Source organism: Petromyzon marinus, chromosome 9 (genome assembly GCF_048934315.1).
Source record: "Petromyzon marinus isolate PM22_M1 ecotype Great Lakes invasive population chromosome 9, UKy_Petmar_22M1.pri1.0, whole genome shotgun sequence".
In the NCBI taxonomy this organism is placed as follows: Eukaryota; Metazoa; Chordata; class Hyperoartia; order Petromyzontiformes; family Petromyzontidae; genus Petromyzon; species Petromyzon marinus.
In genome coordinates, this window is record NC_133675.1 from 5,082,063 (window position 1) to 5,154,151 (window position 72,089).

At 49.9% G+C, this 72,089-nt stretch overlaps 3 protein-coding genes across 5 annotated transcripts in view; 1 reads left to right on the top strand and 2 right to left on the bottom strand.

Annotated features, from left to right (window-relative positions):
* LOC116940660 (seizure protein 6 homolog) overlaps positions 1-9,211 on the bottom strand; it is a 13,346-nt gene extending 4,135 nt beyond the window's left edge. Inside the window, exons 1-7 of the mRNA XM_032950781.2 lie at positions 7,963-9,211; positions 6,510-6,637; positions 5,665-5,911; positions 5,033-5,110; positions 4,681-4,866; positions 2,126-2,206; positions 1-6 (exon numbers count right to left, since the gene is read on the bottom strand). The exon at positions 1-6 is cut by the window's left edge and continues 174 nt beyond it. Coding sequence (XP_032806672.2) covers positions 1-6; positions 2,126-2,206; positions 4,681-4,866; positions 5,033-5,110; positions 5,665-5,911; positions 6,510-6,637; positions 7,963-8,152 — 916 coding nt within the window. The 5' untranslated portion in view covers positions 8,153-9,211. The remainder of the gene's footprint in view (positions 7-2,125; positions 2,207-4,680; positions 4,867-5,032; positions 5,111-5,664; positions 5,912-6,509; positions 6,638-7,962) is intronic.
* Positions 9,212-12,923: 3,712 nt separating this feature from the next.
* Positions 12,924-42,372, bottom strand: LOC116940659 (uncharacterized). The gene is made up of 10 exons (XM_032950779.2): positions 41,560-42,372; positions 35,596-35,690; positions 28,565-28,675; positions 20,024-20,060; positions 18,866-19,005; positions 17,318-17,446; positions 16,627-16,648; positions 15,378-15,449; positions 15,107-15,172; positions 12,924-14,294 (listed from the first exon to the last, which is right to left on the bottom strand). Exons 1-10 carry the CDS (start codon positions 41,951-41,953, stop codon positions 14,224-14,226), a joined length of 1,137 nt encoding a protein of 378 aa, XP_032806670.2. The 5' UTR covers positions 41,954-42,372; the 3' UTR covers positions 12,924-14,223.
* A 9,932-nt stretch (positions 42,373-52,304) lies between these two features.
* On the top strand, positions 52,305-70,895 carry LOC116940658 (homeobox protein Nkx-6.2-like). 3 transcript variants are annotated; one of them, XM_032950776.2, is made up of 4 exons: positions 52,305-53,967; positions 57,842-58,409; positions 62,600-62,772; positions 66,278-70,895. In XM_032950776.2, exons 1-4 carry the CDS (start codon positions 53,875-53,877, stop codon positions 66,563-66,565), a joined length of 1,122 nt encoding a protein of 373 aa, XP_032806667.1. In that variant the 5' UTR covers positions 52,305-53,874; the 3' UTR covers positions 66,566-70,895. The 3 variants fall into 3 exon arrangements, with proteins under 3 accessions (XP_032806667.1, XP_032806668.1, XP_032806669.1); XM_032950777.2 differs by having other exon boundaries at positions 52,312-53,967; positions 62,612-62,772; XM_032950778.2 differs by lacking the exon at positions 52,305-53,967 and having other exon boundaries at positions 57,286-58,409.
* The last annotated feature ends 1,194 nt before the right edge of the window (positions 70,896-72,089 follow it).

Consider the following 72,089-nt stretch of genomic DNA (forward strand, 5'->3'; position numbering starts at 1 on the left):
GACAGCCTTCTCTCGCAAGACACACACACACAGACAACTCTATTCACACACACACACACACTCCTCTATTCACACACACACACACACTCCTCTATTCACACACACACACTCACTCCTCTATTCACACACACACACAGACTCCTCTATTCACACACACACACAGACAACTCTATTCACACACACACTCCTCTATTCACACACACACACTCCTCTATTCACACACACACACTCCTCTATTCACACACACACACACTCCTCTATTCACACACACACACACTCCTCTATTCACACACACACACTCCTCTATTCACACACACACACTCCTCTATTCACACACACACACAGACAACTCTATTCACACACACACACACTCCTCTATTCACACACACACACACACTCCTCTATTCACACACACACACACACTCCTCTATTCACACACACACACACACTCCTCTATTCACACACACACACAGACACCTCTATTCACACACAGCCTCCTCTATTCACACACACACAGACACCTCTATTCACACACGCACTCCTCTATTCACACACACACACAGACTCTTCTATTCACACACACACTCCTCTATTCACACACAGACTCCTCTATTTACACACAAACAGACACACACAGACACCTCTATTCACACACGCACTCCTCTATTCACACACACAGACTTTTCTATTCACACACACAGACTTATCTATTCACACACAGACTTCTCTATTCACACACATACACACACACTCTTCTATTCACACACACATATATCCCTCTATTCACACACAGACTCCTCTATTCACACACACACAGACTCTTCTATTCACACACACACACTTCTCTATTCACACACAGACTCCTCTATTCACACACACACACTCTTCTATTCACACACACACATAGATCCCTCTATTCACACACAGACTCCTCTATTCACACACACACAGACTCCTCTATTCACACACACACATAGATCCCTCTATTCACACAAACACAGATCCCTATATTCACACACACGGACTCCTCTATTCACACACACAGATCCCTCTATTCATACACACAAACACAGATCCCTCTATTCACACACACACACACCTCTATTCACACACACAGACTCCTCTATTCACACACACACTCCTCTATTCACACACACACACACTCCTCTATTCACACACAAACACTCCTCTATTCACACACACACACACACTCCTCTATTCACACACACACACACACACTCCTCTATTCACACACACACACACTCCTCTATTCACACACACACACTCCTCTATTCACACACACACATAGATCCCTCTATTCACACAAACACAGATCCCTATATTCACACACACGGACTCCTCTATTCACACACACAGATCCCTCTATTCATACACACAAACACAGATCCCTCTATTCACACACACACACTCCTCTATTCACACACAAACACTCCTCTATTCACACACATACACACTCCTCTATTCACACACACACACTCCTCTATTCACACACACACACACTCCTCTATTCACACACACTCCTCTATTCACACACACACACACTCCTCTATTCACACACACACACGCACTCCTCTATTCACACACACAGACTCCTCTATTCACACACACACTCCTCTATTCACACACACACACTCCTCTATTCACACACACAGACTCCTCTATTCACACACACACAGATCCCTCTATTTATACACACATATCCCTCTATTCACACACACAGATCCCTCTATTCATGCACACAAACACAGATTCCTCTATTCACACACGCACACAGCTCCCTCTATTCATACACACATATCCATCTATTCACACACAAACAGATCCCGCTATTGACGCCCACTTTCCTCTATATACACACACACACAGATCCCTCTAATCACACACACACAGATCTCTATTCACACACAGGTCACTCTATTCACACACACACACAGATCACTCAGTAAAACCCATCGAAGCCGGACTAATCCAGGAAAGGGTTGGGGGGGGGGGAAACCCCTTTCCAGCTCTGTGAGATGTATGACAAGTGGAGGGTAATGTTCCGGCTCAGCTGCAACAGTCAATCAACAAATGGTTGTGACTGCATTGCGATTTGCGAGTTCACCGAGAGATGCGTTGCCTCCCTTGCTCGCGTTCGTCGGCAGCTCGCTGGCCGAAGACGTCTCGGCTCGAATCGTCGTTGTCGCTGAGCGGAAAAGCGAAAGTTACGGCACGTTGACCACCCTTCTTTGTTGACTGAAAACGAGCACGTGCAGCAAAAACGCCAGGACACAAGGAATCAAAGGGGCAGCGCGAGAATCCAGTGGCTGATCCAAATCCTCAAAATTTAGCAATATTATTGATTTTTCACCAGATATAATGCAGTATTTTTTTTATATGTTAATGTAGGGCCATATTTCAAAAGCTTGAAATTCCGGGTCTCCCTGGGAAGTTTCGAGATCAGTGCCATCTCTGCTGGGCTGGGCCCTGCACCACCAAAATGTCCCTTAGGCCCCCCCCCCCCACCCAAGTTTACTGTATCCATTTTACGGCGCCCATCCCCCCACCACCTACACACACAACAGCCAACAACTCGAATGCCCCCCCCCCGGTCCGCATGCCATCCGGGAGGAGTTCCAAGTTGTTGATTTAGTTTGACCAGGTAACAAGTTCAAGAGACGCGGGTCGTCTCATGAGGATGAGTGTAATGAGTGTAATTCGCAAGAGTGGCATGGGGCATTTAATCCGCCGGGAGCGGGCGATCGTTCCTGTCCTTCCCACCCAACTTCGATTCGGTTGGCTACGTACAATGCGAAACAAGTTCAACAAACACGCATGCATCCACCATGGGGATGGAGCTGCTCCTGTTCTGGATTCGCCTCTGCATGAATCGAAACCTAAAATAAACTAAACTATTTTTCTTTATTCTTTGTTTTTTTCGGTAAAGTCATGTAGAAATAAATAATGACAAAATTACATAATAGCATACGACGTTTCGATTGCAACGCAAGCAATCATCATCAGGTATAGAAGAGCTAAATTTAAGAGAGAGAGGAAACACAGAACCGCGGATATATATATACAGACACCTAAGTAGAGGGAGTTAACACAGAGACACAAAGAGAGACACAACGTATGGAGCACAGAGAGATAGGGTCTCTGTGCCGAGGCCTTAGCATGTAGGGGAGACAAAGAGAGATGGAGAAGCACATCAAATCGAACAAGGTTTAGTAAAATTTGGAAACAAATATAATGCAGCACAGAGGGTCGGTCAAAACACAATAAACGCATGGTCTGGCTGATTACGTTATTTCAAAGATTGCTAAATTATAGGTTAAGAGTGATAGAGTACAGATCGCAGACACATATATAGACACACAGAGAGACACACACATGGGACCCATATGTGTGTCTCTCTCTGTGTCTCTGTGCTAACTTTCTCTGCTTAGATGTCTATATATGTGTCTGCGATCTGTACTCTATCACTCTTAACCTATAATTTAGCAATTTTTGAAATGACGTAATCAGCCAGACCATGCGTTAATTGTGTTTTGACCGACCCTCTGTGCTGCGTTATATTTGTTTCCAAAATTTACTAAATCTTGTTCGATTTGATGTGCTTCTCCATCTCTCTTTGTCTCCCCTACATGCTAAGGCCTCGGCACAGAGACCCTATCTCTCTGTGTCCCATACGTGTGTCTCTCTTTGTGTCTCTGTGTTAACTCCCTCTACTTAGGTGTCTGTATATATATCTGCGGTTCTGTGTTTCCTCTCTCTCTTAAATTTAGCTCTTCTATACCTAATGATGATTGCTTGCATTGCAATCGAAACGTCGAATGCTATTATGTAATTTTATTATTATTTCTTATTTTTACATGACTTTACCGAAAAAAACAAAGAGTAATTCCTGTAGTCACGAAAGCACCAAATCAAGTTTTATTTTTCTTTATTTTACCAGGTAAGGCCCACTGAGCTATACAGCTGGTCACACTTGATAGCTCAACGAAGCGGCTTATCACGTGCACATTTACAGCATCCAAATACTGTAAACGCATTTTTTTTTACTATAAATGTGGAGGGAAAAACCGGAGCACCCGGAGAAAAATCCACGCGACCACGGGGAGGCCACGCGAACTCCACATAAATAGGCGTCAGGATCGGGATCGAACCCGCGACCTCCTGTATACCAGGCGAGATAGTTAACATCTCTCGCCTCCGTGGGGCCCCAAGTCAACGCAACACCGCCTTCAAAACAACTTCCCTCCGTCCCGCAACCGCTGCCAAACCCCCCGCCGCTCATCTACCCGCGCCTCCACGTGGTGAACAAAAAATAAGTAATATTAATTTTTTTTTATAAACACGCTTTATGAAATGTACTAGTAATGGAAGAACTCCACGACTCCAGGAAGTGGCCCCGAAGCTTGCCACAACGTAAAGGGGGACCGTGGCCAATTACAGCCAACGTCAGTTGACCGTGGACAAATAAGATATAATATTGTCACCAGTATGACATAAGTATACCAAGTTTGCAGTCGATACCACATTGGGAAGTGGGTTAAAATTGAGTTACAAGATTTGAGGATACAACAACAACAACAGACAGAGTGAGTTAAATGAAAGCGTGTAAAATAATAATAATAATTTAAAAAAATACACACAGACCCGGGTGGGGAATCGAACCTGTCGTGGGTCGCGCGCGGCACACGGGCACGGAGCCGCTCCACCGCCCGCTGGCCTCGCACACTCTGTTGGACGCGCCCACCATGCGGAACCCGGGCCGGCACGTGTACGAGGCCACGCCGCCCACCTCGTAAGAGGTGACGAACAGGCGACCGTTGTCCATGTTTTCTAGAGGCTGGCATTGACCTGTGCGTATGTGTGCGCGCGTGCGTGTACGGGAAACACGTGACACAAATGCTACGTTTTCCACGACCATTGGAAAGTACCACCGGCAATTGGAGGGTTTAACGCCCAAAGGTGCAGAGCAGACGGGGTTCACGAACCCGTTGGCGCGAGTGAGAGCCCCGGGTACCTGGGGTGGTGGCCGGAGTGGTGGAGGTCGTGGCCAAGGTGGTTGTGGGCAACGGGGATGTCTGGAGCGGGTCTTCGACTGCGAGGAAAGAGGGAGTGAGAATCAACGCTAATCCGCCGGAATTGATTGTTACACGACCAACAGCACGTGTGGCTACAACCAGAAAGGCAAAGATAGGCATCCCTCCGTATAGCCTTAGCAGACTGTCGGGGCAAGTGCTGTTAGCGAGCACCTTTGAAGGCCGGCACGGCACACGAGGGGGGTGGGTGGCCAGCACCACGCCCGGCCGCCTTTGTCTCCACAGTGGCGATGTTTGCACATCGCACCAGGTTACTCACTTGAGGCTGAGTCGACCTAGGGTATGCCCAGGACCGGTTCAGACATTCGTCACGTGTGTTGGTGGCCTTGAACTCGGGTCGCCACGTTCATAGCGCAGCGCTCTAACCGCTACACCACCCCTCCCCACACGATTGACTACGCGCCGCCCCTACCCCTCCACCGACATTTGATTCATATTTACCATTACGTTACGAGGGTGGCAATGACCATTAAGATCTTAACAGACTCGGCCGCCCTGCCAGTCCAGCATTGTGATTTGTAAAGAGATCCGCGGCAGCGCGCGATGCACCCACCCCAGAAGCCGATTCGAAATCCGCGCAGCTCCACGGACTCGTCGCTGTTGAACTGCAGCGTCATGCGCCCGGTCGCCTGCATCTCCGACACCCCGTAGCGCCGCTCGAAGTCCCCGCCGCAGTAGAGGCGGGGCGGACCCGGGGGGTTTCCCGCCTCCATGCGCAGTTTGTCGAAGACGCACGCGTCCGACTCCTCCAGCTCGAAGTCAATGACGCTGATGATGACCACGCCGCGTCGGTCCGAGGACTGGTGGCGAGCGAGAGCGAGAGGACACCCCCCGGGGGCGGCGGGGGGGCTCCGTCATCGACCGAAGAAGCAGTGGCAGTAGCAGCAGTGTTGGTCTCAGCGTCATCATCACAGCAGCAGCAGTGGTAGCGTCGGCGCCACGGTGGCTAGGAGATGTTAACTACCTCGCCTGGTTTACAGGAGGTCGTGGGCTCGATCCCGACCCTGACACTGGCTGCTGTATATTTGGAGTTTGCTTGTCTCTCTCTCATCATCATCACGGTGGCTGGGAGATGTTAACTACCGTCTTGAACACAAAAGAGTGTTCAAGGCGGCCGCAGACGCGCATGTGAAAGCACGCGATGCGGTGACCGTCTATGCACGATGGCCAGCCAAAAGCCGCTGCGAGAGGCCAGACAGATACGGTCTATAATAGTCGGGCATTGCACGATGATACATCATGGGGCCTGATAAGAATCGCACTTAATAATAACGTATTTGCCGGTGAACATTTGTTTTTAAATTGGCATTTGAATACTTACCCTGTAAGTATAACGATCGCGTATAACAATTGAGCCGAGCGATTTCTCCTGATCGCTGATAAACTCACGACCCGCACCTGAATGATCCATAGGCAGTTGAGCATGGGCGGGTAGAGTCCCGGGAAGTTGGGCGTCTCGATGATGCCATTGCTGTCCGTGAAGTTTCCTCCGCACTGCGCCTGCGCTCGCGACACGGAGGTCCCAGCTGTGGGACAAGGACACGGAGCCACCACAGTGGCTTCACTGGTCACCCCCGTCTTTCCCATATCGATCAATGTAAACTAACTAATGAACAAGACATTGCTTTTTTTTAATGACGCAAACATCATATGACAATATGACAACGTTTTCCGGAATGCCCTCGATCACGCTAGATTACTGGTCAGTAACCAGAATAACAAGAAGAGGCATTTTTTTTCAAATTCGATAAAAAAAACCAACCCCTCGATATTTCAAGAGCCGCAATGCCATGCGAATACGAGACGATCATCAATAAATAACGCGTCACGAAGCAGTCCCATCAAAGAGCCGCATGCGGCTCCGGAACCGCAGGCTGCCGACCCATGCGCTACACCGTGGAAGCTAAGCAGGATGTTTTATTTGTGCCTGTTATTATTTGCTTGGATTAAGGTGCGCGGCTGACACCGTGCTCCGATTTAAGACGGGTGTCGTGGCCAGCTCCGGCTGGGCTCCGTTATCACTCATCAGCAAGAGGCCATTTGTAGCAGAATACTACGGGATGCTCCGAATATTTCATACTGGATGTGGGCCCAATGTCAGGCCAGCAAGCACGCGGAGCGTTGGACTAACGTTAGGCCAACGTTGGGTCAACGTTGGTCCAACGGGGAGGGAGGGCTCGTGAATGAATTGATCATTTCATGCGTTAAAGCCTAGTGAATACTGTGCCATGTTTGTGTCTCGGTCAAATTCGTAGCTTTGAATACGCTCCTACAACACACGTGCTGTGCTGAATAGTGTGTGTGCCCTGGGTATGCGTGTGTACTGGTCTTGTCGGTCCGCGTACGTCTGGCGGAGAGTGTACGGAGGGAACACAACGGCAGTGTAGCGGTTAGCGCTATTCTGCGCTACGAACCAGGCCACCCGAGTTCAATTCGCGCTCACGGTCAACACCAGTGACGATTATCTGAACCGGTTCTGGGCCTCCCCTAGGTCGACTCAGCCTCAAATGAGGACCTGGTGCGGTGTGTAATGAACATCGCCACTCGGGAGACAAAGGCGGCCGGGCGTCGTGCTGGTCACCCACCGCCTCGTGTGCCGTGCCGGCCGTCATAAGTGCTCGCTAACAGCACTTGCCCCTACAGTCAGTTCAAAGCTATACGGGGGATCTTTGGAGGGAAGAATGGTATTGTAGAAGTTAGCCGACTGCGCTACGAAGCCGGCTTCCCGAGTTCGATTCCTGCTCACGGCGAACACCGGTGACGATTGTCTGAACCGGCCTTTGGGCCTCCCCCAGGAAACAGGGTCCCGGGTCGAACCCGTGTGGCACAACTCTCGATAGGAGCCTCTTACCCGCCAGACAGAAGACAGCCGCTATGAGCGCGAATGTTCCCCGCCGCGACCTCTTGAAGCCCTTGAACAACACGAAATCACCATCATCATCGTGATCATTATCCAGGGTCAATCCACTGCTGGATGAAGCCATCTCCAAAGCGTCATCTCTCACGGTTCTGCGATGTAAATTGTTCTCAAATCGTTTCATCTCTGCGGGTGGGCGTCCTCTAGGGCGTCTTGTGTGTACTGTATGTTGAACTTGTTTCGCACCGTACGTAGCCAAGCGTGCTAATCGGAGGTGTGTGATGAGGACAGAAAACTCCTTTGACTGCCGTTCCGTTGTTAGTCTTGACCAACGGCAATCATCCGCCCACCCAAAGCGCGCTGATTGTTTTTTTGTTTTGATTTAAAGTTACGTAAAATGTTCATGCCGACTTCAACAAGTGACAGTGTCAGAGCGGAGTGAGTGGAGACGCAACTGCGCTATGAACCCATCCACCCGAAGTTAGATTCCTGGCCATATTCAACATCAGGGGCTGACAATATCGGAACCAGTCCCGGGGTCCCCTATCCACCAACCCGCACTGACCAGCGTGGTGAAGGTCACGGAAAACCGCAATCCAGAAGTGGATTTGGCAATCGGCGCTCAGCCTCATGTCGTTGTGTATTCATCGTTCTCCTCGCGATGTGAAGTGTCCGTGAGCGCAACTACCTGCATGGGAGATGTTGGGTGACCCAGTCGAGGCGTGCTCGGGGTTCTCTGCTGATCCCTCGCTGGTCCCCTCCGTATTTAAGGTACTCCCCCTCCCCTCTCCCCTCGTCGCCTCCCCCTAGACGCACACTTCACCCCTCCGCACGCCCCTGGCCGCGTGAGAGCTCTCCAGGCGCTCTGTGGTCGTGACGGTGACCGCGCAGCGTCTCCAAGTGCGGTGGTGGATATTTTTAAAAAGTCTGTGACCATCAATATTTATCCAACGCCACATCATCGCCACCATCAATAACATTCGCCCACCGCTCCTCCTCCTCCTCCTCCATCCACTCCTCCTCCATGATCACATCATCAACATCATCCACCGACTCATTTTTAAATTTCGATTTAAAGCTTTCGTGACTGCAATGATTCATCTTCTTTGGTTCTTTCGGTAAAGTCACGTAGAATGAGAATAAAATAATACATTGATAAAATAAAATAACACAATAATATTCTCACGACGTTTCGGCCACAACACAAGCGGCCTTCATCAGGTGAAGGGACGAGACTGTCTGGTAGGACAGCGCTGGAGTGAAAGAGCCACGTTCAGATCACGACCTTTAAGCTGTGTGAGAGGAAACAAAGCGCCTTGACAAAGGAATTAGCATATAATTTAGCATTGAAATGGCTGAGTGATTAGCTTGTGACTGGTCACAGAAATAGCTATGTTAAAAGTTAAAGCATACACATCCGCAGAGGCACCCCTTGATAAAGGAATTAGCATAGAATTTAGCATTGAAATAGCTAAGTTAAAGCATACACATCCGCAGAGGCACCCCTTGACAAAGGAATTAGCATAGAATTTAGCATTGAAATAGCTGAGTGATTAGCTTGTAACTGGTCACAGAAATAGTACAAATCAAACAGGAGAATTTAGCATTGAAATAACTAGGCGAATTTAGCATTGAAATAACTGAGTGATTAGCTAGTGACTGGTCACAGAAATGACTATGTTGAAGTCAAGGCCTACACATCTGAGCTATTCACAGTACTATATAGTGAACCAATAAAAAACTAAAATATAAATTACCTTAATGTTATCAATAAACTCTATATTCTCCAATCAGCTAAGCTACCAACAATAAGTCGTTATATATCACAATGCTATATGGCGAAAAAATGGGTGGATTCTTACCCTCAACTTTAGCAGCACGGATAGCTACGGGCCCCGTTCAGACGGACGAGTTCATCCATGGTCGGAACAGAGGAGGGGGAGAGAGACATTTGCGAGGCGCTATTATACTCCATGTTGTAAACCATACCATTAACCGTGGTGTGAGAGGTATTAAGAGTCAATGCTGGCGAAAGAGCTGCGGTCTGAAGGTCATCGTAAAATACAATTAATTAAGAACAGAAATGGTTTAAAACATCTTTCCAATGGTTACTAAGCCAGAATTCATCTGTCTTCTCAAGGAACATCCACCCAATCGTCATCTTGATTATTGCCATCCATCCATTCCTTCTCACTAGTATGAGCATATTTGAAACCGTATTTCACTAGAACCACGGAATTATATTTTACGTAAAAAAAATCATTAGGCAGGCAATATTGAGCAGCGGTAGCAAATTCTTGCTCAGCCGATGTGAACGGGCCCTGCAGTACACTGGGCACGAGCAAACACAAACGCGCATCATTCCCCATTCACCCGCGTATTCACTAGAATCCAATTCAAAGGCAAACTCCGACACGCGTTACACATTTTCCATTGCCACTCAACGCCCAGTGACTTGACGCGCGTTATCGCGATCGTCAGTCATGTTCTATCCACTGCTGGGTGAAGGCGTCCCCACACCCATCACGTCCCCGCGACCGCCACAATCCAAACGTTGCTGCGTTCCCGCGAGCGCCTCCTCTCTGGCGTTATATCGTTAAACAACCAAAGAGGAATCGCCAGTATGGCCTTTAATAGACTGTTCGGGGTGCAAGGTGCTGTTAGCGAGCACCTATGGCGAAGGCCGGAGCGGCACGCGATGGGGTGGGTGGCCAGCACCACGTCTGGCCGCCTTTGTCTCTCCGGTGGCGATGTTTACACACCGCGCCCAGGTTCTCATTTGAGGCTGAGTCGACCGAGGGGAAGCCCAGAACCGGTTCAGATATACAGTAATTTATCAACTGGTGTTGGCCGCGAGTGGGAATCGATCTCGGGCCGCCGGGTTCGTAGCGCAGTGCGCTAACCACTGTGCCATCGCTCCATACCAATACCAAAACCACACGCCATTCGTCACTTAGTGACTGTGACGTCACCACGGCGCCTGTGCCAGACCGCGTGCACTTTGAGGCACTTTGAGGCCACGTGAAGTGTCCAACGCTCAGCTGACAGGTCACGGGACTGACTCAGGTGCCATGGGTTGACTGAGATTACTGGCAGAAGAACCAGCCGTGCTCCCCACTGTGCCAACTTGCTGTATTTTAGCCGCTCGTTGTTGTGAGCGTCGCTCCTCTGCCCGCCATTGTTGTTGGGAGGGCGACTGCCAACCAACTGGCCAGCAGCGTCCTTCACGAGCCTCCTCGATACAAGACGAAGATAGAGAGACAACCACACTCACACGCGTAAATCTGAACTCCGTGTCGAGTGTGTGGTGGCGTAACGCGCTGCTTGGATATTGAGTGGAGGGGGGGAAGGAAGGGGCCCTGAATGTATGTTCAAACAAGACGGCGGCGAGTGAAGGGTTTGTCTCTGGATGTTCGAGGACCCTTCCGGCTGCCCCGTACCAGAGAGAGAAGCCCCCTCCCCACCCCCTACAAAGTACACACGGCATCACCAAGGGGATCGTGAGACGATTTACAAAATAACATCGGCGAGCGCCGGACGCGTCTCTGTTTTAAAACGCAGCCAAGCAGAGTTTTAACACACACGCGCCTCACGACCTACACGAGTCGCAGTTGATTTTTAGGGGTCAGATCGCGGACGGGAAATGTGTTCACGTGGCGGTAACTTTGTTAATTGGCTGTGCGGATGGAGGAGACGTTTGCAACGCCATTTTTGCTTATGTAATCTGACCCCAAACATCTATTATGAGTTATGAATCATCCGGCAAAGCGATGAGAGGCGGGGTATGTATTTATGTTTGTTGAACTTATTTCGCACCGTACCTAGCCAACTGTGCTAATCGGAGGACAACACACTAAACAGAAAAAACATCAGTTCTAAAGATATTCTTTTTAGTGTCGATGTAAAAGTGCATAGCTCCAGTGGGAATCCTAATATCAGAAGGAAGAGCGTTCCAGACGGCCGCAGAAGCACTTCTGAAAGCGCCGCACGATGCGGTGACCACCGTCTTGGTTCAGTGGCCAACCAAAAGCCGCTGATGCGAGGCTTACCGGAATTCGCGTGATGATGGTTTATGCTCCATGACAAAATTATCGCCTCGTGTTGATACCGCGCCTCGCATGCAGAACAACGTGAGGCACCAGAGCAAAGGTGGGATTTGAGAGAATTACTCAGCAAAGAAGGGATTGCAGACCAAATGAAATGGTAAAAAAATACAGTGCCAAACAGCGTACGCAACAATCGAGAGAACAACATTTAAAAAGCCAAACTGTGATCGATTCTTCTCCATTTGTTTGTCCACTTCACCCGAGTGTTCGTACGCCATCTGAAAACGGTGCGCGTAATAATGTTGGCTTACATTCATGAATTGTGGGCGCATTCATAATACATGTGGGGTGTGCCGTTTCACAGTTGTGTTGGTGCCAGGACACTCATTGTGCCTACGGGGGTTTGTACCAAAGCAGCTTCATCAACGAGAGTGTTCAATTATCTTCTTTGGTTCTTTCGGTAAAGTCACGTAGAATGAGAAAAAAAATTAATAAAATAAAATAACACAATACAATTCTCACGACGTTTCGGCCAAAACACAAGCGGCCTTCATCAGGTGAAGGGACGAGACTGGAGCGCTATCCTCGAGACAATCTCGTCCCTTCACCTGATGAAGGCCACTTGTGTTTTGGCCGAAACGTCGTGAGAATTTTATTGTGTTATTTTATTAATTCATTATTTTATTCTCATTCTACGTGACTTTACCGAAAGAACCAAAGAAAATGAATCCTTGCAGTCACGAAAGCTTTAAATCGAAAAGTGTTCAATTAATTAACGGTTTCGAAACGCACGCACGTGTGCCACAATTCTGCCCCACCATGTGGACGTAACAACACCTCACCAAAGCTACGAGGTCCATTCACGTTACAATTCACAACAGATCACCCACGAACCTGCAGCATGAGCGGTTGGAAATCCACATCTTTCATGAACTTTAATACAAAACGAGCGTTGTTATTTCTCCTTAATTAGCGACGTTACAGAGTGGGCAAATATCTGGACAACGTAAACAACAACACATCCAGGCGACAGCGTTCGGCATCGGGCACAGTGCTCGCAAACGAAGCAACTAAATCGGAGAATTCGATCTTAACTCCTGGGAACAGCGGCTGCAGGTTGGCAGGAGAGCAGGGGTGGAGGGGGTCTGGAGGGTGAGAGAGGGGCAGGGCAGGGGGGGGGGTGAAGTACGTGGGGGGTCACCAGGGAAGCACAAACGGGGAGGCAAGCCACGCGGTGAGCCGGCGCGACCAACAATTGCCAAAGCTCTGCGGTTCTTTGTGTATTAAGATGTTTTCAGCCAATGGATGCGTTTTTATGCGCGACATAATTATTACTGTTTGATGTGTGTACATTTTAGATGGGTCTCTATGAGGTATCTCAATACGGGTATCTTTAAAGTTAAGTAATCGCAACGTTTATTTATACGCAATCGATTTTGTATCCCACAAAAGAGTAACTTTGTATTCCAATGATTATTGCAGAAAGCAATCGCATGACTCGCCGACGCATTTGCGGTCACGTGGGCATTGAGTCGCCGGCCCACGACGTTTGAGGAGCAGCTCGCGATTAAATTGTCGTGTGTACGGGTGTAGAGACAGTGCTCTTACTGGCGGCCAGAAGTGGTAATTGCGGGTGTGGGAGCAGTATGGGCAGAAGGGAGGATCGATACACGGGAGCGACCACAAGGGGGAATATCTAGGCCAAGGGTCAGAAAGGAGATCCATCTTGGAGCTCCCTGAACCCACCAGAGAGTTCGAGAAAGGGGGCGTGGCCAGGGCGGAGCCACGGCCACGCTGGGAGGATAAAAGGGAGCGAGGAACGGGGTTCTGGGCTGCCGTGGGCGTTGTCATCCCTTCGTCGTCGCTGTCGCTAGATAGTCAACCAGTTATCTAGTTAGGTCGGCGCCATCGTAGCTAGACTGTTAGCAATATATTCCGTTCTACCAAGTTGTAGTTGTGTGAGTATAAAGGAATTAAGGAGATGCCCCTACAGTTTATGTCTCCAGAGTCGTTACATTACACAGGTATCCTCTTTTTTTTCACACGAGCACGGTTAATCCACAGCTAGGATAATCGTCCCACGGAAAAATCGCGGTTTCACCGCAGATCCGTGCGCACGTACCCGTCGTGTGCCTGCGTTGGCCTTAATCGGCGCTCGCTAACAGCATTTTGCCCTAACATTCTACAAAGCTGAATGGGAGAAATTTATTCAAGCAAATTGCGCCTCTTGAACAGCGATGTCCTTTCGGCCAGGCCCCGTTCGCTGCTGTGACCTTTGCCCTGTGTGTTACAGAAACAAAAAAACAGTTAGTGCGATGGAAATGCGCTTCCGATTAGACGTACGAAAACAAATCTCACCACTCCTGCAAACGAACTGGAGGGACAAAGCAATGCTCATCACTCAAATAAATGTGCATCTTTGCACGTACGGCAATTCCTCATTGAACGCGGTAGATGCATTCCTGAAAAGCGCCGCGTTAAGCGACGAGGCTTTAAGCGAGCAATTACATTGCAGTGCAAAGTACACGATTAAAACAACGCAGCATTCTTTGATTTTTTTTTTATCACACCCGCTCCATAAAATCAGCCTGCAGTCACCTGATGGCGGGACAGAGAAGCTGGATGGGGGTGAGCCGCCGTCCACTCGGACCATTCCGCGCGTATACCCAGAACACCGCTCAGCCGCGCAGCTCAAGAAAGTAGTTCGTCGTCGACCGCTCAGAAACCGCGTTGTAACGGTGATCCCTGAATCGAACCACAACCCTGAACTGTGAACGTTAACCAAATCTTGTGGCGGGGACGGGGGCGGGCAGGGGGGCGCCGACTCATTTCCTGACCAACCGCTCGCGCCATGTGTTTGTCAAAAGTAAACCGGTTTCCTTATAATTGTGACTCATCATGAACGGTGGCCCACGTGGGGCTCATGGGGGTCACGGGGGCCCCCTGGTTTGGAGGGGCCCGGGAAACGTGGGGGGGGGGTGGGGGGGGGTGGGGGGGGTGGGAATTAGATGCCCCCCTCCATTTCGCTCCTTGCACGGGGCCCACGTGCCGGTCGCGCGCCGCCGCCGCCGCCGGGGGTGTGCGCCGCTCACGTTTCGTCCAGACGACGAGGAGGGCCAGCAGGGCGACTCCCACGCAGACGAGGAAGGCGACCACACCTGCGCAGAGGGCAGCGCGCACGCCCGCCATGGGGCATTATGGAGCCTGCGGTCGTGCACCGGAACTGTTAACATGGAAGAGCAAAGCCACACGGAGCTTCTGGAGGTTGGGGGGAGAGGGGGGGGGGTGGCTCTACCTGCGGCAGGGGCAAAAGCAAGAACTATGAGGGAGGGCACCTTTAGCTGTAGCTGCGCGGCGACTCACCGTGGAAGAGCGTGTTCCTGTCCGCGGGGTGTGGCCGATCGCTCGCCACATCCGCCATGCGCTCCACGGACGCTGCGCACGTGGCGAGAGAACACGCGCGTCGGTACTTTGTCTGTACGTGTGTGTGTGTGTACGTACGTGTGTGTGAGGAGCTGTGGTCTAGCGGTGGTGTAGCGGTTAGCACGCTGTGCTATGCGCCCGGCGACCCGAGTTCAATTCCCGCCCCACGGCCGACACCTGTGCCAATTATCTCAAGCGGTTCTGGGCCCCCCACCCTAGGTCGACTCAGCTTCAAATGAGTACATCGCTACTGGGGAAACAAAGGGGGCCGGGGGTGGTGCTGGCCACCCACCTTCTCGTGTGCCATGCCGCCCCCTTCATTGGTGCTCGTTAAAAGCACTTGCCCCAACGTGCCTGTTAAGGTTATACGGGGGATCTTCGTCTTTGTGTGTGTGTGTGTGTACGTATGTTGAACTTCTTTCGCACCGTACGTAGCCAACCCTGCTATTCGGAGGTGCGATTGCCCGTCGCGGACGCTGGCGGAGAAAAGCAGAACGAAAGCCGAAATGGTGCGGGAAGAGGCGCGGAGAGGCACACGCGCCCCCACGGAACAGATCCGCGCGCCTTCCATCGCGGGCAGCGTGGGCGAACGAATCGACGTCGCTCGACGGATCGGATGAGAGACGTTAGGCGGCGATGCGTCGGCAAGCGGTGCCGCGAGCACAAATTATAACACAGCAACTCAGCACATTCGTCAACGGTGACAGCGCTTGGGCCCTGAGAGGGGGAGTGTGCAATCGGTGACGTATTGGGGCGATGGCGCTGCTTAAATGCACATTGCAAAAATCGGTGTTTCCTGCGAGAATCCACGGGGTTTCTTGGCCGTGGCGGTAGAAGCTCTCCACCATACGAATAAAGCAGGAAGAAGCTCCCATCATCATCATTATTATTTATGTATGTATGTATTAACCTCGTTATAATCGCACTCCACCGTGCCAACTAAATAATTTACGTACACGTGCAGATGAACACCTTGTGGCTTGACGATGATGATGACGATGATGATGACGATGATGATGATGATGACGACGATGATGACGATGATGACGACGATGATGACGATGATGATGACGATGATGACGATGATTACGATGATGATGACGATGATGACGATGATGATGATGACGATGATGACGATGATGACGGCGGTGATGATGATAATAAGACTGCAAGTGACTCTAAAACTTACCAAATTCTTCATCAACGGCATCCTGCGCAGGGAAATGAGACATTTTTATTTCATTGGGATATACAAGGACATTGTCATTATTAAAACGTGATGTTCGCGCTTTGCACACGATGAGCATTATCTCCACGAACCCGTGGGTTTCTCCGGATACTTTGATTTCCTCCCAAACACAAATCACTAATTGGTCAAACATCTCAACGCCGCACCTCTGCGGAATGGAACTGTGTCGAGTCATTTCTGAATCAATCGAGAACCATAATTGATGTTTATTCTTCTGAAATGCAACACAGTGCAGCGTATGCATGAATAGTCGACACCCGTTTGTCAGTCCACTGCTGAAGGCCTCTCCGCACCACATCACACCTGACCATAACTCCACCATGCTGGTCAGTGCGGGTTACTGAACGGGCGTGCAGGTGGTGGGAGAGAACCCGGGATCGGTTCGGATACATCGCACGCCAGAATCGAACTCGGGTATCCGTGTACGACAACGGGTGTACGGATCAGTCCCGGTCGGTTGACCCCGGAAAAAAACCAAAACGCATCTCAGCGCAACCAGCACACCACGTGCCGTCGTACCACCGCTGGCTAGCCACGACGTGCCACCCCACTCGGGTCCCAGCAGTCACCCTGGGTGGACCGAGCGAGACGCCGAGCCGCGTGGAAGCACGTCGCGTTTGGAAGCTCTCACCGCGGGCCGCAGCAAGACGGTGAACGCGCGACCCCACGCCAGGCCGAGCGAGCGCGGCTCCGTCGAGTTTGCGCAGAGCGCCGCGTTCGCGCACACCACGGCCGCCCCCACGGAGGCGGCGATCGGCGCCTGCGGGTACAGAGCGGTACCCCCGGGAGGGGCTGGTACGTGCGTCGGTGCGGTCCGCGCGCGGCACACCGCAACCGGTATGCCGCTCGCTCCGGCTGCGGCTGCCAATCGCGGGCCTACTCAGGTCCGCCATCGAGCCAAAAAACATATTCAACGAGAAATTGAGCTGTGGCAACAGTCACTGCTTTGCACTGCTGTTGTTCGCGATGATGGTGATGATGATGATGATGATGGAGACATCGAAGTAGTTTCGCCCCAAAAGTCCAACGCACTCGCGAATTGCGCTCACGTGCGCATGCATGTTGAACTTCTTTCGCACCATACGTCGCCAACCATGCTAATGGGAGGTGCGAGCACATGGAGCCTCCTACCACATCAGCGGTAACAGATACAAGGGGCTCGTATCTGTTACCGCTGGGGTCTTGGCCACGTTGGTCGGGTACTGGAGGGAAATAATTTGAACTTAGCAACAACGCTGCGTCTCTAAGTTTAGCGACGCTCAGTCACGTTTTGAATTCCAAGGGCTGCTCTATGCTTGGTCGACACACACGTTATCATTATTGTACGAACCATTAAAACGTTATTCTCGGATCATTTGTTTGCGTTATTATCACTGCACATTCAAGTGCGGCCCATCAAAGGTGATCCGGAAGTCCTACGCGGCCAACGGCAAAGAGCAACATTCTCCACCCCTTGCTGTAAGCAGTTTAAACAAAATGTTTAAAATCCATACTTGAAGTTTTTGGGTTAGATCTCGTAAATATAAATGTGCCGTTGAACCCACCACCACCCAACACAGCCAATTAGTAAGGTCTGTCACGTATACAAAATATGCCACTTGCTTACATGACAAACCTTACTAATTGACTGTGTTGGGTGGTGGCGGGTTTAACGACACACGTTTATGTTCACGCGATCTAACCCATAAGCCTCCACCGTGGATAATATTGGTCAGGGAAACCTGCGTGTTAAACCAAAAATGTTAAAAAGTTTGCCGCGTGCCAATGAATCAAGGCGTGCGCGGCTCCATTCATCCGGTGAAGCACAACACAACCCGCATTTCGAAATCACCTAAAACAGCACGAGCACCGCATTTTTATTTCGTTGCTCCCGCTCGTCTCTGCACGGCCAAACACGTGGACCGGATTCCACAATCGTACGATCAATTAGAGCCACGCGCAAGACACGAGGCAGTGGAATAGAAATTGGAAGGTCAGCATTCAATTACCGCCACATTGCCACCGCATTACCCACGCACATTAAGGACAATGAATGTAACGAGCTATTGAACATCTAAAAAAAAAAGTCCCATTTTTTGGGAAACGGCTCCGCCGACTTTTACAAATTGAAGCGTGGGGGCTCATTCGCGCCCGCGAAGATTACGCTCGTTAAAGTCGCCGCCCCACACATCGCACAGACCTGCCCTCCAGCCGTGGCCGCGGTCGAGGAGAAGTCGTCGGAAGTTCCGTTCGCATCTTCGCCGCAGCCAGCATCCGCGGGTAGGCGCAGCATCATCCGCACGGGGCTTCCGCACGAAGTGACGCCATACGCAATGTCACCTGCACGGGGAGCCCAAAAAAAGGAATATCCCACACCCGGCACACCGCATCCAGTATACCACTTCGCTATGGCTGTGACTACTCATCACGTGCCACCTACCCCAGCCTGCCAGCGACAGGGAAATTATTTATGCACAGCGCAACACATCCAGTATACCACTTCGCTATGGCCGTGGCCAATAGTCACATGCCACCTACGCCTGTCTGCCAGCAATCCAGAAAATATCAACTCGTCAATAAATCCTTGCTGTTGGCTCATATTTATGAACCCAGCGACATGGACGTGGGGTTGGTGGATCGTGGTTGACATGGAGCTGTGATGCATTGAACCCTTTCCCAGTTTTTTTCTTCCGATTCTGTTCCGATGACATACACGTAACCGTACACGTATGTCATCGGAACGGAATCCGAAGAAAAACTACAATTAAATAACTTTATCGGTACATCTTCAGGTCGGAAGACGTACCGAGGCTCCCATAAGGTCATGCCGAAGGGCGTGTGGCACAGTTTGGTGCCAGCTATCATAGAGTAACCAACATTGATGTAATTGTACTTGGATGAATCTGATGCAGGCAGTGATGATGAGGAAACTGGCACTATTTGGACACATACATAGGATGGATAACAACAGAAAATGTTTAAGTAAATTGTTCAGAAAAATGGAAGTAACTGGGACGAGAGCAAGACCAAACAGAGAATGGCGTGATGACATTAGAGATTGGTGCCAGAAAGATGTGGCACTACTTCAGCATATTGGCACAAGACAGAGGGAAAGTGGAAACAAATCACGAAATGTGCAGTGGACACCTACGGGGCGATCTGCTCATGGATCGTGACGATGATGATGATGACATCCCTGTAAATGACTCCGTTTTGGATTAAACATTTCAACATCTCCCCCTACTGCAAACACTTTGCAGGACCCTCCTGAAATTTCCCTGAGACTCAGCGAGGCTCTCCTGGGTGAACAGGGCGTACGGTTAGTATCGCCGCTTGGCAACGGAATCGGCTGGCTTACCGCCTTTGCTGCACAGGTAAACGCTTGACGGCGCGACCTGCGATCAGGAAGCGAGAGAGAGGGAGAGAGGCGAAGTTCGCAGTGAGTTCGAGAGCTCGTGGCCGCGCAGTCCGTGGAGACCTCAGCGTGAGGACGGGGTCAGTCACCATACTCCGTGCCGACACAATGCCTTTGGTGCAAAAGACAAAGATCCCCCTCGTAAGCTTTACCGCCGTTGGGGAAAGCGCTGTTAGAGAGCGGCCATGAAGGGCTATACCACGCCTTTGCTCTCCCCCAATGGTAACGTTTACACACCGCACCAGGTACACATTTAAGGTTGAGTAGACCTAGGGGAGGCCCTGGACCGGTTTTGAATATTGGCCGCTGTTATCAGTGGTGAGCGGAAATTGAACTCAGGTAGCCGGGTTCGATACGCAGCGAGCTAACCGCTGCATCTTTAGTGCAACTACACGTGAATACAACAGCAATCGCCATTCGCCACTAAGTGGTGGTGACGTCACCACGACGCTTGTGCCAGGCCATGTGCACCTTGAGGCCACGTGAAGTGTCGAACGCCCGCTGGCAGGAGGTCACGGGGCAGACCCAGGTTCCACGGGTCGACTGACTGAGATGACTGGCTGATGCACCACCTGTGCTCCCTACTGTGCCAATCTGCTGTGCTTTAGCCACCCGGCGCTCCGCTCGTTGTTGTGAGCGTCGCTCCTCCGCCCTCCGTTGTTGTTGGAGGGCGACTGCCTCCAACTGCCCAGTAGCGTCCTTCACGACCCTCCTCCACAGAGGCCGATCTTGACACCGCTGGTACCAGTCATCGGCAAGTCCACTCAGCTCCACGTCCTCCTGTACCACATCACTCCATCTCTTCTCTAGCCCGTGCCGCGCCCGTTTAGCCCCCTCGATCCGGCCGAACAAAAGCTGTTTCGGCATACGGTGGCTGGGCATGCGGGCTACATGATCCAGCCAACGCAGCCTTGCCTGCCGGAGGAGCTCACCGATAGGACCTTGCCCAGATCTTTCAAGGATTTGTGAGCTCCTCACACAATCCAGCCTGGTTAAACCCAGGATGGATCGTAGGCAGGCTTGCCTAAATGTTTCTAACCGGCGAAGATGTTCCATTAAGGGGGTCCACGTTTCGCAAGCGTAGAGAAGGGAGGGAATGACCATGGCCGAGAAGACCTGAAGCTTAGTGCGGAGCGACAGACCAGGTATAGTAGCTTCCACACAGCGTTACGCAACCGATGAAAAGATATTGCCGCTCGACTGATTCGGAGTGAGACCTCTGCTGTTAAACTGGAGCCGGTCATAAGCACACTGCCCAGGTATGGGAAACTCTCCACTCTCTCCACAACTGCCCCATCACCGATTGGGAGTTGTGGGGGTGGAGTGTCCGATGGTACAAAATACCCAGGCAGGTGCTTAGTTTTGGTGGGGCTGATGGTAAGGCTCCATCTCTTAGTGGCATGCTCCAGTTTCAGCAGCAGCATCTCCAACTCCTCCTCTGAATGAGCAGCTATTACCAAATCATCGGCATACATAACGTGGTTGAGCAATAGGGAGCCATCCCTTGACCGCACCCGGGCATCGATCAGCCTCCCATTATATCTGTACCAAATGGAGATTCCCCCGGTACAGCTATTGAAGGCTTCACGAACTACGTGGTCAAAATAGATGTTAAATAATGTGGGAGCCAGAGGACATCCCTGTCACACCCCAAGGTGTACAGGGAATGGCTCTGGCTCCCGGCCACGTAGTTTTACCCGGGCATGCTCACCATCATGAAGGTCCTTAATGATCGTGAGCAGGGGTCAGGGACTCCAAAAGCACGAAGAACAACCCAGAGCCCAGGCCTACTGATGGTATCATAGTCCTTGACCAGGTCAATAAAGCAGAGATGTAGGTCTTGTTGGAATTCCCTACACCTCTGCTGTAGCAAACGGACAGAAAATATGGCATTTGTGCAGGACCGCCCTTTCCTGATACCGCATTGGGGCTCCGCAAGCCTCTCCTCAGCGTGCCTGGCAAGGCGATGTTGAATAATCCTTGCCAGGACCTTACCCGGCACACTGAGGAGTGAGATGCCCCTGTAGTTGTTACAGTCTGTGCGGTCCCCCTTCCAAATCTGCGGAACCCGTCCAGTGGTCCAGACTGTTGCTATGATGTCATATAGGGCAGTCTGTGCACAAACGCCACTCTCCCTCAGCATTTCGCTTCGGAGATCATCCCTGCCCGGTGCCTTTCCTGGTCTCAGACTCCGGATCGCCTTCAGTACTTCCTCAACAGATGGCACCTCAGCCAGCCACTCACAGGGGGTGACTTCTTCCAATATTTTAGCAACCGCAGCCTCAGCAGGGTCATCCCCACTTTGTGCCACGATGTTTTTCTGGCTGAGGGGTTTCCCCTCCCCCAGGACCTCACAGAAATGCTCAGCAAATCTGCAAACCTGTTCCTGGGGGTCGGAGATTGGAACACCGTTTTTTCCCCTAATGATGGTAATAGGTGTGGTGCTAAAGGTTACTTTTTTGATGGAGTTAAATAGAGATTTGTAATCGCGGGCCACTGAGGCAGACTCCATCTCCTCAGCAAACCACGACCATCACCCATCCTTGCAGCACCTCACGGCTCTCCGAACCTCCGAGCAAAGGCGGTAAGCCTCCTCATTCTCTGACGTGGGATTCTGTAGCCGATGACAGTAGGCCTGTCGCTTTTTCTCAACTATCCTGAACACCTCCTTTATCAGCCAGGGTCTCTGGGGAGGTCTGGACCGCGTACCCAAAGCAGCCATTGCAGCTGCATGAGTCACAGTCCTAAACCTCGCCCATTTACCCTCGACATCAGGAGGAGTGGGAGACGATGCCAACTCCAGCCGCAAGCGATGATGAAATTCTCGCTTGCAACTTTCATCAGCTAACTGAGACCAGGCCACTTTAGGTTGGAATGGGGTCCTGGGTGTCCACCCACCATCGGAGTGGAAGAATGGCAGGCACATCTTACAGATGACTAGTCGATGGTCAGAGGGCAGATCAGCTCCGCGGTAGGTCCTGGTGTCAAGGACATGGGCTCGCATCCGCTGGTCCGTAACTATATAGTCCAGCAGATGTTCTTGCTTGGACCCGGCATGCATCCATGATGTTGTGTGGATGCGCCGATGCCGGAACAGCATGTTGGTAATTACAAGCCCATGGGCTGCACAAAAATCTAGCAGCCTCCTACCGTTGTTATTGAGCTGATCTGGCCCATGCCCTCCAATCACTCCAGACCAGGTGCTAGAATTATGACCAACTCGGGAATTGAAGTCACCTAAAAAGATGACTCTATCCCGAGGGGCCACTTTAGCCAGCACGTGTGACAGGAGGTCATAGAAGGCATCTGACTCATCGGCTTTGTCTGCATACCTCCACGGATGTTCGTCTTCGGTGGGGGCATAAGTAACCACGACCACCACTCCTCACCTCCGGTTGATGGGAAGGCGAGCCCAGAGTAGCCTGTGGCTTACAGCTTCCCAAACCTCACCGCCACGCTCCCACGTACCCTTCATTCTTTTGTTCAAAAGAAGAGCCACACCCTGTTGTTTGGTAGTCTGCTGCCCCGAGTAGAGGACTGTCCACCCCTCATGGTGGCAGGAGCCAGAACCGGTCCACCGGACCTCCTGAATGCCACAGAGATCCAGGCGGTACCGGTCCAGCTCCCAACAGAGGAGTGGTAGCCTCTCCTCCGCAGTGAGCGTTCGAACATTCCACGTGGCCACACGAAGTGGCTTTTCGTTGTTTCTGGAGGAGCCCCGAGGGTAGAGATTCAGTCTCCTGGCTCCGCCAATTGGGGTTTGGCCAGGAGACGTCATAGACGCCTGTCCCCCCGGGGCCTCCGGCACAAGCTTATTTGTTACATTTTTAATTCGTGGTTTCGTGGTCCAGAGCCCCCGTTTAGCCCCTGTGGTGGTCACAGACGCCATGAGGGGAGGGGCCAATCGTAATTGGCCCTCCCCCCACAGCACTGTCCACGATAGAGTTGCCCGTCCTGCACCGCGAGGAGGTAGGGGGTTCTTTTTCCACACTACGTGAATACACGCACATACGAACACCCACACACATTAACACATACATTGTTGTCACCGGTAAACATACAGGTTCTCCCAAAGGTCAAGACACAAAGGGTTATTTAATGAATTTTAATACTCTCATAAAAATGTTGTCATTGTCTATTTAATTTCATATTTACTTGTTATCACTATTTTTCTTATTTGTACTTTTCAGACGACATTTAAAATTTAAAACAAACGTGACGATCGAGTTCAATTTAGTGTTCATGTACGCTAAAGAAGGCAGCTGTAATCTTTAAAAAAAAATTCCTACTTTTAGTTCAAAAGACAATTCATGCGTTGATGTTAACGCTCGTTAACGTGAATATTTGTTAAAAATGCATGAAACACGGCCTTGTGTGAATTGTTAAAATGAACATAACCCCCCCCCCCTCCCCGTGTGTCCTGACTTTTGGGCCACCGTGTGGTGGGTGCGTGTGCACCCAGTGCACAGAGAGCGAGGGAGCGTAGTGCTGAAGCCACGCCGACTTTACTTCTGCTGACACACATGTAGTTTATTGTTAAAAATTGTTACAAATTCGGTCACAGTCCCTATGATCACTGTTACATTGCATTTATGGATTTATTTTGGTGATTTCGAAAAGTTTTTTTGGTTTGGCCATGTTTTTGTTTATTGTAGTACGGAGTTAGACTGATGGCCTTAATCTTAGTTGTCGTGTGGTTGTTGTTGTTGTTGTTTGACTTGCATCCCACTGGGATTTTTGCACACAGCGTTGGTGTACGGTGCTATTTCAGGAATAGTTTGATGTTTTTTCCTGGATTTTCTGTTTGCACAGTCACATAGTCACTTTAAGATGTTTTCTTGTTCATGGTTTTGTTTTTTGTTTGTTGCGGTTGCACCCGATTCAAGAGCCGAATGGCTCACAGGGCTATACCAAATAAATGGAACTGTGAACTATGAACTGTCTGGCACCAGGGACGTGCGGTCAGGGGAGGCAGGAGAGGCAGAGCCTCACCTGTCATACCCCAATGGAAATAGCTGTTACGAAAAGTAGAAAAAAACAAAACAAAAAGTAAGATTTTTCCACTGATCTGTGTTATAAATGTCATTTCTGTATGATTCCGGTCATTGCAGAGAGATAGTAACAGGCACGTGCCTATTGCCCGCGCTCCATACAGTGTCTGAGGGGTTGCGCAATCAGAGGGGAGGCTGAGCTCGTCGCTGCCTCCCCGCCTCTCCCTGCATTTGCAGCGGAGCTCCGCAAATTTGGCGATTTTGACTTAAAAAATTATTGGAATCATACAGCAATGACGTAAGACAGAGCAGTGGGAAAATCTGAATTTTTTTCCTTCTACTTTTCGTAACAGCTATTTTCATTGGAGTATGACAGGTGAGGCACTGCCTCCCCTGCCTCCCCTGCCTCCCCTGCCTCCACTGCCTCCCCTGCCTCCCCTGCCTCCCCTGCCTCCACTGCCTCCCCTGCCTGCCCTGACCGCACGTCCCTGTCTGGCACACGCCTGCCAGTCAAAGCGCCGTCACAATCATGAGGTTGTGGCTGCGCGTCCCATCTATGGGCCCTTTTTGCCAGTATCAAAAACGATGAATCAACAAGAAGAGGCTTTACCCTTTCTGGCAATGAATGCAATAGAAATACAACTGAACCAGAGCTATTCATACTTTGATACTCGCATTGCCGTTGTACTGTTCGCCTTGTGGCGTTCTCTGGTCTGACACGTGGTGAGACAAGGCCAGAAAGAAGGCTGTCTCTGGAGTAGGCCAATCAGTTGCAAAGACAATGCAAAACACAGTATTAACATAGCGTGTTTGTTTGCAAGTTTTGACACAAGCATGTGTGGTTAATGCAGACTTGATGCCTTGCAATAGATATCTATTTGGTGTTTAAAAATGACTACTAAACCATTTTTTAAAAAATTTTGCCAGGTGAGCCCCACTGAGCTATGAAAGGCTTTTTTTCAGAAGCGACCTGGCCACAAATGATAGCTCAGCGAAGTGGCTTATCACGTGGAAATTTATATACTCGAAATGCCTAATTATAAATGTAGATGAAAAAACCGGAGGACCTGGAGAAAAGATCCACGTGACCACGGAGAGAGAGACACACAAACTCCAAATATACAGTTGGCGTCAGGATCGGGATCGAACCCACGACCTCCTGCATACCAGGCGAGGTACTTAACATCTCGCCACTGCGTTAAGATGTTTAAACATCTGGCGGTTAAAATAAAACTAAACAATGTTTAAACATGATAATAGGTTTTTCACATATTCTTGGTTCTTTCGGTAAAGTCACGTAGAAGGGAAACAATAAAATAATAAAAATATAAAACAATAAAATTCTCACGAAGTTTCGACTGCAAAACAAGCAATCATCATCAGGTGTGAAAACCACAACAAGAAAATTTGAAAAAAGTGGCGTTTTTTTAACGTTAGCACCACGGAGAGCGATTTGACAGTTTGTTCAGATGGACGAGTCCATCTATGTTCGGAAAAGAGGAGGGGGTAGACGAAAAATAATGGATGCGGTCTGAAAGCCACCTTAAGCGTGATCAATCAATTAAGACCCGAAATGGTTTATCAAATCCTTCCAATGATTGCTAAGCCAGAATCCATCTTCTCGGTTGAAATTGTCTCTGTGTTTGTATATATGGATAGCCTCATGAACGAATCTCTCATGGTAGCCAGATGGCTTGCAAAGAACCTCTGTCTTGGTGAAGTCAATGTCATGTGAGCCTACTGAATTATAGCAGTGATCTGCCACGGCCGAGGTGTTGGTCCTACCGTGTTTCAGGTCTGCTTTGTGTTCACGAATGCGGTCCGAGACATGTCGTTTGGTTTCTCTAATGTAACTACTACTACAGAGGCAACTTAGTTTGTAGACGTCAGGGTACTGTATGTCTGGAATCATATCTTTTACAGACGGAACCAGATCACGGGTTTTATGTAATGTGTTGAATCGGACCTGGACATTGTGTTTATTCAAGATTTTGGAGATCTTTATTGTGATCCCCGCAATGTAGGGTAAAGTGATGGTTTTGAAAGGCTCCTCAAGAGGGTCCTTTTTCATGGTTGGAGTGATAGCTTTGCGGATTGTGTAGTCGGAATAACCATTAGCCTTAAGAGCTTGGTGTACGTGCTTGAGTTCACTGGCTATGTGTTCCTGGTCGGATATGCATTGGGCTCTATGGGGCAGTGTCTTGATGAGGGAATTCTTCTAGGATGGATGGTGGTGGGAATCCGGTTTCAGGTAAACATCCGTATGGGTAGCTTTCCTGTAGACAGAGTGGCTCATTGAACCATCAGGTCTCTTTTTTATTAGGACATCCAAAAAAGGTAGCTTGCCATCTTTTTCGACTTCCATGGTAAATCTGATGGCTGGGTGTATGGAATTGATGTGGTCAAAGAATTGGTCTAGAGCAGGCCGGCCATGTGGCCAGATGACAAAAGTGTCATCCACGTACCTCTTCCATAAGGTTGGGCGCAGAGTGGCAGTTTGGATGGCGTCAGTCTCAAATTTCTCCATGAAAATGTTGGCTACAACCGGAGATAGGGGGGAGCCCATTGGGGTGCCCTCAGTTTGTTTGTAGAAAGTTCAAGTGAAGTATGTATTGGTTAAGCAGTGTCTTACCAGAGGGGTACCTCAGTGTTTAGTCCTTGATGAACCAAGTCTTCAATGATTGTGATGGTGTCAGGTACAGGAAATGCCCTTGATTGTCGATACCAGGTGAGTAGAATTTTGTACCGCAGAGGTGGTTTTTCCAGTGAAAGGCCACAGGATTTCAGACAGAAAACGAGCCAGTTTGTAGGTGGGGGAGTTGATAGTGGATACGATGGGACGAAGGGGTGTATCTACTTTATGTATTTTTGTTAAGCCGTATAATCTTGGTGGCCTGGCAGCAGAAGGTTTCAACGATAACTATTTGGTTTGATCAATTAATGTGGTTGAATCAGAAATGATTTTGTTGGTTTTTATGACGAGGCTGTTGGTGGGATCTCTTCTTATTTTTGTATAGCTGCCATCGTTGAGTAATTCTTTAATTTTGCCAGGTAAGGCCCACTGGCAAAAAAGCAGGTGTTGTGATGTTAAAACACCAAACTGAAATATTTTACAAGGAATCATGTCTGCAATAACCACAATACTTCTGGTCAGAATGCAAACGAAAAACATACTCTGATAATAAATGCATTGTCTTTGAAACTGATTTGTCCACACCAGAGACAGCTTACTTTTGAGCCTCGTCTCAAACGACGTTAGACCAGAGGACGCCAAAAGGCGTACAGCCTTAACACCTCTTCCATTGCCAGAAAGTGTAAAGCGTTTTTCGCTTTCCCCATCGGCTACGAGTCCGTGCTTCTAAAATTAGCAACACGCTGTCCCTGTCGTTATTGCCACGCCAGAAACATTCCTCCTCCTCCAGCCTAGCACTCAGACGCCACAGCTCTGGAGCTCTGGGGGGACGGGGGGGGGGGAGCATTCGCAGATGGTTACCGGCTGCTCCCGGCCCGGTCGGCATCGCAGAGACACGGAGGCTGCCGGGCGCCGCCGGTCTCGGCAGGTCGTGTGGACCTGAGCGAAGGTCACGTGCTCCGTGCTGTCCTCCTTGTAATACAAACAGGAACGATTGGTCACGATCATCATACTAATAATCATGATTCAGAATGTGTATTCATGCCGGAGGAATCCGATGAGCCATTAAGCTCTTTCTCACAGATGTCCAGTCGGGGCACGGGGTCAGAACGTTACAACAACAAACGGTTGCAACGCACGAACGGAGTGTAGGAAACGTAAACGAAACAAATATCTACAAAATGAAACGAAACTATTTTTTTTGTATCTTACCAGGTAAAGCCCACTGAGCTATTATTCACTTATTTTTCAGAAGCGACCTGGCCACAAAACGATAGCTCAACAAAGTGGCTTATCACGTGAAAATGAATAGCAGCCAAATACGCAGCCAAATGCTCTAAATAATCTCAATGCATTAATAATAGCTTACAGCTCTCCATCACACCGGTGTGGCGAAGCAGTAATACGATGGCACGTTTGTTAATCGACTGTGTCGTGTGGAGGAGGGTGTACAACACACATTGTACTAACGCGGCGGTCTGGCCAAAAAATCTATTATGAATCTTGAAGTTGGCACTCGTTAATCCATCCATCGGTCAGTGGTCTCCCCATGCCGTGTCGGTCATTGGGGGCGGTTCGACCATACTTCACCACCCCGGTCAATGGGGGTAATTGGTGGAGGTGGAGGACCGGTTCCGATATCACTCGCCACCGATGCTGGGCTGTGACGATGATGAAAGATTCACACTCTGGCCGGTGCATTCCGGCTCATTCCGATTTGCGGCACTGGGTGCGGATCGATGATCTGGGGGGCGTTGCCGTGTGGGGAGTTCTCGCACGTCAGGCAGACTCATCACACACGCGTCTAATACAGTGCCGGATGAAGCTGGTGCGGGGCCTGTAGTATTGTGTTATAAAGGGGCCCTAAATAAAGAAAAACACGTAAATATTAAAACACACATTTTTTTTACTTGCATAGTAAAGTATTTTTTTTGCATTTGCTATACAGCCAGATAATACGACAAATCGTTAACCGTAAACACCCAGTCGTTCATAAAAGTTGAAGGCAGTATAGTACTATAGTAATAGAGCAAGTGCAAAATCGCTGAACCGGAATTGATAACTTGAAAGCATTTAGCGCGAGGCGCTTGATAGTTCGGGGCCCATAGCACGTGTAGCTACTTGTGCTACTACGCCAATCTGGCACGTGTCCTGATATCTCCTTGCTCCCCCACCCTTTTCATCTGCAAAGTCTCCCAACTCCGAACTGGGCAGTAAGTTCCAGCAGGGAGCAACGGTGGGGCGTGCAAAACAAACACAACGTGGGCAGGCAACAACGTCCGTGCGTACATGGGGGAACGGTAGCGTAGCGGTTAGCGTGCCGCGCTATGAATCCGGCGGCCCGAGTTCGCTTCCCGCTCACGGCCAACACCAGTGACGATTGTATGAACCGGCCCTGGGCCTCCCCGAGGTCGACTCAGCCTTAAATGACTACCTGGTGCGGTGTGCAAACATCGACACGAGTAAGACAAAGGCGACCAGGCGTAGTGCTGGCTACCCACCCCCTCGTGTGACGTTCTGCGCTTTATACAGTAAGGGACACATTTTTTGATCCCCTGCTGATTTTGTACGTTTGCCCACTGACAAAAAAATTATCAGTCTTAAATTTTAATGGTAGGTTTATTTGAACAGTGAGACATAGAATAACAACAACAAAATCGAGAAAAACGCATGTCAAAAATGTTATAAATTGGTTTGCATTTTAATGAGGGAAATAAGTATTTGACCCCTCTGCAAAACATGACTTAGTACTTGGTGGCAAAACCCTTGTTGGCAATCACAGAGGTCAGACGTTTCTTGTAGTTGGCCACCAGGTTTGCACACATCTCAGGAGGGATTTCGTCCCACTCCTCTTTACAGATCTTCTCCAAGTCATTAAGGTTTCGAGGCTGACGTTTGGCAACTCGAAACCTTCAGCTCCCTCCACAGATTTTCTATGGGATTAAGGTCTGGAGACTGGCTAGGCCACTCCAGGACCTTAATGTGCTTCTTCTTGAGCCACTCCTTTGTTGCCTTGACCGTGTGTTTTGGGTTATTGTCATGCTGGAATACCCATCCACGACCCATTTTCAATGCCCTGGCTGAAGGAAGGAGGTTCTCACCCAAGATTTGACGGTACATGACCCCGTCCATGGTTCCTTTGATGCGGTGAAGTTGTCCTGTCCCTTTAGCAGAAAAAACACCCCCAAAGCATAATGTTTCCACCTCCATGTTTGACGATGGGGATGGTGTTCTTGGGGTCATAGGCAGCATTCCTCCTCCAAAGACGGCGAGTTGAGTTGATGCCAAAGAGCTCCATTTTGGTCTCATCTGACCACAACACTTTCACCCAGTTGTCTTCTGAATCATTCAGATGTTCATTGGCAAACTTCAGACGGGCATGTATATGTGCTTTCTTGAGCAGGGGGACCTTGCGGGTGCTGCAGGATTTCAGTCCTTCACGGCGTAGTGTGTTACCAATTGTTTTCTTGGTGACTATGGTCCCAGTTGCCTTGAGATCATTGACAAGATCCTCCCATGTAGTTCTGGGCTCCACGAGGTGAGATCTTGAATGGAAACCCAGGCCGAGGGAGATTGACAGTTCTTTTGTGTTTCTTCCATTTGCGAATAATCGCACCAACTGTTGTCACCTTCTCACCAAGCTGATTGGCAATGGTCTTGTAGCCCATTCCAGCCTTGTGTAGGTCTACAATCTTGTCCCTGACATCCTTGGAGAGCTCTTTGGTCTTGGCCATGGTGGAGAGTTTGGAATCTGATTGATTGATTGCTTCTGTGGACAGGTGTCTTTTATACAGGTAACCAGCTGAGATTAGGAACACTCCCTTTAAGAGTGTGCTCCTAATCCCAGCTCGTTACCTGTATAAAAGACACCTGGGAGCCAGAAATCTTTCTGATTGAGAGGGGGTCAAATACTTATTTCCCTCATTAAAATGAAAATCAATTTATAGCATTTTTGACATGCGTTTTTCTGGATTTTCTTGTTGTTATTCTGTCTCTCACTTTTCAAATAAACCTACCATTAAAATGATAGACTGATCATTTCTTTGTCAGTGGGCAAACGTACAAAATCAGCAGAGGATCAAATACTTTTTTTCCCTCACTGTAGGTGCTTGCTAACAGCACTTGCCCCAACAGTCTGTTCAGGCTATACGGGGGATCTTTGTCTGTGTTGCTGTGTGCGTGTGTGTGTGTCGCACAGACACAGGCAACTATATCTGAGATGTATCCCGACATCAGTGGCGTCACGTGGTCGGCATGACGATGGCTGTGAGTAATGAAATGTCTTCCCCCCACCCCCCCCTCTTCGTATTCCGGTGCCTTGGATATACATCGAGCCACTTGCGCAGTTCCAGCGCCGGCACACACCTGTGGAGTCCCCCTGCCGCCCAATCAACGGGTCCGACAGCAGAGGGAGCTGCTCGGTTTCGTGCCAAGAGCTTCTTACGACGCACCTGCAACTCGCCCGCACCACACCGCGGTGTTGAGCAGCGGGTGTTGCTCAACACGGCAGTGTGGAACGAGTGTTGCTCAAGGGATCCCGCACACAGCAACACAGACAAAGATCCCCCGTATAGCCTGAACAGACTGTTGGGGCAAGTGCTGTTAGCAAGCACCTATGAAGCGCAGAACGTCACACGAGGGCGTGGGTAGCTGTAATTATAATACATATGGGGGGGGGGGGGAGGACACATCCCCTGCCCCCAATACTCAAATATGCTCAAAATGTCCCCCCCCCCAATATATTGCTATAAAATAGATTTCTGTTTATATGATTGTGGTTATGGTTGTACTTAATAAATCCCTAATCTCTGCCATTACATACAATGAAACATCAGGTCTCTTAGACATTATTGTAAAAAATAAATAAAAAAGTCCATCCTATGTGTTGGTGAATTTTTTTAATATTTTCGGCAGGAAATGGCAGGAAATTCGTTTTCAAATTTAGACCCCCTAGAAAATTTGGTCCCCCCCAATGTTGACTCCATGGCTCCGGCCTTGGCGCACATCTTTCGCACCTCCGATTAGCACGGGTGGCTACGTGCTGTGCGAAAGAAGTTCAACACGCACACTCTGTCGCAGTGGCAGACGAGTACAAATTACAATAAACCCTGTGTGGCCTTTAAAAAAGTGGAAACATTCATCCATAATAGAGGTTTATATATGAAAAAGCGACGCTTTGGGGCAATGAGCCTGCATCATAGCACAACCATTTTGTTATGGCGGCCCGCGAAGATACCACTCCAAATGGGAACAATGGAGAGGAGCGGGGAGGAGAGGAGCCGGATAAGAGGGGGGTAGGAGGAGTTGTGGGATGAGTGGTTGTGGGGAGCGGTGGTTTAACGGAGAGAGCGCTGGGCTACGAACCTGGCGACCCGAGTTCGGCTCCCGCTCACTGCCACCAACGCCAGAGACGATTATCTGCAGCGGTCCTGAGCCTCCACTAGGTCGACTCAGCCTCAAACGAGTACCTGGTGCGGTGGTGTAAACGTCGCCGCTAAGGAGACAAAGGCGGCCGGGCGTGGTGCTGGCCTCCGATCCGCTAATGCGCCGTGCCGGCCTTCATCGGTTGCTCGCGAACAGCACTTGCCCCAAAGAGTCTGTTAAGGCTACACGGGGGACCTTTGTGCGGACAGCAAGGGGCCAGAACTCAACGAGAGTCCACACGAGGCAGGCTAAAACACCCGGACACATGGGACGAGACAGCAGGGGACAGACAAGGGATGAGGCGGTATAATAAAGTCGCGGTGGGAACGATACCAATCAGTGCAGATGACTAAAATGCCGACGATGTCGTTCAAGGAAATATGACTGACGGGATAATGAAGCAGAGAGTGTGCATCCTTCCCACATTGTTGTTGTTTGTTACAGGATCCGTATCGAACAGAGAACAGTGGTTGCCTGTAAACATCCCGGCAGTTGAGCATTGGTTCAAGGCAGCCTGGCGCAGCTGATGAGTCGCTGAATGTCAAAACCGACCCGCGGTTTGATCGTGTTAATTCGATGCCGGCGTAAAAAACAGATAAAATAACTCTCAGACGCCAGTGTTGGCGAATGGGATGTACATTTTATTTATTTATGTTCTGTCGAGAGACCAACACGGGGAGGTGTATTGCTTGCTTATTCATTTCTTCAATAAGAACAAATGTACACTTCTGTGTATGGTCACAATCACGCCCAGTCTCCCCAGCGCTGATGTTTCATACACCTCACCGGTAAACATTTAATGAAGGACAGCCCCTCGGGATAGCCGAGTGTATTATTAGCTCCCCCTTTCTGCCAAAGATGTTGTTCACTGCCCAGATCTGAACTCAGGTCACTGGGTTCACATCGCAGTGAACTACCATAGAGACACGCACAATGACAAAGATCCCCCGTATAGCCTTTAATAGACTGTAGGGGCAAGTGCTGTTATCGAGCACCTATAAAGGCCGTCACGTCTCACGAGGGGGTGGGTGGCCAACACCACGCCCGGCCGCCTTTGTCTCCCTAGCGGCGATGTTTACTACACACCGCACCAGGTACTCATTTGAGGCCGAGTCGACATTTACAGACACACACACATACACACACACACATATACATACACACACTCACACGCGCGGCCGAAACACGCGTGTTCAGGTACAAACCCGACTCCACCGATCCCAGCCCGAACAATTGGGTCAGGCGTGTCCGGGCAAGATTCCCACCTTGGCATTATCCTCTGGCCAGAAGGCAATGTTGCTTAAACACCACCGACACTCGCTGGAAAGGAGCCGTGCTCCGATCCGTGGCGCGTGAGTGGAGCGGTCCGAGTTCGATTCCCACTCAGATGATCTGAACCGGTCCAGGACATCCCCGAGGTCGAACAGGTCCCGGGTCTCCATCTCGTAGGTCGACTCAGTCTAAAAAAAAATGAGTACCTGGTGCGGTGTGTAAACTTCGCCACTAGGGAGACAAAGGCGGCCGGGCGTGGTGTTGGTCACTCACCCCCCTATAGTGTGCCGTGCAGGCCTTCATAGGTGATACTCGCTAACAGCACTTGCCCTAACATTCTAAGGCTATAACGGGGTTCTTTGTCTTTCTACGTGTATGGGTGTGTGAAGTTATGCTGCAGTGGTGTGCACGTTATCTCACGATGAACCCGGCGACCTGAGTTCGATTCCCATCCGTGGCTATCACCGTTGGGCGTTGTATCGTCGTGACATTTTTGTTAGTTGACTCGACAATGTCGACGTGAAGTTTATTCGGCACTGCTACATCGTTGAATCGATTGCTGTTTAGGGCGATCGCGGGGAAAATCGCGTAGCGTACGCCTTGACGATTGTCAGCCCATAGCCTGGAATCGAACTCGGGTGGCTGAGTATGCAAGGCCACGCAAACAAAACAAACCGAATCACACACACATACACAAAGGCAGATATTGCCAAGTTAAGCCCTTAACAGACTCTTGGTGCGAGTGCTGTTAGCGAACACCCATGAAGGCCGGCACCGCACACGAGGGGGTGGTGTGGTGAGCACCACGCCTGGCCGCCTTTGTCTCCCCAGTGGGCATGTTTACACATCGCACCAGGTACTCAATGTTGTTGAGGCTGAGTCGACATAGGGGACGCCCAGGACCGATGACGATAATTGTCACTGGTGTTGGCCGCGAGCCCGAATTGAACTCGGGTGGCCGGGTTTGTGTCGCAGCGCGCTTACAACCGCTGGACTGCCACTCCCACACACGCACAGGCACATAGGACCTCATCCAAGTCTTGTGGAAACAATCAAAATACACCTCTTTGTCCTTCCTATCAGTAGTCTGTGATGGAGGCATCGGCACATTTTCGGCGTAAAATCTCTCTCCAATCACACACACACAAACGTAGTCACGCACACACACGTAATCACACACACACACAACCACTTACGCGATCACAATGCGAGTTTGGCTGCAGGAACACGAATACACTCTGCGTGGCGGCATCGAAGTCGACTTCAACTCCCATCATCGTCGGCGAAGATCCTGGAAGACATTGACGACGGCGATGTGGATGCGGTTCGAGAAACGGATCATTGCGAAGGGTTAATCGAGGCCCTGAATGACATCGCTCACATTAAATATTGCGGCTGATACCAGCTCGACTTGGGGCACATTCGATGCGGAGTCTGGCCATTTAGCGTGGCGGTCCAAACGCATCAATAATGATCGATTATAATTATAGGTGACGATATACATCAACATCCCAACACATCACCACGTGGCATCGTTGTCACGCATCATTGCTCGCGAAGTGCATCGCCTGAAATCTAAGAAACGGCGCCTCAGCGCGGAGCGGACCACCAGGCAGACAAACTCAAGTTGCGGCCCGAGACACGGAGACGTGGAGAGAGAGAGACACGGAGACAGAGAAACACAACAGGCAGACGTGGAGAGAGAGACACGGAGACAGAGACACACAACAGGCAGACGTGGAGAGAGAGACACGGAGACAGAGACACACAACAGGCAGACGTGGAGAGAGAGACACAGAGACAGAGAAACACAACAGACAGACGTGGAGAGAGAGACACAGAGACACACAACAGGCAGACGTGGAGAGAGAGACACGGAGACAGAGAAACACAACAGACAGACGTGGAGAGAGAGACACGGAGACAGAGACACACAACAGACAGACGTGGAGAGAGAGACACGGAGACAGAGAAACACAACAGGCAGACGTGGAGAGAGAGACACTGAGACAGAGACACACAACAGACAGACGTGGAGAGAGAGACACGGAGACAGAGACACACAACAGACAGACGTGGAGAGAGAAACACTGAGACAGAGAAACACAACAGACAGACGTGGAGAGAGAGACACTGAGACAGAGAAACACAACAGACAGACATTGAGAGAGAGACACAGAGACAGAGAAACACAACAGACAGACGTGGAGAGAGAGAGAGAGAGAGACAGAGACAGAGAAACACAACAGACAGACGTGGAGAGAGAGACACAGAGACAGAGACACACAACAGACAGACGTGGAGAGAGAGACACGGAGACAGAGACACACAACAGACAGACGTGGAGAGAGAGACACAGAGACAGAGGCACACAACAGACAGACGTGGACAGAGAGAAACTGAGACAGAGAAACACAACAGACAGACATTGAGAGAGAGACACTGAGACAGAGAAACACAACAGACAGACGTGGAGAGAGAGACACGGAGACAGAGACACACAACAGACAGACGTGGAGAGAGAGACACTGAGACAGAGAAACACAACAGACAGACATTGAGAGAGAGAGAGACACTGAGACAGAGAAACACAACAGACAGACATTGAGAGAGAGAGACACTGAGACAGAGAAACACAACAGGCAGACGTGGAGAGAGACACAGAGACAGAGAAACACAACAGACAGACGTGGAGAGAGAGACACAGAGACAGAGAAACACAACAGACAGACGTGGAGAGAGAGACACAGAGACAGAGAAACACAACAGACAGACGTGGAGAGAGAGACACAGAGACAGAGAAACACAACAGACAGACGTGGAGAGAGAGACACAGAGACAGAGAAACACAACAGGCAGACGTGGAGAGAGAGACACTGAGACAGAGACACACAACAGACAGACGTGGAGAGAGAGACACTGAGACAGAGAAACACAACAGACAGACGTGGAGAGAGAGACACAGAGACAGAGAAACACAACAGGCAGACATTGAGAGAGAGAGACACTGAGACAGAGACACACAACAGACAGACGTGGAGAGAGAGACACAGAGACAGAGAAACACAACAGACAGACGTGGAGAGAGACACAGAGACAGAGAAACACAATAGGCAGACGTGGAGAGAGAGACACAGAGACAGAGAAACACAACAGACAGACGTGGAGAGAGAGACACAGAGACAGAGAAACACAACAGACAGACGTGGAGAGAGAGACACAGAGACAGAGAAACACAACAGGCAGACATTGAGAGAGAGAGAGACACTGAGACAGAGAAACACAACAGACAGACATTGAGAGAGAGAGACACTGAGACAGAGAAACACAACAGACAGACGTGGAGAGAGAGACACTGAGACAGAGACACACAACAGACAGACGTGGAGAGAGAGACATGGAGACAGAGAAACACAACAAACAGACGTGGAGAGAGAGACACAGAGACAGAGAAACACAATAGGCAGACGTGGAGAGAGAGACACAGACAAACATAACAGACAGACGTGGAGAGAGAAACGTCAAAAGACATGCACACACACGCAAAGAGCGACAAGATGGCATAGAGAGACAGAGATACTTGTAGAACAAGAGAGGGATAGACGACCATGAATTCAGGGGGTGGGTGACCAGCACTACGCCCGGCCGCCTTTGCATCCCTAGTGGCGATGTTTATACATCGACCTAGAGGATGCCCAGAACTGGTTACAATAATCGTCACTGATGTCGGCCGCGAGCAGGAATCGAACTCAGGTCGCCGGATTCGTAGAGCAAAACGCTAACCACTGCACTACCGCTCCCCACACACACTGGTCTCACACACACACACTGGTTTCACACACACACACTGGTCTCACACACGCTGGTCTCACACACACACACTGGTCACACACACTGGTCTCACACACACACACTGGTTTCACACACACACACACTGGTCTCACACACACTGGTCTCACACACACTGGTCTCACACACACACACTGGTCACACACACTGGTCTCACACACACACACTGGTCTCACACACACACACTGGTCTCACACACCCTGGTCACACACACACACTGGTCACACACACACACCCTGGTCACACACACACACTGGTCTCACACACCCTGGTCACACACACACACACACTGCTCACACACACACTGGTCTCACACACACACTGGTCTCACACACACACTGGTCTCACACACACTGGTCTCACACACACACACACTGGTCACACACACACACTGGTCACACACACACACTGGTCACACACACACACGGGTCTCACATACACACACTGGTCACACACACACACACTGGTCACACACATACACACACTGGTCACACACACACACACTGGTCTCTCACACACACACACACTGGTCTCACACACACACACTGGTCACACACACACACACACTGGTCACACACACACACTGGTCACACACACACACACTGGTCTCTCACACACACACACTGGTCTCACACACACACACACACTGGTCACACACACACACACTGGTCTCACACACACACACTGGTCACACACACACTGGTCTCACACACACACTGGTCTCTCACACACACACACACTGGTCTCACACACACACACACACTGGTCTCACACACACACACACTGGTCTCACACACACACACACTGGTCTCACACACACACACACTGGTCTCACACACACACACACTGGTCTCACACACACACACACACTGGTCACACACACACACTGGACTCACACACACACACTAGTCACACACACACACACACTGGTCTCACACACACACACACTGGTCTCACACACACACACACACTGGTCTCACACACACACTGACACACACTGCTTAGCTTTATTATTTTATTTTTACACCTTTCACCTCATTCGACCTTGTCAGCACTTTCTTGTTCCTAAACTTCCACTGGCGCCCGACCCTTCCCATCACCTCATTAAATTCCTCCAGCATAGCCAACCCATCCGACCCCCGATCCTCTCCAGAACCCCTGATCCGCTCTTTCTGCAACCAGCCCCATGTGACTCGCTCTGGAAAGCAGCGTCTGGGTCCCTTTGCCACAGAGATAAAGTAAACTATATATATTTTTAATAGTATCATAATGAACATACGTGGACCTCTACAGCTCCGTGGTCACCTCTTTGTACGGTATTTGTATTCCTGGAACTGAAGTCCTGTCCATGTGTGTTTCCTTAATATGAAGTCTGGCCGAACAACTCTGCTACCACCGTAGCTGATACGGCGTGGGGAGGCCGTTTTCCCAAAGTGGGTTGACCAAAGGGCTGTAAATTGTTATCATAATTAAGATTAACTTATTCATCAAGCAGAAAAAAGGAACCTCCACCCAGAGCATCAGTCTTCAGTCCCGCGTCTCTGCGCACACCGTGTACGTACACTAAGACAAAGATCCCCCGTATAGCCTTAGTAGACTGTTGGGGCAAGTGCTGTTCGCGAGCACCTAAGCAAGCTGGCACGGCACACGAGGGGGTGGGTGGCCAACACCACGCCCGGCCGCCTTTGTCTTCCAGTGGCGATGTTTACACACGGCACCAGGTTACTCATTCGATGCTGAGTCGACCTAGGGGAGGCCCAGGACCGGGTAAGATTATCATTTAATCGCCACTGATGTTGGCCTTGAGCGGGAATCGAACTGACACACCACACAGACACACCCCACAGGCACACGGATACACAGACAGCGAGAGAGGGGGGGGGGGCAGAGAGGGACAGTGCGACAGACAACGAGACCCGGCTGAGACAGACAAAACAGCCCCCCACCTCCCCAGAGAGGGGGTGGGGGTGGCAGTGATGCACAGAGAGACACCCGGAGACCGAGAGAGAGAGAGAGACAGCTATAAACACAGATATCGAAACAAACTTCGACGAGACCAAACACACCGACACCCTGAGCGTAAACACGGTCAACACGGAGGAGCAGCACCTGTTGCTACTGCTGCAGCAGCAACAACATCAGCACGTGCTGATGTTGTTGCTGCTGCAGCAGTAGCAACATCAGCACGTGCTTTCCACGTGGAGGCTCGCGTTCGCACGGGCACGGCTGTGCGAGCCAAAACAACAACCCCAAAAAACATCGGAACACGAATCACCCCCCCCCACCACCACCTCGCGCAGTTTTCACAACCGCAGCCGCCAACGCGGGCATCTGTAAAAGCAAAGGAGATAAGTTTCGATTGTATAGAATACGTGAACTGTACTGTTTAGAACAATGCAATGGTCAGACAGGGAGCGATCGATAAGGATATAGGCGAATGCAATGAAACACAGAGAGGTAGACAGACCCACACAATGATGAGACGCAGACACTTTAACAGTGGTTCCGTAGCCAGCAATGTGGCTTCCTGTGTAGACACGGGAAGAGTTGGACTGAGTGCAACTCGAAAAGAGAGGGAGACAGACACTAACTTGGACAGGCAACAGAGACAAACGCATGGGGAGAGACGCAGGCGGGAGACGGCGAGACACGAATAGAAGACGCCCAGGGCGATGCACGGAAACCTTGGGTGACCCACTGCAGTCAACTGTGGGGGTGACACTTCTTACACTGACAAAGACCCCTGTATAGCCTTTAATTGGCTATTGGGGCAAGTACTGTTAGCGAGCACCTTTTAAGGCAGGAACGGACATCGAGGGGATGATGTGGGCAGAATTACGCACGGCCGCCTTTGTTTCCCCCAGTGCTAATGTGTACACACCGAAACAAAGCAGGTCCCAGGACGTGTTCGGATAATTATTGGCACTGATTTTAGCCCTGGCCAGGTATCGAACCCAGGTGAGTCGAGTTCATTCCGAGCGGAGGGCCGTGCGTTATCCACTACGCCACAACAGCCGCAATTCACCACTAAGTGATGGTGATGTCACCACGGTTCTTGTGCCAGGCTAGGTGCACGTTAAGGTCACGTGAAGCGTCGGACATTCGCTGGCAGGTCACGGGACAGACCCGGGTTGCAATGGGTTGACTGACCGAGATGACTGGCAGTCGAATCGTTTTGCGCGCGCGCACACAGCACGCGCGTGGACACCCCTCGCCGTGCCACTCGTTACATCCGAACAAAACCGCATCAACTTTAAACGCTCACGTTCAACAACTTGCTGCCGGCCATCGATGGATTTGCCTCGACTCACCGCATCGGGAGGCGAACCCGACAAGTCCCAGGACTGAGCTGAAGAGGAAGGTTCGATACATGCTGCCGATGCTGCTGCCGTGATGCTTGCATTGACGGCGTTCCGTGCGCGTCGAAGACTCCAACTCCGGTCTCCCGTGCAACAGCAGCGGCAGTCGCGTTCCAAGCCACACCCTGCGCTGCTGCTGGACGGGGGGATTTAAATCCATGACGTCTCGCGTGATTTTCAGTTGCGATGCCAGCGGACGTGCCTGCGACCTCATGACGTTGCAATGGGTCGAGAGCGCCGGACGAATTAATTGCGATCCTAAGGGGTGATCGAACGCGTGGGCTTTCACGACCAATGTTACGGTCCGTGATCGATTGTTCAATGTTGTGGATTTCTCTCCAAACATGACGGTGTGCAGGCATGTTCGATCACGCGGTAACTTTATTCATTGTCTGCGGAGGGGTGTCGGAGATGGTGTACGACAAACATTTTACTTACGCTATCTGACCCCCCACCCCCCCCCCCAAAAAAAATTATATATGAAAGGCGACGTTTCGGGCAATGACTCTTTTTCATAGCACGGAGCCATTGCCTATTATATATTGTTTCCCCCTATTTAAGACCACAGTGTTATTGACGTATGCGTTGAAGTTTTTTGTTTGTTTATCAGAATCGTCTCTCCAACAATTCACAGAAGCGTCTCTCTAACGAATCTTCTTTTAAGCCGAGGTTGATAACTAATTTCTTTCGAGCTGTTTTCCGTGCGTTTCGTTTGTTGTCCTCCCTAACACCTTGGCTGCGTACGGTGCGAAAAAAGTTCAACATCCACTCGATTTTCTTCGTCTATAATTCCCTTCTAGAGCGGGGGGGGGGGGGGGGTGTTCTCGCCACAAACTACACGGGGCGTTACCCACTCTGCCCGCCACCCACCTCCCCCCTCCCCCCTCCTTGTGCACAAGTCCCAGCGTGGAGCCGCGTGGCTCACGGTGCTTGTGGCGAGCAGGTGACGCATCGGTGCGGTCCGGCGCCAGATGGAAGGAGCCGCTGCTGTTTTTCCTTTTTTCCACCACCCAAATGTCTGTACACGATTTCTCCAATTGCCCTGCCTTGGGGCACGAAGCCAAGGTCGCGGTGAGAACATTTGATCGCTTTCGTCATCGGTAAATACCGCGGGTGAATATTAGCCGTAAAATCGGCGCCGTCTGCTTTCGCATCGGACGTTAAGGATCCCGAAGAGATGAATTAGTCCATACTGTGCAGGGCGTCACGGTCCAAATGTGCCAAATGTGAAAACATTACGAGCAAATTACTTGAATAGTGAAACACAAAGCGTCAATTATTGCCTCCCACTGCGAAAACCTTCGTGACAATAGTCGTAAGACCGAATGATGCTTTCCTGGGTAAATAAGCATAGCCATAATAATAACAACAACACAATGTTGGTGACCAAGGTCATTCTTTCAAAATGAGGCTTTTACGCAAGTAAAAGTTGAACTTGAGCTCGCATCACGTCTCGCTCACCGCCACTTGGAGGATATCTCAACCGATGATTCCGATCTCAAGGAATGGAATGCGCTCGAGTGGGCGACCACCGAGGAGGAAAGGGAGGAGATGGAAGGTGGATTGTTAACGTCTCATGCAGCAGCGTGAGAGGCGGCGACGGCTCGGGGAAGGCCTTCATCCAGCAGTGGATTGGCCATGGCTGCTGCTACTGTCGCTGCTGATTATCGCGAGTTTTCATCTCGTCTATAATGTGCAGACATAGCGGACCCATCGGGAGCAACATCACGCGCACTGCAAGATAAGTCGAACTGCATGCGCAACTGAACACTGAGACATTTTTCGCATCGCTTCGTCTCCGTTAGTTGCGGGTTCTGTACACGCACAGCCCTCTTTACAACACGGTTCACGAGTGGCTACGTACGGTGCGATAGAAGTTCAACATACGTACGCGGGTGTTAATTTACAATGCTGCATGCACCATGCTGGCCAGTGTGCAGTGGTGGGAAAGCGGAGAGCGTAGACATGCAGGATGGCATAGAAGTAGAGTACAACAATTGCTCGAACCCCGATGCCATAGACTGCCACGCGGGCAGTCTATGGCAACATGTCCACCAGGCTTAACTCACGAACTTGATTCGACTCGAGAATCAGTTTCTTTCGCCTCGTTCGGAGTGTCTCTCGTTGAAATCTGTTCGCTCGTGTGCACAGTTTGATCGCTTCGCAAATATGTTCCGTAGGTTGAACTTCTTTCGCACCGTACGTAGCCAGCCGTGCGAGTCTTACACGGTTACTTATGTATCAAACATATATTAGCACACATGATTTTGCATATGTGTGTTGAACTTATTTCGCACTGTACGTCGCCAACCATTGTTTTACAGCAGAGTAAGTAACAACGTTGCTCAGCGGTGCAATCGGAAGATCTCGAGTTCAAATCCTGGTTGGGGGATGACTCAGCCCATCGTCCCTCCGGGGTCGATAAACAAAGTACCACTTTACAAGCAAGTCAACAGTGGTTGTCCTATGGGTTAGGGGCCGTCCATAAATGACGTCACGCACCTGGGGGGTTGAGAAATGTGACGTCACATCAAAATTCGCAACTTAAAATAAATATATAATTGTTGGTATAAGAACACTCCTACAACATCAGAGTGCAGCGCCACATTAAATACGTATGACAATAGGTTAAAGCGATTTGAAGCATGTTTTATTTTCAAAATGGAAATATGGTTTGGGGGGGGGGGGCAGAGCTTTGTGACGTCATATTTGAGGGGGGGGAGTCTGACTTTTTGTCACGCCGTGTGACGAGGTGGGTCAAAAATCGTCCAAAATCGCGTGACGTCATTTATGTACGCCCCCATTAGACTTGACCGAGACCTCCTACGCTATAGGACGATGCAATTCCAGCATAAACAACAGATGAGCATCGCCTCAATGCTCATTTGAGTAAGAATTCACGTTGACCTTTTGATTGTTTCAACACAGAACGTCCCCGCCACCTTGCAGAGCCCGAGTCGAGGGCCCTGGCCTCCCGCGTCCAGCAGAGGGCGTCACGAGTCCACGCAAAGCGAAGTCGGAACAAGCCTCGATGCACTCAACTATATAAATGTTTATTTTACCACGTAAGGCCCTCTGACCAATATATCTATTTCATGACCTGGCTATCACAAATGATAGCTCAGCGAGGTTGCTTATCACGTGCAAATGTACAGCAGCCAAATCCTCTAAACGCGTGACGTTGCTTACTTACACGTGGAGGGAAAAACCCGGAGGACTCGGAAAAGAATCCACGCAACCACGAGGAGAGAGACACGCAAACTCCAAATACACAATAGGCGTCATGGTTTGGTTCGACCTCATCTCTAGCAGGCGAGGTAGTTAACATCTCGCCACCGTGACACAGGTGTCCGCATCGTTGATCTCTCGCTGTTAGCTTACGAATCGAGCGAAGGAGTTCGGAACTTGCCTGAAAATTTTCTCGCAATTATTGTTGAATTACTGTTTTATTGAAGTTGAGGATTACCGTCTTTTTTTCCAGAATATAAGACGCATCCCATACTGAATCTGTGCCCGGTCTCAATAAAGTTATACAAATCTGGCCACGGGTGCGCACATTCGCAGCGACCGGATTAAACGACAACACCCAAACTTTATTTCACAATAGAGGTGCACAAAGTGCGTCTTGTAATCCGCAGAATAGGGTAATAGCGACCATGGGTCTTTCACAACAGTCGAACCAGCATAGCAACAGTCGCTCAGTCGGTTAGACCATTGATGTTTCAATCAGGTGAGAATATTTTTTAAGGGAGAGCGACAGAGGAAGATGCAGCTGCACAACAAGAATACTTTAATGAGCATAGATTATGGCCCGTGGTTATGTTAACTCCCTCGCCTGGTATGCAGGAGGTCGTGGGTTCGATCCCGACCCTGACGCCTGCTGCTGCTGCTGTATATTTGGAGTTTGCGTGTCTCTCTCCCCGTGGTCGCGTGGATCTTTCTTCGGGTCCTTCGGCATTTACCCTCCACATCACGAAACATGCGATTAGAGTTATTTGGCTGCAATACACTTCCACATGATGAACGTCACCTATCATATATATTTTGAAATAATTACCATTTGGAATTATATTCTTTGTAGGTCACAGTGTTATTGACAAACGTGTTGTGTTTGCTGTGTTGTGCCAACGCATCCGCACCATCACCAATACATTTGTTGAATTTCAAACAAATCTATTCTTTAATCGGGTCTCTACTCAAATCCATAATCGAGGTTTAAATGTGTCGTGAAATCCGCCACCACACCGATACAAACAAAAAAAATGTTTACGTGACAACCCGTACTAATTCACTATGTTTGGTGGTGACGGGTTTAACGACATATTTATATTTTACAAGATCTAACCCATTAACCTCTGTTATGGGTAATATTGGTCGCGAAAGTTTACGTGTTAAATTCTACCCGAATCGTCACACCCTTAATGAGAACTCGAGATTCCCCGCACAGCACTCGGATTTCTCTTCAACTTGTGACCGCTTCTTGTCCGGCGTGATGCCCGACGTTCTTTGCTCCGCGTGCTGGAAGCTTCTTCCGCGAAACGTCGGACAACCCGCGGTGCAGCCCGAAAATGCCATCGGAGAGCTGAACAGCGCAACCGTGCAACGTCACGAGGAGCGACGTCATACCCCCGCATTCCCATATTTGTGTCTCCACATATAATAAAGGCTATTTGTTTTACACATCCCATTGCCTGCAGGGTCTTCTAGGAGTGTATCTTATCAGCAGCAATGATTCAAACAAGAAAGCTCTGAACCCGTTCGACATTAAACGTCTCATCAGCAGAGACAGAATTTGTACCGCGGTGGCGAGGTGTTAACTCTCTCGCCTGATACGCAGGAGGTCGTGGGTTCGATCCTGACGCCTGCTGTATATTTGGAGTTTGCGTGTCTCTCTCCGCGTGGTCGCGGGGATATTTCTCCGGGTCCTCCGGGTTTTCCCTCCACATTGAGAAACGTGCGTTTGGAGCATTTGGCTGCTATACATTTCCACACGATAAGCCACTTCGTTGAGCTATCATTTGTAGGCCAGGTCGCACCTGAAAAAGAGCGATGTAACTCAATGGGCTTTAGCTGGTAAAATAAAAAAATAGTTGTTGTTTAGTTTTAGTTAATTAGCCAATGCTGCTGAACCGCGTCACCCCCCACCCCGCCTCCGGCACAGCAGTGGTGAGGCTCCCTGCAGTTGCGCGTTAACGCCACGAGACGGCGCCGTTGCCTCGTGGAGATGAAGCGAAGCTCTCGCCGCGCTCTCCATCTTCACGAATAACTTCATTATTAGACGCAGGGAAGTCTTCATCGAGACTCCCCCCCCCCCCTCCACCATCTCTATCTCTTCATCACCGAAGCCTCCGCGCTCCATTTCCATCGGCCATGATCAATCCGCTGCTGGATGAAGGCCTATCCCCGTTCCGTCGGTCGCCATCTCTCTCTCTCTCTCACGGTCCTGCGATGTTTCAATCCAACCAGGAACCTGCACGCGAAGCTGGCTTCGTCGCTCCATCTCCTCGGTGAACGTCCTGTCGGACGCGTTCTATTTCTTGTTATGAGTGTTTCTGTCTGGAATAACATCCAGGTATTTACCTCCTCCCTGCTCTTCGAATTATTTACCCCTTTCTCATGACAGGGACTGTACATGACAGGTACTACTCCTGCAGTCGAATAATTGATGATGTATGTATGTTGAACTTCTTTCGCACCGTACGCAGCCAGCCGTGCTCATCGGAGGTGCGGGGGGGGGGGACGACAACAAACTAAACACAAAAAGCAGTTCTAAAGAAATTTATGTTTCAATGAAAATCTTTGAAAAGTGCATGGCTCCAGTAGCTTCGTAATATCGGAGGGAAGAGCGTTCCAGACGGCCGCAGAAGCGCATCTGAAAACGCGCGGTGCATTGACCATGTTTCTTCGTTGGCTGTCCAAAACGATGACGGTGATAATGATGGTCATATGAGTCGGGCGTTTGGAATATGCACGCCTCTTAATCCACCGCTTCGGAGGCGACGGCTGATTGCGCGAAACTTCCAAACTCGCTGAGCTGTAGATCGCAATACAGCAAGCGAGTTCGTTCGTTCGTAAACCAGCCTGGGCAGACCTTGAGTCTCGTCGCATCGCATGCGCCACGAGCACGCAGAGCACCGCCTTGCAAACGAGACTGGCAACAACAAAATGCATCCCAGTCGAGACCCTCTGCTTCAGAAAGGTATTAAACCACAGAGAGAGAGAGAGAGAGAGCAGAACGACGACGTTGCGGACCAGTAAGGTTTGAGGCATCTCACGTGGCCTGTTCAGAAGACTGAGCAGAGAGAGTGAGACCTCGACCAGTCCGTGGTCGGCGCACGACGAAGTGGTAACCGAAGGAGGAAAGCACGCCCGAGAGGATGTCCATTGCTCGCAGATTTGGCACGCTTGGTTACGTACCGGTGCGTAGGAGTGTTAGTACCAACAGTAACATACACAGAGTAACATGCATACAGAAGAAGAGGCGATGAAAGAATCCGCTCGTGGCGGCTTAGGGATGGAGGCCTTCATCCAGCAGTAGACAGATCATGACTACTGATGATGATGATGATGAAAAGGTATCAAACCTCGGTAACTAAAGGTCATCAGTATAAGTCACTGGCGTTCATCAATTCCAGGATGCGGGTTTATCGGTTTCAGTCGCCTTTGGGACGGCGAGCAACGCACCGTGACGCCTCGGCACTAAACACGTGTCTTCATAAACACCCACTGCCGCTTGTAAAACCGTGCCAACTTCAAATGCCGTATGTTTACAATCGTTCCACAAGACCACGATATTCAGCTGTATTGCGCGCATACCGCGTGAGTACGCGTTGCACGCGGACGACTATTGTACGTAATATTTGCTTAGAATGTATGTACGTTGAACTTCTTTCACACCGTGCATAGCCAACTGTACTAATCGAAGGTGCGGGGGAAGGACAACAAACTAAACATAAAACAGCAGTTAAAAAAATTAGTTTTACATTTAGATTATAGAAATTGCATAGCTCCAGTGGCGTCTTAATATTGGAAGGCAGAGCGTTCCAGACGGCCGCAGAAGCGCATCTGATAGTACGCGATGCAGTGGCCGTCTTTGTTCGACGTTAATAAAAAAAAACAATAACAAAAATAATTTAAATCACATTGTCAATGCACTGCTAGATGCAGACCTACCCCATACTTCACCACGATTGGCCAGTGTTGGTCGATGAAGCTGCCGAGGAAACAAGACCAGTTCAGATTTTACTTCCCCACTGACGTTAAGCTCTGACCGGGAATCGATGTCAGGTTGATGGGTTCACAATGAAGTGCCCTAACCACTGGCCCCACCGCTCTCAATGTTGCGTGCTGCCGTGTACTGAACCAATGTGCTGTATGCCGTGTATCAGAGGGTCAATATGTTTTGAGAATAAGGTGCGCAACCAGTTAATCGCCCGACTTAATGTTAAAGAGTTACTCTAAATAAAACATATTTCGGATTAGCAATGTGTTTTTTTATTACGTTTTACCCTCTCCGGCAATTAAACGGTGTTAAGATGTTCACACACCCAATAGATAGCTTTTGCAAGGAATCAAGTCTGCATTAACCACACGGACTTGTGGTGAACATGCAAACAAACACGCTCTGATAATATACGCATTGTCTTTGAAACTGATGTTGGCCAATGAGTTTCAAAGACAATGCGTACATTATCAGAGCTTCAAACAAATACGGATTCCACTTATCATACATTTGTAATACCGTACCAGACTATGTTATTGCATGCCGCATTCTCCGGATTATAAGACGTTCCTGAAAGTAAGACGCATCCCCTCTGGTTTTCACACCTGATGATAATTGATTGTGTTGCAGTCGAAACGTCGTGAGAATTTTATTGTTTTATGTTTTTTATTATTGTATTGTTTCCGTTCTACTTAACTTTACCGAACGGTATCAATAAAGTTATTCAAGTCTAGTTACGCACAACAAATGATCCGATGCACTCCCAAAATTCTACTTTTTAAACTGCAGAGGGGAAAAGTGCGTCTGCTAATCGAGAGAATGCGGTATTAATATTCGCGAGCAAATGCTTTTATCTTTCTGGACTCTAATCACCGAATTGAAATGTTAGCACGCGTAATGGCTTTCTCTGTTCACTGCGTTCTGCACAAGAGGCGCTGCGCTAAGCGGCAGAAATGGCAGAAAACAAACGGATGATGACGATTCCATGCCAGTGCGTTGCTCCGTACAATTGCTCGATCTGTTGCCCCGGTGTGCTGAGATACGGCGGTGGGTAACGCACTCCCTGACTCCACTTTTGCACGCTCTGAATCGGTGTATTGCAACATTGCTATGCAATGCTTATTTAATCACCTGCGTGGTGAAGTATGGTTATTAAAAAAGCCCCCATGATAGACACGGCGTCGGAGAAAGACAGTGGATTGACAAGAGATGTCTGCGGGAAAAAAACTATATTTGATATGCAACGAATTTCCGCAATTATTCGCAAACGTTTGCAAGAAGCCATTCACAAATGCAACAGCCTTGATGAGATCGTGCAAGAAGGAAGGGAGCGATCGCGGCGAGCTGTGGCTGGCATCAACGCTGTTTGTCGCGATGACCATCTCGGTTGACTTGAGCGTGTACAACCCTGTGCGTAAATCCACTGCTGGACAAGAACCCTCAAATTTTTATTTGAAGCTTTCGTGACTGCAAGGATTGATCTTCTTTGGTTCTTTTGGTAAAGTCACGTAGAATGAGAATAAAATAATACATTGATAAAATAACACAATATTATTCTCACGACGTTTCGGCCACAACACAAGTGGCCGAAACGTCGTGAGAATATTATTGTGTTATTTTATTTTATCAATTTATTATCTTATTCTCATTCTACGTGACTTTACCGAAAGAACCAAAGAAGAAGAACCCTCAAATCCCACGCTGGTCGTGGATGTTACTTTACCGTACTGCACCGTGCTGCTCAGTGAGAATTGGTAAAGGCGGGCAGCAAAGAGGCACAGTACAACTATATATATTTTTATCTGCACTATCCACAATGTAACCCAGCAGCCTATGACACCTGTTATGCACGGTGGCCGCCAAATCCAAGTGACTATCCAGGCTGAAAAAACCTGCTTAGCTTCAGAGATCGGACGCATTGCCCGTGATTTGTCCAAGGCAGTCTGCTGTGCGTGTGTGTTACAGCTGGGTCTGTCCCGTGACCTCATGCCGGCGAGCCTTGGACAACCACCCAGCATGGCTTCAGAGTGCACCTAGCTTGGCACAAACGCAGTGGAGGCTTCGCCGCCACTTAGTGTAAACTTATGACTTCTGTTCGTGTTATTGCGGGGAGCGGTCGTGCGGGGTTTAGCGCGCCGCGCTACGAACCCCGCGTCCCAAGTTCGAATCCTCCTCATGGCCAACACCGCTGACGATTATCTGAAACGGTCCTGGGCCTCCCCTAGGTCGACTCAGCCTCAAACAAATATATGGTGCGGCGTGTAAACATCATCACTTAGGAGACACGAGGGGCGTGGTGCTGGCCATCCATCCCCTCGTGTGCCGTGCCGGCCTTCATAGTTGCTCGCTAACAGCACTTGCCCCAACAGTCTGTTAAGGCTAAACGGGAGGATCTATGTCCTTGTTTTTATAGACGGTTTACATGTGTTTATACGTTTATGCATGCACACTTACGTGAACACATAGAGAAAGGCAGTCAAAAGGAGAGAGTTGTCATCAACAACAGCATCATCAGCCATTATATCCATCCACTGCTGGATGAACGCCTCCCTCCCCACGCCGTGACTGAGTGCGTGATACTAACCGTGCGAACGCATTGATACGCATTGTATGTAATCAACAGTGAACTCTAACCGTTTGAATGCGCTCATTATGTTACGTTAAGCAAATCACGCGCGGAACAATGACTACAACGGAGCACGTTTAGCGTTTAGTCGGTAGCACAGTTCCAGTTCGTTATTTCGTTTCAAATCCTATTTTCACTCACCGCCTCCTCCTCCTCCTCCTCATCATCACTCCGCGTGCCTTAGCGTCGACGTTGTGTGCGCGCACAAGACTCGCGAATGAAACGTGCGCCACTCTCTTCTGCGCGGTAAACGGCAACGCCAATGTCGAGGTCTGATCGCCACGGCGAGAGGGGGCTTCAAGAGAGAAGAGAGAGAGAGTTGGTGTGGTTTTGCTGTGCCTCACTTGAAGGAGCGCAGTCTAGGGTGGTTTAAGATTACGGTCCACAATTTGCGTCGCATGGCTTGTGTCTTTAATTTCCCATTCACGACGGAGCCGTGCGCACACTGTATACAAAGACAAAGATCCCCCGTATAGTCTGAACAGACTTGTTGGGGCAAGTGCTGTTAGTGAGCACCCACGAAGACCGGCACAGCACACGAGGGGGTGGGTGGCCAGCACCACGCCGGGCCACCTTAGTCTCCCCAGTGGCGAAATTTACGCATCGCACCAGGTACTGATTTGAGGCTGAGTCGATCTAGGGGAGGCCCAGGACCGGTTAAGACAATCGTCACCGGTGTTGGCCGTGAGCGGGAAATCGAACTCGGGTCGCCGTGTTCGTAGCGCAGTGCTCCAACCACTACACCACCGCTCCCCACACACTATATACACCACACTATATACACCACATTATAAACGTAACATTCAACACACACACACACACACGGCGAGTACGGGTACACTTGCATACAACGCGAACACCGACACGTGTAGTATTATCTCAAGCAAAAGCCATTGATTGGCAGCGGAGTTGTTATCGGCCTTTAACAACGGCCTGATAGAGAACACGTGCACACACACACACTCGCAACGTGCATAAACGGCACACACATACGCACCACTCTGAATTGACTATTCGTCAATTTATAATCATCGTAAACAAGGCACGGTGCGCTTTCGCTAACAAAGTAATAAACGTTCGACAGTACACATTTGTACAACGTGTTAAATGTTTACAGTTTATTCACAAGAGTGCACAAGTGGATTACTTCCATCATCGTAGGGGAGGGTGCTTTATCCAGCAGTGGATCGATCATGGCTGCTGCTGACGATGAAAAATGTAAGTTTACATATACATAAATAAGCAGACACAAATGAGATAGCAATCTTACAGTTACCGGTGTTATTAACAATGTTCTATTTTATAGTTACGTGTACATGTGTTTATATATTTATTTATGCGTACATATTGTATGGCGGTGACGCGTCATCCATTTGAGGAATAGCGCTAAAATGATTGAAATAACCCAGTGTGTCGCTTTAATGAAGTCGTCCAAAGTAAAAAAAAAACATTAACATGTACATGACCACTTTGTGAAACATCCCAAACAACATTATTAATATGAACTCAACATCATCATCCTCATTGGTCATACGTGATCTAGTGATGGGTTATACCCGCAGTTATACAAAACATTAGGATGTCACATCGGCTTTCGAACACGATGGCCATTCAAAGCGTCAATTATATGCGACTCCTCAAGAAAGCCTTTTGCAGCAATTATCCAAAATACATGACCATCACCAAAAAATGAGCCTTGAGACTCAGTGCGGCCTTTCCTGCATAAACGACAAAACCACCGCCAACAATTTAAGCTGCAAAACTACGACGTAGACCCAAGAAGAAGAAGACGCTCCCGGGGACGTGGATCGAAACGTCGGATGTCGCAGCGAACAAAACGCTGTAGCGACCGGAGAGCGCCCCAAAATGTGGTGGCTGCCGCTGCTTCTGTCGGGAGCGACTCGATCCAACCCGGCACGCATCCCGCACAACGCGCGCATCGCAACACTCTCACGCCTCGCCGAGTCAGACCATTCCACCCCCCGCCGCCCCCCCCCCCCCGCAGATTAGCGCGCAACCGCACATACATCGCATGCACATCGTACCACATCGCACGCACATCGCACGCACATCGTACCACATCGCACGCACATCGCACGCACGTCGCCCGCACATCGTACCACATCGCACGCACATCGTACCACATCGCATGCACATCGTACCACTCTCATCCTTTGCACTCCGTTTGACGGGCGTTTTTTTTTTGCGGGTGGGGGAAATTATTTTAAATATTTACCAACAACGAGCGAATCTACGGCGTCTCATCTATCAACAACGACAACAACAACACGATAATAACATCAGCAAAAAAATCGGAGATACCAAACTTAAAGAAAAAAAACACACAAGCAGAGACCAAGAACCGCGTTGAGTCATTGGTTATGGACACGGTGCTGTAGGCTACTTGAGAGGCGGGTTTATGTATCGGTCGCTACATCAATGGAGCGACATTGCCCACACACACACCGATGCCTCTGCCGTTCCCTCGACTCCTGCACCAAACATCTGGCAGGTTTGACAAGCGATATATTTCTACGTCTCTCCACTCACTCCCTGCATCTCTACCCCTTCTATGATCTCTCCCACCGGACCCCACCTAGGCTCCCTGTGTACCCCCGTATCCTGTACCCCCCCCCATCCTCCCTCGGGAGCTGCGTGTACGACCCCGGGGAAGCTGTGAGCTTCCCCCGTATCGCTAAGCGCTGCGATTGAATTGGACTTAAACCTCTTGACTTTACCCTCTGCGTACTGCAGCCCAGCAGATACCGCTGTTTGTGTGTGTGATTGTCCTTTTGCATGTACGTGTGTGTATATGTCTCTGTATGCACGTGTGCCTTTGTGCGCTTTTTTACATTTGCGGTGGGGGTTGTGTGTCGTGCCGACCTTAATAGGTGCTCCCTAACAGTACTTGCCTCAAACGTCTGTTGAGACTATACGGGGGATATGTGTATTTGCGTGTACGCTTATGTTTGTATTGCTGTGAGTGTGCGTGGTTGTTCGCACGTATACGCGTATCTTTGTGTGTATGTTTATACGTGCGCGCACCTGTTTGCGAGTGTGCCCACTAACGGCACTTGCCCCAACAGTCTTTTAAAGGCAATACTGGGGATTGTTTTTGCCTTCGTCTGTGCGCGCGTATGTGTGCGTGTTAGTATGGGTATGTGTGTATGCACGTGTGTACACAAGTGTGTGTGTGTGTGTATTAAGTCGCAACAGTGTATTGCCTCTGTCAGCCGAGTTTATTTGAAACGCATGAGTGTGATCCCGGATAGGCCATACGTGGATTACAAGCTCGGTATTGCGTCATTGTGCAAAGGTTTATCATCATGATTATTATTATTATGCGAGACTCTTACTGTAAAACTATAGGCGCATTGAAGACGAATTGCATCTCGTACGACCGTTCAATTGGTTAATATATAAGTAAACAATAATAATATACATCGTATGCAGACACTTGTTGACCTACGGATTTATTGGCCGCGCGCTTCAAATCAAAAGGGGCGAGCGATGGCTCGGTGGTTAGCGGACTGCGCTTTGCATTTCGGCCACCTGTGTTCGATTCCAGCCGCTTTCCAGCTCCCCACCTCCACCAGCATCCCTCATTCACCAACCCGCACTTTGCCAGCGTGGTGAAGTATGGTCAAACAACCCCCATAATCGACAGCAGTGTGTGGGGGAGTCCTTCATCCAGGGGTGCGTTGGCAGAAGGCTGTCCAATCATATTGCGTTTACATGGCTAGAGTCACCGTGGTTCTCTTAGGGCAGATGGTCGCGTGTGGGTGCCAGGGCGACGAGATGTTCACTACCTCGCCTGGTGTACAGGAGTTCTCGGGTTCAATCCCGACCCTGACGCCTGCTGCTGTATATTTGGAGTTTGCATCTTCTGCCCGTGGTCGTGTGGATTTTTTTTTTATCTGGGTCCACCGGGTTTTCCCTCCACATTTAGAAACACTCATTTAGATCATTTGGCTGCTATCAATTTACACGTGACAAGCCACTTCGTTGATATATCATTTGTGGCCAGGTCGCTTCTCAAAAACATAGCTACAGATCTCGTTGAGCCTTACCTGGTAAACATAAAAACAGTTTAGTTTAGGGCGGAGGCAATTGTGTTGCATCTAAATTTCATGACATTCTAGCGTGGCACGCACGCTTGTCCTTGATGTTCTAGTTTACCCAACACTCGCAGCAAGCGCACGGCTGCAGTACGGACTCCGGGAAAAAAAAAAAAAACATTCCAAACAAATACACGTACGACCTACGCGTTATATATGTATACTGGTGTTGCCTACGCAATTGCAATCGTGATTGTCACCTCTGTGCCAGTTCACTGCTGGATGAAGGCTTCCCACGCGCTGTCGCTCATGGGAGGAGGAGGAGGGGGGGGGTGTAACCGCACCTGGTCAGTGATGGGGAGAGGGTCGGTGAGCCCGAGACTGATTCAGACATTACTCGCCACCGACGCTAACCGTAGCCTGGAATCAAACTCAGGTTTCCCGGTTCAAATATCTACATCATAAGTATATATCTACAAAGACGCCCTTATACATACATATATCTGTGGCGTTTATAGAGTAAGCCAATAGGGAACGTTTATACGAACAAAACAAACTTCAAAACGTCCAAGAATTGCAGAAACAGTTGGCACAATGCAGATATATCACGGGCAGGCGGGATATGTGCTCAGCAATTCACGTGTAAACCCAGCAAATAATTGCAAAGTTTATCACAGGTGTGTTCGCATTACTGCATTCACGTTAGTATATGCATATGGACACATGCACGTGGCACACAATAATATATATTCACATACCAGCAAATGCAAACACCCCCCATACAGGCTTTTTACAGACTGTTGGGGCAAGTGCTGTTAGTGAGCGCCTGTTAATAAACCACTTGGTCACCTTTGTCTCCCCAGGGCTGGTGTTTCATACATGCAGCACTAGGTACCCATTTGAGTATGAATCGACCTACGGAGAGCCCAGGACTGGTTCAGATAACCATCACTATTGTCCGTGAGCTGACATCGAATTCGGGTAGCCGGGTTCTTAGCGCAGTGCGCTAATCGCGACACTACCACCCGCATACATTCACGTACATAGACACGCGTTGACCTGCAGTGCACACGTATACATATACCTACAGATAAATGCATACTCACGTATATAACCATGGGCAGTGGCAACTAGTAATACATTTGTGCTCTACTTCAATGACGAGATCTCTGTATACATGCAGGATGTGCAAAGTGTCTACACACGCGATTCTGTATCGTGGCGTACAATATCACAGGGGATACTAAAATTCGATAAATCGCCGCTTCCATCGAGATCCTGATGGCACGTTCATAATGACGTTTTTTTTTTTTAAACAGTAATTCATAGGCGAGGCTCAATACCCCTCCTGCCCAGGAGGATCTTGCTCGGGTTCAGTTTGGCCAGTTCCTTTACGATGCGTTACATCACAATATTCAGAATCAAAACTGCCCAGACCCGTCGAATATTATTTGACTTTTTCCCGAGCCAACGTTGTTTCCAGCATCACTTGTTCGTACCAAACAAGGCCCACCCTGACGCGGCTTCGGCTTCTCTGGACATCATCGGCAGTAGCAGCAGCAGCAGCACTTCGCTGCTCGACAACTTACAGCCGGCTACAATGCAGGGTGGTGCCACGAACCCCTCGTGTTGTCCGGGCGGCCTTCGAGCATGCAAATGCGCATCGAGGCATCAACTGAACACACACAGCGGTGGAGGCGAGTCGGGCGGGGGGCGGGGGCTGGAGGGGGGGGGGCAGAGGATAGGGGGGGGGGTAGTCGAGGAGGGAGGCGGAGAAAGGAGGAAGGGGTGAGGAAGGGATACTCCATCGGCAGCGTCGGCCAATGGGAGGCGGTCTCGGCGGGCTCCAGCCGCCTTTATCACGGGCTCGCATCTCAAACAAGGCGGCCTCTCGCACTCAAACTTAACGCGCGTCGCCTCGAGGCTGCTGCCGCCGCTGCTGCTACCGCCGCGAACAACAAAAACAACGCAGTGCCCGGCACGCCGCACTCCGCGCGAACCCCACTGCAACGGGGCCCCGCGTCCTCCCGAGCGCCTCCATCTCTCTGCCTAACTCTCTCCGCGTCTCTCTCTCTCTCTACAACATCTCTGTCCGCCTCTCTCGCCCTCCCACCCCCTCCCCGTACACACCCCTCCCCACCTCCAACCCCTTCTTCCCCTCTCGTCTCGCCTCTCGTTTGGAGCTCTCTCTCTCTCACTCACTTTGTAAAAGAGCACTTTTCTGTCTGCCCCCCTCCGCTCCCGCTCGCTCTCCCGCTCGCTCTCCCTCTCTCCCACTCTCTCTCTCTCGCTCGCTGTCCTCCTCTCGTCCCTGCTGCCGAGTGCCAGTGCTCGTCGTCGACCGCTCCGCACGGACCGGCTGTAATGTTAGCCGTCGGGCATATGGATGCTACGAACCGGCAGAGCGCTTTCGTCCTCAGCAGCCCTCCTCTGGCAGCCCTGCACAGCATGACCGAGATGAAGGCGCCCCTGTACCAGTACGCGATGCAGAACTCGCACTCGGCCGGCTTCAAGACTCACTCGGCCGCGGGACTCACCGGACTCAGCTCGCAGCTGGCCGCGGCTGCAGCCGCCGCAGCGGCCGCGACACCGCACGGCATCAACGACATCCTGGGGCGGCCCTCGATGCATTGCGCCGGCGGCGTGGGGCCGGGGCTGCTGTCGGCCGGGCTCACCAGGGGCCTCGGGGGCATCGGGGCTAACCCGGGGGCCGCCTCGGCGGGCGTCTACTTCGGCCACGGCGCCGCGGCGGCCGCTCACGCAGCCGCGGCCGCTCACGCCGCCGCCGGCCGTTACCCGAAGCCACTGGCCGAGCTGCCGGGCCGCCCGCCCATCTTCTGGCCGGGACTCATGCAGACGTCGCCGTGGAGAGACGCGCGCCTCGGCTGCTCCCCGAGTGAGTGAGCTCGGGTCCGAGCGAGGCGCGCGTGATCACACGGCGGTGTTGGTCGCGATGCGCAAGCGGTGCTCTCGTTTGGCGTTTTTTTTTTTGTCGTTGACGTCTCGTTGTAACGCCCAGCGGTGCAGGCAGGGGGGTCGTGATGCGCGCCGTTGTTCACGTGTGAGGTTTGCGCGTGACAATTGAGCGGAGCGCAAGCACGGAAGGAGAATTGTCCGTCCGAGTCTTGGGGCGAGGAGATGACTTGCGTGCGGCCGTGAGCCGCGCGTTGCGAGTGCTGTCGTGCTGTCGGTGCAATTAGCGCCCGAGTTTAGATTGTCAACTCTACAAGGCTCTGGCTTTTGCTCGGGTTTTGCTCTTTAAGTTTCACGGCGACTTTAATACGCGGCGGATTGAACGTGTTCACGAGCAATTAAACGCGAGCAGAAATAGCACGTGAAATGAGCGTGGGACGCGTTCTTGGCATGCAAGTTTCTGCTGACAAATACGCAGTTAATAATAAGTAAAGACGCGAGTCAATCATTGTCGGTTTCACGAATATACAAGCACGCGGCATTCACTTGGAGCGATTTCAAATGAAACATCGAATCAATACGACAATTTAATGAACTCGTACAAATGTAAGTTTCGACTACACGCGCGCGTATACCGTGCCTAAGAAATCGTCGTCGCTATAAAATAACCATGACGACTGTCGCTTCCCGTCCAGTGTTGGTCGCGCAAATAAGTTCACGAAATTTGTCGTTTTTAATCGACGACTGGTTTCGCTGTCGTTGTATTTTTTTTATTTACATTCTAGTTTTGTCCGCGTAAAGAGACAGTCTCCTGTAGCGGCGGCGACGTAGCTTAATGCAGAACACATTCTGAACGTCACAATTTGAAATCTCGAGTTTGTGTGGATAGTTTTGTTTTAAAATGTATTCGTTTTTGTTTCCACGGAAGTTTTTTTTTTCTTTTCTTCTAAGGACATATTTGAACATTGCCAGAAGTACATATTTGGGATATTCGCAGAACGCCGTCGGCAGGTGGATTGCAATGACGACACAGCTCCACTCGTCCGAGAGACATCACCGCTTGACACCCACAGAATTTACCTCGCACTCAAACTCGACCTTTAACATATTGTGGGTGAATGAATTAATAATCCCTCGTTATAATTTGATTGTTTTACACCTTTTTGAGATATATATTAGTAATGAAGCTCGCTCGCTGTTGTAATTCACACTTGTAGATTTGGCATTTGTACATTTAAATGTATTCTCACGAAGGTGGCTTTTGTGGTTTTCTTTTTGTTAAAGCCATAGATGCAATAATTAGCCAACCATGTTAAATAATGGCATCGCATGTTCAACGCACGCGTATACACGCAAATATATTTATTTGAACAAGACCACGCGTTTCAATTGCAAGTACGATAGCAAATTCCCAGTTGACCCGTTAGAGTAATGGGATTGCAGATTATCTTGAAGGAAAACACGTTTAATATTTGACAGAGGAGGTGTTAGAACGTACGTGTAAGCGCGTGTAGATGGCCCGATAGCCGCGGGCGGTCCGTTCAGACTGCGGCTCGGGGTTAAACGCTCACAGCACGAGGCAAGCGAGCGAGAGGTGGTGTCAGTCCTCGTGTCAATTTCCGACGAGCTCCAATCACCATAACGATGTAATCACATTCTACATTTGCGTAATAGTTGCCATTTGAAATTGTTGCCCGTCCCCTTTTCTTGTTTTGAGGAAAACATTTTACACGGAGACCCGTGCGGTGAGAATCGTGTATCCGTCATTACATACACACTTACACACACACACACTTAAACACACATACACACACACATACACGTATACACACATACACACGCGCGCGCGCGCAATACAATAGGTATCCTATACTACCTGGAAGACACTACGTAGATACATACACACAAACACAAAATGTAAATACATACACACGTATATACATACATACACACACACGTACAGATGTAACCTTTAAATTTTAATAGTATGATCGACGCCGCTTCAAAGAACTACGTATACATTTATGCATACAAAGACAAATACCATCCGTTTAGTCTTAGAGCAGGTGCTGTTCACACACACATATATACGCATACTTTCACACATACATAGCATGATAATCTTTACGTGTTTGAAGCCACTCAGAGACACAGGGTTATTATTTACACACCAAAACTCACGTGCAAGCATACACGCAAGGTGATAACTGTCAGCATAAAATTACGTGAGGATGCTTATGCACTTTATTTTCAGAATGTACACATAGACACACACACAGATAGACACAAAGATCCCCCGTATAGCCTGTAACAGACTGTTGGGGCAAGTGCTGTTAGCGAGCACCTATGAAGGCCATAACGGCACACGAGGGCTGGGTTGCCAGCACCACGCCTGGCCGCCTTTGTCTCCCCAGTGGCGATGTTTACATACCACACCAGATACTCATTTGAGGCTGAGTCGACCTAGGGGAGGCCCAGGACCGGTTCAGATAATCGTCACTGATTTTGGCCGTGAGCGGGAATAGAACTCGAGTCGCCAGGTTCGTAACGCAGCGCGCTAACCGCTACACCACCGCTCCCCACACACACATTGACACACAAACATATAAACACACAAACATATAGACACACACACATATAGACACACACACATAGACACACACACATAGACACACACACACATAGACACACACACACATAGACACACAAACATATAAACACAAACATATAAACACACACACACATATACACACACACACATAGACACACACATATAGATACGCACACACATAGACACACACGTATAGACACACACACACATAGACACACACACATATAGACACACACACATATAGACACACACACACATAGACACACAAACATATAAACACAAACATATAAACACACACACACATATACACACACACACATAGACACACACATATAGATACGCACACACATAGACACACACGTATAGACACACACACACATAGACACACACACATATAGACACACACACATATAGACACACACACATAGACACACACACACATAGACACACACATATATAGACGCACACACACACAGCATGAGAATAACACTAAAACATAACATGAGCTCGCTCCTACACACATTGCCGTACATTTATATGGATTTATACAGAGTATTCCCCCACGTAGCCTTTAACAGGCTGTTACGGCAAGTGCAGTTAGCGAGCACCTATTAAGGCTGTAACCGCGCACGAGGGGGATAGTGGGGGCCGAGACCGCGCCCAGCCATCGTTCTCTCTCCCCAATGATGTTTACACGCCGCTTCATGCACTCGTTTAAGGCTGAGTCGACCCACGAGACGTCCACCCAACAAATATTCGCCGCCGTTTGTTATTGGTCGTGAGTGGGAATGGAACGCGGGTGGTCGGGTTCGTTGCGTAGTGCGCTGAGCACTACACTGTCGCTCCCCACGTGCATTTATACAAAGATCCCCCGCGTAGCCTTAACAGACTTTTGCGGCAAGTGCTGTTAGCGAGCACCTATGAAGGCCGGCACTGTGGCACACGCAGGGGGCGGGTGGCCAACGCGACGCCCGGTCGCCTTTGTCTCCCCGAGTGCCGACGCCTACACGCCGCATCGGGCACTCATTTTACGGCTGAGTCAACATAGGCGAGGCTCAAGACCCGTGCAAATATTTGCCACTGTTACGTTGGTCGTGAGCAGGAATCGAACTCGGGGTGGGCGGGTTCGTAGTGCAGTGCGCTGGCCATTTATTTTATACGGCCACGAACACACGCGTCACCACAGCGTACGTAACGCGTGCCATGCACGTGGTGTTATTAGGTAGAACAGCCGTCTTAGGATAACGCCAAGAGCACCCTCATCGGAATCGCTGCTCCTGTGGATAGACCCACAATGCCCACGGTGTGACCGGCCACCAAACCGACTCAAACGCAGCGGCCCCGAGCCACGAAGTCCGTGCAAATGTCGTGGGGAATATTTGGAGATGCGAGACGCGGAGTGACGGTTTCTCAGCCTAACGCAAATCGGCGCGCTCCCCGTCTCCCTTCCTTCTCCTCTTCCTCCTCCTCCTCCCCGACATCCTCGATCCCTCAACCTCCCCATCCTCCCCCCCCCCCACTCCCCTCCCCTTGCGTTTGTGTTCTCGTGCGTGTGCGTGCAGCGTCCGGCGCAGTGGTTCTTGACAAGGATGGGAAGCGAAAGCACACGAGGCCGACCTTCTCGGGCCAGCAGATCTTCGCGCTGGAGAAGACCTTCGAGCAGACCAAGTACCTGGCGGGTCCCGAGCGCGCCAGACTCGCCTACTCGCTGGGAATGACGGAGAGTCAGGTTAAGGTGAGAGAGACGGAGGGAGTGGGGGGGGGGGGGCAACGTGGCAGTGCAGGTAGGCGGTAGAGATGGTTGTGGTGGTAGTGATGATGATGATGATGAGTAGGAGAGTGCATGGACGAGAGGTGTATATACGGCAGTGTGGAGACTTGGAGATCGAGGGATGTCTTGTACGTTCACCCAGACAGGTTACACAGCACAGCGAGGATGCAGATGGATGTCGCACGATGCTTTACGTGGAACCGCGCGTAATTGACACCGATTCAAAATGACACCCTCCTGGTCAATCCACTGCTAGATGACGGCCTTCCCACGCACGTCGTGTCGGTTATGGGGGAGTCAATTGACTATACTTCACCACGCTGGTCCAGTACACATTAGCCATGAGGGTTAATGACCGGTCAGTCGGATATGACTCGACCGCTGACCGTTAGCCGTCGCTGCGAATCGAACTCACGTTGCGGCGTTCAACAATGCAGTTGCGCCAAACCCCTTTGCAATTCACGTGATCGTTGTGATGTATGGGGACGCACAACCCGTGCTCGAATGATCACCGTTTGCTCTAACACGCCTTGTTATGCACGCAAGAGAAACTTAAACGCTGTGCTTTATCGGAGTCGAGTGTTAATAACCCGCTGTTCTTGCGCGAAACGCCACACCCGTGGTAATAACGCACGTGGCGCTGTGCAGAATGCCATAACTCGAGGCCGTCCATGATTTTTGCAAAATTAGCAGTTAATTTCCGCGGCGTATAAATCGTATTGAATTGCAGTAATTATTTTCTTTAATGTTTTTTGTTCGGTACCCATCCCCCAGCCCATAATTAGTGTGTGACTATATATCAGTGTTATATTTGTGTGGGTGCATGTGTGTGTGCATGGGGCGTACATGGATTTAAGTAATGAATACATCTTTGTCCTCCGGGGTTACAAACTGCACACTCCACTACCCACCGGGGAATTAGGGTCATTTAATACAAACAATGTGGCTCGTATATTCGCCAATTTGTTAACGTGCGATCATATTTATAAATGCATTTAAAAAAAAATAACGCATTTTGTTTGCGGACCATTCATTCCAAATTCATATTTAGCGCAGGCCCAAGTCGTAATAATTACTCTGACGGCACGGAGTAAGCTGAATCTCATGGCCAGCGTGTCCCGGGTCTAATTGAAAACCCTGCTTTTTGTGAGGCTGGATTGTTTGTTTTGCGAAAATTTTTGGGAGAATTTCTACCACCATGCAGTGTGATCAAATAACCCCTACGACGCATTTGTACTTGCACGCTATATTAAGAAGGGTCATTACCCGAATCGTAGAATAGTATGCATATATATTTTATTGTAATACTACACTGTTATTTACGAATGTATTACGTGGGGAGGCCCTCATCCAGCAGTGGCGCGATTATATGCGTGTACGTGTGAATCCGACGCGCTAGTCTAGTAGATGACATTAATTGAATACAACTGCATTTCCCCTCTGATCATCTGATACTGATATCGCAGTCACTTGGGAATTTAAATTTACGTTTGAATATTTTATTGGGTGTCTTTGTAACGTGTGTGTATGTTTCGAGAAAAAAATATATATATAAAATTGCGTGTTTCATCATCCTTAAAACCAAACTCATTATGCGCGGTCGTATAGACCCGATAGCCTTTTGCTCAGCACATCTGTCAATAAAGTGGGATTTAACAGGCACGATTCTGCTGATGAGACTCGGAAAAGTCGAAACTGATACGAAGTTTGCTCATTCCAAAGCAGTCCTTGCGTCTTGCCAGTACTGCGCGGCGATAGACTGTACACTAATACGCGCATTTCATTACGTTGAGAGCCAGGGTCCAAGCAGTGAAATCGGTTCTTGCGGCAGATAGCTCCCCACGTGGATTGTTACATCGCACGAGGACTGTGAGAGATGATGACGGCTTGCGGGGGGGAGGGGAGCGGGGCGGGAGGCCTTCATCCAGCGGTGGATTGATCATGGCTGATGATAACGCTTATTTATCGAGTCGTTTTGCCAACTGACGTTAATGTCACTTGACAGCTTGACGTGATGCCTGCGGATTTTACGCATTTCAGCGTCGATTGCGTCTCGCTCACTTCCCTCTCTCTCTGACGGCTCACTTATTTCTCTCTGCGACGACTCACTTATCTCTCTCTATCTTCAACGACTCACTAATCTCTCTCTATCTTCAATGGCTCACTTATCTCTCTTTCTCTTCAATGACTCACTTATCTCTCTCTCTTCAATGGCTCACTTATCTCTCTTTCTCTTCAACGACTCACTTATCTCTCTCTCTTCAATGGCTCACTTATCTCTCTCTATCTTCAATGACTCACTTATCTCTCTCTATCTTCAATGGCTCACTTATCTCTCTCTATCTTCAATGGCTAACTTATCTCTCTCTATCTTCAATGACTCACTTATCTCTCTTTCTCTTCAGTGACTCACTTATCTCTCTCTATCTTCAACGACTCACTTATCTCTCTCTTCAATGACTCATTTATCTCTCTTTCTCTTCAACGGCTCACTTATCTCTCTCTTTCTCTCTTCAATGGCGCACTTATCTCTCTTTCTCTTCAATGGCTCACTTATCTCTCTCTTTCTTCAATGACTCACGTATCTCTCTATCTTAAATGGCTCACTTATCTCTCTCTCTTCAATGACTCACTTATCTCTTTCTCTTCAATGACTCACTTATCTCTCTCTCTTCAATGGCTCACTTATCTCTCTTTCTCTTCAATGACTCATTTATCTCTCTTTATCTTCAATGGCTCACTTATCTGTCTATCTCTTCAATGACTCACTTATTTCTCTTTCTCTTCAATGGCTCACCTATCTCTCTCTCTTCAATGACTCACTTATCTCTCTATCTTCAATGGCTCACTTATCTCTCTCTTCAATGACTCACTTATCTCTTTCTCTTCAATGACTCACTTATCTCCTCTCTCTTCAATGGCTCACTTATCTCTCTTTCTCTTCAATGACTCACTTATCTCTATTTATCTTCAATGGCTCACTTATCTCTCTCTATCTTCAATGGCTCACTTATCTCTCGTTCTCTTCAATGACTCACTTATCTCTCTTTATCTTCAATGGCTCACTTATCTATCTTTATCTTCAATGACTCACTTATCTCTCTCTATCTTCAATGGCTCACTTATCTCTCTCTCTTCAATGACTCACGTATCTCTCTATCTTCAATGACTCACTTATCTCTCTATCTCTTCAATGGCTCACTTATTTATCTTTCTCTTCAACGACTCACTTATCTCTTCTCTCTCTCTCCGATGGCTCACTTATTTCTCTTTCTCTTCAATGGCTCACTTATCTCTCTCTCCGACGACTCACTTATCTCTCTTTCTCTTCAATGGCTCACTTATCTCTCTCTTCAATGGCTCACTTATCTTTCTCTCTCCGACGACTCACTCCTCTCACTCCCCTCCTTAACTCTCGCGTTCTCTCCCACCCCCCCACCCCCACCCTCCGCCCCCCCCCGTCTCGCAGGTCTGGTTCCAGAACCGTCGCACCAAGTGGCGGAAGAAGCACGCGGCCGAGATGGCCACCGCCAAGAAGAAGCAGGACTCTGAGACGGAGCGTCTCAAGGAGACGTCGGAGAACGACGAGGAGGAGGACGATGACGAGTACAACAAGCCGCTCGACCCCAACTCGGACGACGAGAAGATCAGCCAGCTGCTCAAGAAGCACAAACCGGGCTTGGCCGTCGGTCTCCAACAACAACAACAGCAGCAGCAGCAACATCATCTGGGTAGCCCAGACCACGAGCGGCCATGAAGAGGGAGAGAGATGACTGGGGGGGTGGTTGGGGGAGATGGGTGGATGGATTTGTTGGAGGGAGAGAGGACCAATCTTGCACCCTCCCTCCCCTCTGGTGCCCCCCATCCCCAGAGACCCCACGCGATGTGAAGACTCCCCCCCCCCCCATCACTTCGGGGTGTAGGGAATTATTGGCTAAATGCGTGGTACCTTCGCTTGGCAACGAGAGCAACGATGGACATGCACACGACGTGTTGATGTCCACGTGGTCGGACGAAAATGTGTATATATTGTTTTTTTTGTATCTATATATATAGCGCTAAGTTATGAAGAGACAAACGAAAACTAAAGACTCATCAGCGATTACTACGATTATGATGATGATGATGATTATATATACCTACGCAGAATGATACGCGAGTATTTTGGTGGGTGGGTGCGGGAGAGGAGAGGAGGGTGGGGGGGGTGCTGCTTAAGTGATGCAGGGAGATGACTTTGTGGAGTTGGGATTTTTTGATAGGCGGCATCCTCCCCTCTCGACCCCCGTCCCGTTGCCCACGCAGCGTGAATGTACATAGCGCTTGAGTGTATTTAATAAACACTGCTAATGTATAATATATTGAAGAGCGGCATCGCGTATATATGTATGTATATGTACTACACAGCACTGAGATGCACAGCACTGACTTATTAGCGATTGACGAGGTTGGGTGCTTTTGGTTCTTCTTCTCGTCCTGAAAAATCCGACGGGGTTTTTTGTTTGTTTGTTTGTTTGTTATGGGAAGGAACTCCAAAGTTGGACGTTGAGTAGAAGAGACGGATGGATCAAATACGGTCCTCTGGACGACTTGTTATTCTGCCGCTACAAAAGAACTAACCGAGAAATCAACACAAGGGATGGGAGCGCACGGACGGGGCAGCCTAGTCTCTCGTCTAGACGCGATCATTGGTGACAACGGCGATGATGATGGTGGTGGGAACGACAATAATGATGATGATGATTATTGACCATCGAACCTCGATGGTGACTCCGGCGAGTTCCCGGACCGCGACTCGACTCGGACTCTTATCGCCGTCTCGGCGTTCTTCACACTCCGCAGCCCCTTACCTCCCCCCGTTCGTGAACGTTGTTTCTGAATGTGTTGTCAGTCCCGTGCTGTCCATAGGCCTCTCTCTCTCTCTATTCGGTGTAGACTCCGTGTTCGTAGCAGCTCAAATCCCGCTCGGAAATTCAAGAGTAAAATAGAGTAAGGGTATTTTATTTTTTGTTATTTTGTTCGGGTGGGCGGGCGGGCGGGCCAGTGGTGGTAGCTGATGCCCCGCGTCTTACATCCTCTTTGGGTGTTTTTTTGCATGGCTCGTTCGACGGCACCACCACCTCCTCCTCCTCCTCCTCCACCTCCTCGGTCCACCTCCTCGGTCCACCCGCCGCTACACTTAACGGCTACTCACAAAACGTGACGCCCACCCCACCTCGCCGCTCCCCATCCGGCCACCCGAAACTTCAATTTCCTCTCCCACCTGCACCCCGCCCCACCTCCCCCACAACTGTTCCACCTTCACCCCTACCCCCCACCCCGGCCCTGCGCCGCTCGCTTTTCCGTGCAAGAACTCGTGGACTCACTGGCGCCGTCGTGTTCGTGTGTGTTTGTCAGTGTCGCGTGTTTAATGGAAATAACTAAGGTAATTGCCGCGTGTTCGTGATCCGAATAAAATATTATAATTTAAAAAAAGAAGAGGAACGGAAACTTTGGCACAGTTGGTTTGGTTTCGCGATGCCTCGTGTTGTTGTCTCGTTATTTTGATTTCTTTGGGAAAAAAACCTTCCGGGCCCGCCCGGACCCCGACGTCAGCTGTTCCTGGGGAAGTTGTACGTACAACGTGAAATCAATTGAGGATACAATCACTGCGCAGGGTGTGGCACGTGGAGCGAAACGTCGAACATCGTGCCGAACGCATCGGAGAGGGTGTCAAATTTCGCCAAGTAGTATTTTAAATTCGACGCGATGTATTTTTATTAATTTCCTCTCGGAACGTTCACAGCGACTTGTCGTCATCGCAAATGTAAAACCAAATGAACCAATCGACGTTCAAATCTAAACTCACTGTGTAACACGTGCTAAATTAATTGCGCAAAACGCTCGGAGCGCTGAACGCGCTTCCTTAGGCGCCCGCTTGTGTGCATGTATGTAGAACTTCTTTAGCGCCGTACGTAGCCAACCGCTTCGATAAAATGCGGTGACGGCTCACTTTTATTTTTGTTTTAAAATCCCGAGTCGCGGCATATCATTAGGTGCGGACATCAATTCCGGACCTCCTCGCAGCCGTCGCCGCTCGTCTGACACCGTGAATGCGGCGCGCGCGCGCTCGCGGTGTCAACGCGCCGTGGGAAGGTTCCAGGAGGAGAACATTTCACTTAATCATCGTAATAACCGACAGTATATCTTCTCTGCCCGAGGCCACGCGACTTCGACCCCCCCCCCCCCCCCCACACACACTAACACACTAACACACATACACACATACACACTAACACACTAACACACATACACACTCGCCCCCTCGTCGCAGCTCCTCCAACCCACGACCCCCAGCGGCAGCAGCTCTCAGCTCCACACCCCCGCTCTATACCACCGCCACCCCACAGTACCCCCCCCCTTCGCCCCCGCTGACCCCCCATCCCCTTACCTCCGCCCTTATCCCCCGCGCCCTCCACTCCACAAGGTCAGATCACTCCGATCACACGTACGCCGCCCATCACAGACTTCAATGCCGAAGCTGTTTACGGTGGTTCAGTTCGGCTTAAATATTAACTTCACGCGATCGATGCACGAGATGAGGAACGAGGGACTGATTGAACGGGAGAGTCGTCGCAATGACGAGACGACCGACAAACCACGAGCTTCTTCCTTTGCGTTGAGCGCGGCGCAAATCTGTGCAGATCGAGAAAGAGCAGAGCTTTTTTATTATTGTTGTTGTTGTTGTTGTTAAGGTCGGAGTTCGACGTCGCATCTACGGTGCGGGGCTGACTCGCGAACAACGAAAACACCGACGGCTCGCTGGGCAAAATCCGGCACGCGCGCGCGGAAGCTCAAGAATAACTTCCAAGAGGAACTTTCTGAACAATCCTCGGGACTCGCTGATAACAATCGCGAGGACGCGCGCGGCCCTCGACCAAAGGCGCTCACTCCTCCCTCGCGGGCGACCGCCAGACTCCCTAAAAACTCCTGAAAATTCCACCTCCTCCGCTCTCGGTTGGTGGATCGCACCTCCTCGCGCATTCGCGAGGGAATTTTTTTTGTTAATGAAATAAACCCCGCGGAGCAAATATTGAACTTAATGAACGCTTGCCGAGATCACGTGGCGGACCCCCCCCCCCCCGTCCTCTTGGGACGTCACGTGACCTGACAGTCTTTTCACCACTTTATAAGTACCGACGGGAGGGTTTTCTTCATAATATATAGTGGCTCGGGAGTGAATACGACGTTTGAAAGGAAGAAGCGGCCATTGATTCACTTGTCTGGCTTTCCAGAGGGGGCGGCCCCCGGGCGATGCCGGGGGTGGGACCAAGGTGGAGGGGGGATGGAGGGAGGCAGGCATGAGTTGGGGGGTGGTGGTGGTTGCAGCGCTCCACGTTCTGAGCGTTTGGTGATGAGAGGAGCTCGCTGATTTTGCGTGCAGCCGGCGCTCTTCTGCGATGGCGTTCGGAGCGCCCGAACGCAATCCTCGTTCCCCGCCCGGCTCGCTCCGTCCGGGCTGAGCCCCGAGCGGCCAGCGCGTGCGAGCAATCGCGGTCCGGGAGAACGGCGATCGCGAAGGGGAAGGACTCTCCCGTTAAACGCTCCCGGATCATAACGCAGCAGTAGAAGTAGTCGGGGCGCGTCGTCGGAGATGACTGAAAAGCCCGGTCAACCCTCACCCTCGCGGGCGAGCCGATCTCGCAATTGAAGCGCCTACCGTGTCCGCACCTACGATGAGCGCGGTTGGCTACGTACGGTGCGAAAGAAGTTCAACGTGCATACACATTACACTCCCGTGCGATTTGGGTTATCGTCTCTCCAACAATACGTATTTCATACGCAAATAACAGTATATAGACTGTACAACATATACTCTACTGTATATATCTACATTATTACAAAACAATTACTGTACCCAGAGTATATGCTTTCGATGGATTTTATCATATACCTGTACTGTATATGTGATTTTACAATTGCACGCTGTAATTGTGATCGTGAATTAATTGTCATGCTGCCTATGGTGATTGTTTCCGGCGTTTGATTGATAAGTGCGATGGTTGCATGAGTACAGAAAGCTTCCGTACAAATACAAACTCAGCAAAGGACTGGTTATTTTTGTTATCTGTGAAACAACCGTGAAGACCACACACAGCACCTGCGCAGCACCACCACCGCCAACCCCCCTTTCCCGTTAGACACACACACACATCTCAGTACGCACCTCGATAAACATACACACACGCACGCACGTGCGTGCGCTAACTCTTCGTTTTCCCGCAGTGTTAAACTCTCGCGTGCCAAACCGCACAACGAACGACTTGCGTATGGTTTCGGCGCGAGTTACAATTCCGTTCGTTAAGCACCGCTCTGGTCAAAGGGCAACAGCGCAACGAATAATAATAATAATAATCATCATCATCATCAGCCCTGATCAATCCACTGCTGGGTGAAGTCTTCCATCCCAAATCCGCCGCGACCACCACCACCACCTCTCACCGATCCTGCCATGTAACAATCCACCTGAAGGCAATATTTATTAACTTAAAACATACTCGGGGTACTGCGACTAATCCTGTAAGCAGTTCAGTCCACGCGCTCTTCGTCCGGATCGCAGAAGGCACCGGGCAACTGCGGCTGCTGTTTCTGCTGCCGTGAGCGAGTAAGTTCCCCGGGCACGAGAAGGCGACGCTCGATTCAAAGGCGCGCAGAGAATCGAGCGTCGCTCGCTCGGTGCAGGCGGCTCGGATCAAATCACGACCCAATTACGCGCCGCTTCGGAAATCGGTTTTATTGCTGTCCGAACAATTTGCGACGGCCGTGCCGGGCCCGTATTGATCAGAGCCCCATTTAGTGCTGAGCCACGGACGGAGGGGCCGGGGAAGGCGGTGAGCGGGGTGGTCGAACGGGCTGACTGGCTGGGCGGGAGAGTCTTTTTGTAAATACGCAATTGATGATGATGGTGGTGGTAGTGACGATTATCATGGTAATGATGATGATGATGGTGGTGGTGGTGATTCACAATTTGTTTTTGTAAACGCAGTGATGTTTAGAAAAGCAGTTGCTCAAGTTGGATACCCGTCGCAGTTAGACGCACACACAGAGAGACACATGCGCACGCATTAGCACGAACAAACACACACACTTATATACAGTACAGACACAGATACTGCCCTATCGACGTATAGACTGTTGGGTCATGTGATATTAGCGAGCATCTATGAAGGCCGAAGCGGGAAAAAAGGCGGGGGGGGGGGGGTGTAGCCGGCACCACTCGCGGCCGCCTTTGTCTCCCCGGTGCC

What these genes read in the sequence shown, in the direction of transcription:
- LOC116940659 (XM_032950779.2), bottom strand. Translation starts at nt 41,953, where the DNA reads ATGTTTGGAGAGAAATCCACAACATTGAACAATCGATCACGGACCGTA. An exon ending in GACCGGGCCGGGAGCAGCCG is followed by an intron (nt 20,061 to 28,564) that starts GTAACCATCTGC and finishes TCCTGATCGCAG; the next exon opens with GTCGCGCCGTCAAGCGTTTA. An exon ending in CCGTCTTGCTGCGGCCCGCG is followed by an intron (nt 16,649 to 17,317) that starts GTGAGAGCTTCC and finishes TTCCCTGCGCAG; the next exon opens with GATGCCGTTGATGAAGAATT.
- LOC116940658 (XM_032950776.2), top strand. Translation starts at nt 53,875, where the DNA reads ATGTATCGGTCGCTACATCAATGGAGCGACATTGCCCACACACACACC. An exon ending in GCGCCTCGGCTGCTCCCCGA is followed by an intron (nt 58,410 to 62,599) that starts GTGAGTGAGCTC and finishes GTGTGCGTGCAG; the next exon opens with CGTCCGGCGCAGTGGTTCTT. An exon ending in TGACGGAGAGTCAGGTTAAG is followed by an intron (nt 62,773 to 66,277) that starts GTGAGAGAGACG and finishes CCCGTCTCGCAG; the next exon opens with GTCTGGTTCCAGAACCGTCG.